Genomic DNA, 62,163 nt, shown 5'->3' on the forward strand with positions numbered 1-62,163 from the left:
CGGCCCCGTTAGGCAGCCACGAACCCTCGCCCCGCCGTGGCAAGTACCTCCCGCAAAAGGACACAGTGGCTCCGAGCTAAACCCCCAACTGCATCCACCCCTGGACAGCCAGCTCGGGCTGCACCTGCTCGCTCTCCAGCAGCACCATCCTGGCGGTACCCGATACAATCCTTCCGCAGAAACCTAAAACAGTTAGAGCCGGAAGTTTTACCTTCGGTGGGCGGGACTTCCGCTGTTTGTTGCCGGGTCGTCCATCAATCACTGCCTCCCTTGCCCGCCTCGCGCTTGCGCCCTGGGCTGCGCCCGCCCCGACCGGTGCTGGGCGGCTAAGGGACCTTGAGGCCTGGTGGGCTGTCCTGGGGTTTTATAAATCTCACCCTAATCAGACTGAAACAATGAGAGCATGAGATAGGCACCTATACTTACATATTCCGCTGTATTCTGAGCAAGTCACCTCCATATTCTCATCCTTAAAATAAGGGTGACAGTATCAACTTCACTGTGTGATTGTAATGATTAAAAATTTATATTAACAGGGGCTGGGGGTTTAGTTCAGCGGCACAGCGCCTGCCTGGCAAGCACAACATCGCGAGTTCGATTCCCGGTACCGGAAAAAACCAAAAAGAATTTATATTAACACCCAGAACATTGGTACATAGAAAGTGTTTTCTTAAGCAAGCAGCTCTTTTGATGTAGTATAGAAGAAACAAAGCTAGGTAGAAAGCAAACAAGGAAAATTTCAATTTTAAGAGGACTGCAGCTTCAGGACAAAAAGTTATCCAAGATTTTGATGCCCCCCCCTTCCAGGAAACTAAAAAAAGAAAATCCTAAGAAACTTAATAGATACAATAACCCTGTAAATTGGACCCATGCGTTTCACCTGTAAATTGAGCCTGGGCTTTTCTAATACTATAGATTCATAATTCGACAGAGGTCCACCCTCAAGAAAGCAGCACTGTTCAATGATCTGCTGTCTAAATTTCAAACACATGCAGATGGTTTGCATTCTAACCACTCTACTAAGGACCAACCTGACAGACACCAGGAGTACATGAGTACAAGTCCTAGATTATGTCTTTACACTTGCAAGTTCCGGGTCTTAGGACAGAGACATCTTTGGGAGCCATCCCTCCTAGCACAGAGCTTACTGAAGAGGTTCAAGGGCTAGCACATTTGCAGTGGGTTAGGGTATATTTTGAAAATACAGTCACTATGACTCGCGGGATTGGATGTGAGCATTAAGAAGAAAAGAGGAATCAGATGATTTGTGAATTTTAGAGTTTTGTTGTTGTTTCTTGGTTTTTTGAGACAATGTAGTTCAGGCTGGACTTAAATTCACTATATAGCCCAGACTGACCTCAAACTTGTGATCCTCCTGCCTCAGCCTCTGTAGTGCTGGGATCACAGGTGCATCTCACCATGCCTGGCCTATTTATGAGTTTTTTAAGTAACTGGATAGAGAAACTGTGTGTGGCACTAAATAGGAAAGATATGAGAAGTAAAAGGTTTTACAGAAAGGTAGAGGTTTTTTTTCACCACTGGGGATTGAACCCACAGTCTTCACACTGATCTACATGCCTATTCCTTTTTTATTTTATTTTGAAAGAATCTCTTGCTAAATGGTGAAGTTGCCCAATCTGGGGCTCAAACTTGTGATTTTCCTACCTCAGTATCCCAAATGCCTATGAGGCAGGAGATTGGGGCATGGCCAACCTGCTAGGCAAGTGGGCATGACCTGTCAATCATGGAGATCCAGGACACATGGGCCCAAATCTTGTGGGACCAATCAGAAAGTTCCATCTTCAGTTCTTCTGGCTCAAGATCGAGCAGATTTTTGATGGGACAGCAGAGATCTGACATCAGAGTAGGGGGGATACAAAAGCCAGTGGCCATTAACCCTTTTCTACACTGTGCACTCTCTTTCAGTGGCCTGCTCTCACCCTACAGAGTACATTTCTTTTCCTACTTTAACACATTCTCACTGGCTTGAACCACTGGTGATACAAGTGTGATTGTCCCATCAGGTGGTTTTTTATTAATTTTATTAGTAAAAAGACCAATAAAGTAATTAGAACCATTTGTACCACCAGTGGTACGAGCTGCCAGATGGGGCAGTCATTGTATATACCACAGTGGTTCAAGCCACCTGGCAGCGAAACATACAAATTACGGCCCCGTTGTGAATGTATTAATTGGCCCGCATTCACTCTGCAGAGTATATTTCTTTCCTACCTTTAATAAATGTAAAACCCCTTTACCCTTTGCAAATGTCTTGACCAGTTCTTTGTCCAGGACAGGACACTGCATAGAATCTCTAGAAGGAGCCCACAGCACGCTAGAACCCCAGCAACACTGGGATTACACGTACACAACTGTGGCCAGTGAAAGATAAGTTTCAGTTTGGTCATTTAATACATGAGCTGCCTATGGTATGTCTAAGCAGAACTATCAAGCAGCTCAGTATACAAGCTTGGAGTTTAATAAATATGTAAAAGCTATAAATAAAAATTGGCAACTAGGCATGGTGCCACAGGTCTGTAATCCCAGCTATTCAGGAAACAAGCAGGAAGATCAAAAATTTAAGCCCAGTCTGGACAATTTAGGGAGAACCTGTCTCAAAATAAAAATAAGTAAATAAAAAGAGCTAGGAATGTAGCTCTGTGGGAAGGGACTGAGTTCAAGCCCCAGTACCAAAGGAAATAAAACAAGAAAGAAAAATATCAACAGTCATGCTGATGACCCCGGGTAAAGTCTTGCAGCCATCCCATCACAGAAGCAATCATTTGGGTAACACAAATGCTCACGTCTGTGTAGCAGGACCCCTGGGCCAGTACCATTCAACTGATGACAGTGTTCTTTGATTTCTACTTTTCTCTGGAAATGACTAAGAGCACCTGTTTGGAATTCAGAAGGATCTGGGCTTAGATTCCAATTCCACTACCTTTCAGCTATATGCCCTCACAGAAGAGTGATGGTAATTGCTTATTCACTGATGTCATAAAGATTTTATAAAATACCACATAAAAGACCCTTAGGCTTGCTCTTATATGGTAAATATGGATATATAAATTTAAATGAATTAAAATTAACTTGAAAATAATTTAATTCCTCAGTCATTTTAGCAACACTTCAAGCATTCAATAGCCACACATGGCTTGGACAATGCAGACAATCTGTTGGATAATGCTAGCAGCAGTAGCAAAGAGCCTAGTAGGTAATAAGTGCTCAATAAAAGTACCAGTGTTACCATTTGTGGACCACACACTTTCCATCACTTCGACATTGCCATGGTGGTTTCTGCTAATACCCTATGCCATCTGGACTGTTAATGTTTTTCTTCAAATTGAATCATTTAATACTTAAGTATATCTAATATTATCATAACATGAAATTAGTATCATTTGCCATAAACAAAAAAATAAAATGAAATAAAATGTTGCTTAATTTAAAATGGTTAGATTTAAACCTTTAAATCTATGAATGAAAATCTAATGCTGGAATAAAAAGAAGAAGAAAGGAAAAAAAATTTTTTAAATGAGGGTTGAGGGGAAGGGGAAAAATGATGTAGCATGTACATGTGCCAGTGGCTCGCAATGCTTGTAATCACTGTGTACTGCACACATATACTGATGAAAATTTTTAATAAAAAGTGTAGACCTTGGGGCTGGGGATTTAGCTCAGCGGCACAGCGCCTGCCTGACAAGCACAAGGTCGTGAGTTCAACTCCCGGTACCGGAAAAAAAACAAAAACAAAAAAAAAAAAGTGTAGACCTAGTAAAATAGGCCTAGTTGACTTATAAGATTATATCTGAGAATAAATTCCTCAATGAGAAAAATGGTATTGTTTATGATCAATCAGGAATAAAGGTCGCTCGGGGTACAATGAAATCAAGAGTTTACATCAAAAGTCATGGTTAAATTTTGATGCTAACAACGAAAATCCTAACTCACAATTATGTGTGATTATGGTGATCTACTGTTAACATGTAATTAAGGTGCATAATAGAGGTTAATGGCTTTTGGCCCTTGGAACAGAGATGTGTGTGCATGTATGCACGTGCACGTGCACGTGCGTGTGTGTGTGTGCACCCCAAAACACATCTGCCTGGCCCTGGCCCTGGCCCTGGCCCTGGCCCTGGCCCTGAAAGGAAATGGCTCCCCAGTCCCTTCCCTTCCCACACCACAGGGCCTTCAGCAAGTCCTCGGCAGCACTTACGGTAGAATAGAGCCCTCAGCACACAGCACTGGCACTTACGGTAGAATAGAGCCCTCAGCACACAGCACTGGCACTTACGGTAGAATAGAGCCCTCAGCACACAGCACTGGCATCTGCTTGGAGCAGCCTTGGTCACTGCCCCAAGTACAGAGCTGCCACAGGAAGGCCAGCAAGCAAAACTTATCCTATGCTCCTCAGCGGCCAGGGGGATGCTAAGGGCCTGAATGGACACTCTTGCAGGTACCTCCAAAGATCATCTTGTCAAAAATGTTGGAGCCCCATGCATCCTTTCCTCAGACAGAGCGCCATTTAATTTATTAGGCTTAATTGGCATTAGGTTTGAATTAGGGCCAAGGGTCTTATTAAGGTTAGGGCTAATGAAATTACAGCTGTGATTACTCTGGAGCAATTAGGCTTTGCAGTTCCTGGAAGGTGTGACGGCTAAAACACAGTCACTACTTCCTCCTCGCCTGAGTTGCAATCCCAGCTCTACCTCTCCTTTTCTGACTGAAGATAAATTTACAGGCTCCCTGTTAAAAGATAATTTTAAAGGTGAAATTAACCTCTCATTACCCATATTAAAGATCTGTTTAACTTTTTAGTAATAAGGAAACCAGATAGATGTTACAACACATTCAGAGGAGAAGCCACCAAACAAGACACTTTTTTTTTTCAGACATGGCAAAATGTTTAATGTCTGTAGGTGTACCTCACCCTCACGTTCCCACTATGGTTCCACGGCCTCCACAAACTGTCACACCGCTGAACTGGCAGTACCGCAGGAACCCTGGGCACGTTCTTTCAGCAGGGTTTGGAAACCATCACGCTCCTAGTCCCCTTGATCTGGAAATCAGCAGGTGATGTCTTTCCACAGCATGCTCAGGAGCCAACACTACCATCCTACAGGACTCCTGAGCTCTTCTGTTCTCGGTTGGCCCGGGCCGGGCGCTGTGCAGCCGCAGGTAGGGTAGCGGACACAGGAGAGGTAGCGCCCATCGCAGTGAGGAGCTGCGTGAAGGCCGAGAAGGCCTTGTAGCCAGTGTCAGCTAGCTGCTTGCCCGTTGCCATGGTGTTCCCTGGGTGCTGCCTCCCCCTGCATCCAACCGAAGCCTCCCTCCACCAGCAGCGTCTCTCCCAGTGATCTGCACAACTTCCTAGGACGACCCAAAACCACACCCACAACGAAATACATGGGGATGGCCACCCGGGAAAAACCCCAAATGCCTCTGCTATTGGTGTGGAAAGTGGCCCTTCTCCCCCTCGCCTTGGCCTCTAAGGACTCACTTCCAACCTAAGGAAGCAAACTGGCGCCCCCTAAACAGACGCATTTATAGATCAGGAATTTGAAATGAGTCTGTTAATGGAAGCAAAACTGACTTTCCCACAGAAGCAGCAGGAGCTGTCCCTCCGCTGAGCAGTCATCTGTCCACAGACAAAAATAATAGGCACCGCCTCCCATTCTCTACAACCTAGAGAGTCCGTGGGAGGCTGGAATCAGCTGACCCTAAAGGACGTGAACCAAAGACACAGTTTTCCATCAGAAACATCACTAATCCTTGCTTGCTTGCTTTCCTTTTACTTTCTCCTGTGGGTATTTTTTAGTCTTTCTTTTCTCCCACTGTTCTTTTTTCCTTACTCCACATTTCCTTAAATCCTTCCATGCCTCCATTTCCACATCTTTAAGTGGGGGATGTCATCAAAGCGCCTACCTCACTGTCACAGGGAGGAGTGAAGAACCTAATTCATCATGATTACACCGCAGTCGCCTGGGTTGGAGTTGGCTGTTACCTTTCCTCACCAGGCGGATTCGTCCTACAGAAGCAGAGCACACAGGGGCATGGGTTAGTGCCGGGCTTGTGGGAGACACTGAGAGCCTTACTGAGGGAAGTGCTCCTTGGGCTGCCTCTGAGCTGCCTGGGTTTAGGGTCAGCTCCGATGAAGGAAGGCAGAGAATGGCACTGGCGGGTTTGGGTTCAGGTTGACAGGAGCAAGGTCTCAGGCCTGGAGTCTCCTGAGTCAGTGGGAGAGGGTCAGCTCTGGTGAAGACACTCGGGAAGGCCAGGGAAGCGTGTGTCCCAGAAGCCTGGATGCCCAGAGAGAGAATAATGGCTCTGAAGCCTGTCTACACACCCCCGGGCCGAACCTGTGACTCTTCCCATTAGTGAGTCAACAAGTATCTGAGCTCCAGGGACTTCTGCCCAACTCTCAGGACGAACTGTGGGATTTAAATCCACCCCAGTCCCTTGAGAGACAGCACGAGACCCCTGGAGGGGAGTCAGAAGGCCTCAGTTTGCCCTGGGCCCTCCCGCTGTGGGACTCACACCTTACCCTCCACACAGTATTTACCCCAAGGCTGTTTCTGGGTTTCAAGTTTCAATTGATGTAAAGGGCTCATAGTGAACACTCAACCAGTTCACTGATATTTTTCCACTGTCATGTTGAGGACACAGACTAGGTTATTAAAGTCATTTCCACTTTTTCTTGCCAGTACTAGGATCGACCCCAGGGCCTTTGCAGTGAGTTACATCCCCAGGCCCATTTTTATTTTTTCATTTGAGACAGGGTGTTCCTGCATTGCCCAGGGTAATTGCCATCCTCCTTGCCTCAGATTCCCAGAGTTCTAGGATTACAAGAATGAGCCATCACTCCCAGCTCTGCTTCCAAATTCCTGGGAACTACTCTTTCTCTCCCCATCAGCCCCTGAAGAAGTTTCCAGGAGGCCCATGCGTGTTGGTGATGAGCTCTGGCGCGCGGAGGAGCTGGCCGAGGCCCGCGCGCCTTCTCTCCGGGGCCTGCCTGCGATGTTCCTCGTGGCCGGCAGGGGACGCCGTGGCCTCGCCGGCTGCCCCTTAAAGCTTGCCTGGTCCTTTAACTTGTTCGACCCAGCGAACCGAACAGCAACCAGGACTGTGGTCCCATCTTTCAAAACTACGTCGAACGCAGGCCGGGGTTTTCTGTGCCACTGGGAGATTATCCTTCCGTGATCCACTGAACAAGGACTAAACGCAGGCCCACCGGTGCCCAGCACGATCTGGGTGCCACGCCGTCTCCCATGGCGGCTTTTTCTCAGATCCCAGCTCACTCCAGTTGACCGAGCAATGTGTAAGAGCCAGGCTCTTTCCTAGGTGCTTTACCTACATTCTCTCTTGAGTCCTCGTAACCGTCCTGAGAGGTGCGTGATGCTTTCTGTTCATTACCCACCTGGGCCACTGAGGCACCAGGAAGTGACCTGACTCACCTCCCTTCGCGCACGTGGCTCGGGGTAGAAACTTGAACCTGGGTGGAGATCCACAGGTCAGTGGGTGCTGGCTGGGACAGCCCTGGCGGGGGCAGGTCTTTCAGATGTCCAGAATGGTGGTGGGGAGTGGGGAGGGAGGGCACAAAAGAGGCCAGCTGTGGGCGGAGTAGGAAAACCTGGAACTTGGCTCTCTCTCCACAGGTCTTCTTCCCTCCTTCCCCTCGGTGCACAGTCCCAGCCCGCCCCATCCTCCCGGCGGAACCCTGCTCCTCAGCCCTCAGTCGTTGCCTTGTAGGCCCCAACCAGCACTCCTGGGTGTTTCTGAAGGAGGGTCACTTTAGTGTCTCTGAGCCTCCCTCTTCTCACCGGCAAAATGGGAAGATGGTCTCATGCTGGTGCGATCAGTTAAGTGAGGTAGTGTATATAATGAGGTGGGCGCCAAAAAACCGCCAGGGTTCAGGGTCCTTTTTCCTTCCTACTCACGCAGTACCCTGAGCATAAGTATTGCATCCCATCCCACTCCACCCTTGTCCCTCCATAACCTCAGTGAGCTGTGTAGGTCCTGTAGCTACAGCACCCTGATGCGTTCATCATGTGAGTCCTGCACCCTCCCTCCACGGAGGCCGCTTAGGCAATGCTGGACAAAGAAGAGACATGTGAGTTCTCAGCTATGGGGGCGTACGTCCAAGGCCCCATAACCAGCCCAGAGGCCAGCCCTGTCGGAGTCGGGTGGGGCATGTGAAAGCGTGGGTGGGCTTGAAGAGACTCTCCCCTTCCACCCATGACTTCCTTCCTTGCTGAGGCCCCCATGGCGATGTGTGGGGAACTGAAGCCAAGTGGGCAGTTCAAATGGTCCCTGCCAGCCTGGAGATCTGGAGCTGGAGGGCTGCATCCTCTTCCTGCCTCCCTCCACTTTCATGGACTTCGTTGGGTGATGATGATTAGGGGATCCCAAATTTAAAATGTCCTGCCTGGAAGGCAAGGACAGGAAATTATATAGTCAAGAGCTTCCACACAAAATACACAGGTGTCCGGTATTGTGAAATAGGAAGAAAATGTTCGGATAGGGAGGGGAACAAGGGAGGGAGGAAGGGGAAAGGAAAAAAAGAGAGAGAGAAAAGAAACAAAATACACATGTCCTAACTCCCAAAAGCAACGTCTCTTGGCCTCTTGTCATTCATCCCGGGAAGCCCAGCCCACCTGGGTGATGGGTGCAGATTTGTGTGGGGAAACCTAGACATGAGGAATGGACGCCCGTCTGATGACAGCCACAGCCCGGGAACAACGTCAGTGAGTCACTGGCTTTGTGAGTCACAACATCCAGCCAAAGACACCTGTGCGATCTTCCTAGCACAACTTTTACCTTCTAATTATTCACAATGAGACAGCTGTGTGGGGCCCAGAGAGGGAAAGCGACTCAACCATGGTCCCAAAACTCAGCAGTGACAAAGCAGAGGCTGGAAGGCCTGAGCTGCAGGCCCCACGCCATCAGAAAGTCCCGCCAGGCTGGGGCACCACGAGGGAGGGAGTATGGCCTAGACGGTGTCCTGGCAGGTGGGCTGGTGGGTCAGCCTCGGTCTGCTGGGGAAGGGAAGAGCTTGGGGCACCCTCACACCCCAGGCGCCAGCCCTGGATCACAGGCGGCTTCCTGCTTGGCCCTCGTCCAAGGCCATTTCACAATGGAGGGAAGAGCTGGGCTCAGAGCGCAAGCTGCCACTCAGTCCCGTGGGGAGAAGGAGCGAGGCCCTGCTGGGGGCTTGGGGTGAGAACTGCAGAAGGGAGATGGGGTGTGGAGACTCCATGCCAGACCCCTGAGCTGGACATGAGGGCGGCCGCTGTGCGTCCTCAGGAGTCGGCTGGGCTGCGGCAGGGCATTCTGGGAACAGGGGCCAGGTCGCCTTCTTTTATCCTGACATGCCAGGGCCTGGGTGAACCAGCTGAAATGCACGAACCATCAGAAACTGTGCCTTATGATGGGGTTCATTCCAAGGTCTGCTTTAAGGGATTTATTCTTAAAATAAGAGGCAGTGGGTAAGGAAGCAAAGCTTCCTGTCTCTAAGGGCTGTGTGTGTGTGAGAGAGAGAGAGAGAGAGACAGAGAGAGAGACAGAGAGAGAGAGAGAAAGAGAGAGAGAGAGACTGGGGATGAACCCAGAGCCCTCACACTTGATTTTTTTAATAGAGAGACAGGATCTGATTAAATTGCCCAGTTACCCAGACTGGGTTTGAATTTGTAACCTTCTTGCCTCAGCCTCCCAAAATGCTGGGATTACAGGCACGTGCCACCATGGCTGGCTCCTATTATAAATCTTGAAGAGGAGACAGAACAGAGAGGTGAGTTGTCAGACCACAGGACAAAGCACTGAGAGGCCAGGGCCCGCATTCTCGCCACTGCACTGGGGGAATCTTCACTTTGGACAGTGCCTCAGGGAAGAGAAGGGACTGAGGGGGCCCAGAGGGTGGGGGTAGGTGGGGGAACGTGGCTCTGAGAGAGGATGGGACCGGAAGATGGATCAGGAAAGAAGAGGCACATTCAGGGACAGGACCTTGTTAGATCAGGAGGTAGGAGTGGCGGTGAGCTTTGAGGCTGACGATGGGTCTGGACTATGACCATTTGCACTTGGGGCATCATTGGAAAAAAGTAACGCAGTAAGACCTAGATGCTTATGCATCCTCCTCATAGGGGTAGGAGCACAGACAGTCCAGAGGAGCGTTCGCGGTTTGGGAAAAGATGAACTGTTCCAGCACAGGTGGTAGGCTGGCGCAAAGACTGTCTGGGTGTGGCGTCTCCTCCAGTCTCGAGTGGCGCTGTTGATCTTCCCTGGTGATGAGGTTGAGGCGGCATTTATGACAGTGAAGCTCCTTTTGGAGGGTTTATCCTTAGATACATAAGGAAGTTCAGAGAAACCCTGTGTTTGCTGCCCTCAGGGGCCCTCACTGTGAAGTGATCTGGACCCTAACACAGTACATTTGGGGTGTCAGACCTGAACTCCTTCACTAGCGATAGTTAACACCTGGCACAGCTTGGAATAGACTATTAGCCAGTCAACCACCATGGGAATTCCCATGTCAAGTCCACAGGCCCTGCCACTTCCACGGAGTTCCCATGACCGTATCAGGGGCTGGTCTCCTATCTCTCTAGGACTTGAGGTGTGCTGAGAGGCCCTGGGACAGGTGCAACCTGGCAGGAATGCAGGTAGAAGCCCAAAGGAGCTGCGCTTTTTCTGAGGCCAGATTTAGGGTTAGTGCTAAGAGCAGTGCCCGCGAGGCAGCGATGTGAGGAAAGGCCCCAGCCTCCCAGTGCCCTCTTTTTCTCTTCTGAAACTCTCCACTTTTGCCCCACAGGCCTCAGCAGCCCCCGGGGAAGAAAAGCCCATCTTATCTCCATGGGCGCACTGTCCACCACTTCCTAAGGCTCACGCTGCTCTCTGCCCTCCACCAGACTTCCGCTCTTTCAAAAGGAGCCACAATCCCAGGCTCTCGGAGGCAGCTTCAAGACTGGGTGGAGGGTGAAGGGTGGAAGGGTGGGTGCAAGGGTGTGGTAGAAGGAACATGCTGTTCTCTATCATCCTCCGATCCACAAGGCTGCACTCTGCCAGGTCTAAAGTAGGTGACAAGCAAAGGGAGAGACGAAGAACAAGGCCAGCCCAGCCCATGTTGGTGATTCTAACTGCTCCTAAAAGGAGGTAGACTCGGGCTTGCAAGAAGAGGGTGGGTGTCGGTTGGCCTGGGTGAGCACTGGCAGTCAGTAGAGAAGACGCCAAGCTCTGTTTACGGTCATGGCCATTGGCGCTGGGAGCTGCAGAGCCAGAGTCTTAACCATACAGCAGACTGGAAGCAGAGAGAATCAAGGGTAGAAGGAGAGACGTGGATAGGCTGAAAGAGGGGCTTCATTTTCAAGAAGGGCTCAGCCAGGCCAGATGCCTTCCTCACCCCCAGTGCAGTCATTTCTCTGGCAAGGGGCACTTTATGAGCAACAGCTTCATGGGACTCTCTACAGGTCCGCAAGTTCCTCTTCTCAAAAACACATACTGCCTCACAGGAGGTACAGACTGATGTATCCGAGGAGAGCCCTGCTGGGACCACGTTGAAAAGAGGGACTTGGAAAGGAGAAAGAATTTAGAAAAATTGAGGCTAGCAGGCAGGAGAACTTGGGAGGCGAGAGACAGGGCAGGAGAAGGGGTTAGAGTGCATGTGACTTAGAGAAAGGGTTGCAAAGTGGCCTCTTCCGCTGTCCATTCTGATATCAATTCTCTGACACCAACCTAGGCACCCCGCAATTCAATCCAGGGCCATTTCTGACACTAACAATGCAAAGAGCATCATATCCCAGAAGCTGAAGGGCAAAGTCCCCAAGAAGATTGCCCTTGTCCAGACATCAGATGCAGATAAGGTCCTTGATCTATTTGTACTTCATCTGACTACGAATTTGAAGGTTCTCACTGTTCCCCTTAAGATGTGATAGTTTGCTCAAATGACTCACCAAAGTTACCATAAGCACTGCACTTACAATTACAGTTCTGTTATAAAATCTGACTCATGAACGCCAAAGGGAGTACATTGGCTGGTGGTGGGAGCAGGGCTTGTAGAGCTGATGCCTTCTGTCTGTGGAGTAAAGTGCCCTACCGTGTTTACCAACTGGGGAGCTATGTTTCTATGTCCAGAGTGTTACGTGGGGTTTCATCTCATGAGTGTGACTGATGGCTCACGTGATGAACTCAATCTATTGCCCTTTTCTGTCCGGAATATGGTAGGGTAAGAACATTACCAGCCCTCGGATCACATGCTTGGTCTTTCTGGCTTGGCCACAGTCTGAGGGCCACCATGAGTCACCTCATTAGCATAAACACAGGTATGGTGGAAAGGGTCTCCTTATGAACAAGACACTCCCAGCACTCAGGAAATGCCAAGGGTGTTTGACGCTCTGTGCCTGCAAAGGTGAACAATGCATCAAATGCATCTCCCCTTCTACTCCCTTCCCTGATCACCCCAGTGGGAAGTAACCCTGCCCTGAATTCTAAAAGTTCTTTGAATCAGTCTCCTACCAAGTCCCTACCGCCCCATAGGGACCAGGAGGCATTCATATTGCCAAAGATTGAGTGCATTTTAGAAAGTATCCTGCAGATTGGAATGAACAGTTCCTTCAGGAGAAAAGCAGAGGTGATGAGAACAGAAATACAGGAAGTGATGGATTTATAAGTCAGAAATTGAGTGGAGTTCCAAAAGTAGGCCCCAAAGTATAACAGAGTGACATACTGAACTGATGACCTAAAGCTGCAGCTCAAAGCCTCTGACCTCTGCACCTGTGATCTCTGCCTTTTCTCTCCATCCTCTCTCTCCCAAAAGTACAGAGAGGAACCTTCTCTCAAGTTCCCTTATCTACCTAAAGACCAGATCTGACAAAGAGGAATGAAACTGCATTCAGTCTTTCCATTGAAATTTCATTCAGCAGGGAAGACAAAACTCCTATCACATAGGAAGTCACTGAAAATCAAACACTGCACTGGGAGCCCAGAGGAACTTGGCCCCCTGGCCATAGTCTGTTCTTCAGTTTATCCATTTCCTTTAAATATCTTTTATTGCTACAGATAACTCCTCTCCCCCTCCACCAGTTCTCCCTCTCCTATGAAAAGGATATTTAAGCCTCAACCATCTGGCCCCTTGCATTTCTTATTTTGTGTGTTCCCCGTATGCACATGCATATTAATCAGTGTGTGTGCTTTTTCTCCTGTTAATCTGCCTATTGTTGATTTTAGCTGACTCAATTATCAAGCTTTCAGAGGAAGGGTTTAAACTTCCCTGTCATGGCAGTGGGAGAAGTCACCCCATTCCTGAGGAAATGCGGGCAGACGAAAAGGAGTGGAGACAACCCCTTCATGATCTTGGTGGAAGCCTACATTCTTTCCTATCTTTAATTCTCCCAGACTTTTCATCCAGAAGCAGGAGGCATCCCCCAATCTGTGTCAGCACCAAGGTCCCCAGGACTCTGTCTTCCTTGCTCCAACTCAGCCTGGTGAGACATTCCACCCAGTTCAAATGCATCTCCCCTTCTACACCCTTCCCTGATCACCGCAGTGGGAAGTAACCCTGCCCTGAATTCTAAAAGTTCTTTGAATCAGTCTCCTACCGCCCCATAGGGACTAGGAGGCATTCATATTGCCGTTCACATTCTTATCTCCCAGTTTAGGAATGGAGAAGCCTGGCTCCCAAAATCCTAAGCACTTGCCTTACTCCTTTGTGCTTCATTCCAAACAACCAGCGCTGTGTTTGGATAGTATTTCTGAGCTCTATGCAGACACGCTTATTGCCAGTAGCCCTTCTCTGTCTCTGAAGAGCTTGATGTTTTCTCTCACAGGGTCTTGATCTCTTTGAACAGAATGTGAATGTCTATCTTTTGAACAAAGTGTGAATGTCTGCCCTACCAGACTGTAAGCTCCTCTAGGACAAGGGCATGTGTCTGTTCTAAGCCTAGTGCATCCTGAAAAGTAGTGGAGTACATGTGACGTGTGCAGAAGACAGTGTCACCATTCTCACACTTAGGAAAATCAAGAGAGCAGGGAGATAAGAAGGGAAAAATGAGACAGAAGGAAGAACTTAACCATGGCTGGTGTTCCCACAGGATCTTGGGCCTCCAGGCTCTCTTGCCAGAGGACTCTGCTCCAGATAGGTGCTCTGCTGGCAAGCAGGTGACAGCGGGGTGAGAAGTCAGAGAAGCATGAAAAAATAGATGGGTAGCATTAGTCACACCACCTTCTGGGGACGGGCATAGCTGCAAAGGGCTGCCTGGGAAAAGAGTGGCAGCTTTCCCCTTGAATGGCTTCCAGCCCCTCTGACAGCCCCAGGTCAGTGTCCAAGCCCTAGTGAGCTGAGGTCTACTTGCCAAGTCCCCCACTGCTGGCAGAGGTTGGGGAAGGTCTAGTAGGAGACCCAGAGTGCCACACCTTGGAGATGAGACTTCCTTCTGCCTCTCCCTGGTCCCATGACTTGGAAAGAACTGTTCAGGACAGCTGTAACCAGACAAGAAGAGGGACACAATGCCCAGGTCTCTAGTGGCCTCTGAAGCTGCCCCGTCCATGACAGCACCTTGGCCTCCCCTTGCAGGTCCATCTGAGGCAGGTGTTTGTCCATCAGATTGGATTGCAAGTTGCCTGAACTTCCCATAGCTGGCTACCTTCCCACTCCCCTGTTGCTCATGCTACCCATGGAGAAGCCACAGTTTAGGAATGGAGAAGGCTTGCTCCCAAGAAATAGTTAACGTGCTCCCCTCTTCTAGGCCCCATGCACCTGCAGGCTGCGGTGTGGTTTCCCACAGCTGCAGCTGGTGCAGCAGCAACCCCCTCCGTCCCAGGGAACCTGAGAGGCCCCAGGGCCTGAGGCACGGGGAGGGGCTCCTCGACCTCTTGTCAGCAGCAAGGGTGGCACAGGCAGGTCTTGTAGCCCTCTGCCCAGGAGTGCTCTGGTTGAGTGACCAGTCTGGGTTCTAGGTCTGACCCCAAAGGTGGGGGGATTCAGACCTGAGCCATATGGAAGGTTGCTGAGAAGGGAACTAGCACAGCCCTGTCCACCACGAGGCTCTGATGACAGCTGGAAGAAGCTGACCAGCCTCTGGAGTGTGGGCTTGGCTTCCCCCGAGGTGGCAAGTGGTAAGTGTGAGAAGTGTGGGAAGGACAGGAAGGAAGAGGAGGAAGTGAGGCTTGGCAGGACAGGCTTTTGCTGGGCAAGACAGCCTTGAACTCACGATGCTAAGACCCTGGCAGGACCCATTCTCTGTCTATCCTAGAAACGGGCAGGTGACTACAGAGCCCTGGTAAATGCCCAGCTGCCCTCTGGGCCCAACACATGGGATCAGTGGCACTTCAGAGGCCATAATGATATAGGGGGAATAAACATAACTCCCAACCTGCTAGAGGTCAGATACACCAAGTTTGTGTTCCCCAAGATTGAAGAATGAATTCTAAGGAACAACAGAGGGTAAGAGAAGGAAAAATTTATTGAGGGAGTTCTTGAGAGATAGGAGAGGACTTGAAAGTGAGTTACCAATGAACCCACTTCTCAAAGGAAGCTTTATAGAGCAAAATCACGAGATGGGTACAAAATCACAAGTTAGGTAAAATATGGCTCAAAATGTGATCAAAGCTGGGCCTGGTGGTGCACGCCCGTAACCCCAGCATTAGGGAGGCTGAGGCAGGAGAATCACTGCTAGTTTGAGGCCAGCCTGAACTACATCATGAACTCAAGGCCAGCCTGAACTATACAGTGAGACCCAGTCTCAAAGAAGAAGGAGGAGGAGGAGGAGGAGGAAGAGAAGGAAAAGAAAAAGAAAAAAACTATGATCAACCAATAAGATTACAAGTATAGCTGCTTAGGTAATATTGATCCAATGGGGAAGCAGGTCACATAGCAAGTGCACATAGAAAGAACAAAGGCTTTCTTTTAGGAAGGAGTGGATCAGGAGGTCCTGGTCACCCACCTGGGTGACTGATGTCTATCTAGACATTTTTGGACCAGGTGATACCAGTTGGTGATACCAATTATAGTATACTCTTCAATTTTTTCCTTATCTCTTGGGGAGGCATGTAGGCCTGGTCATTTTACCTATGTCTTGAGGCCCAGCCTTCAATAGATTCTTCTCCAGCCACATCTCCAGCCACAGCTGTGATGTGTTCTCATCCTCTGCACTGACTCTCACAGCCCTGTCTGACTGCCTATACGATTTCTACCTACTTCAGCTGTGTATAGAGCTGGGAGCTACCCTGCCTGGATGTCTACCTGGACAGCAGTAGCTGGGTCCAGAAGCTCAGCCTACCCTAACGCTCTGTCCGTGTCTCCACCCCTGGGCTGCTGAGCACATGCTTAGATGGAAGGGGAGCATCTGTCTGATGGCTCTGTCGGGGTCACAGCCTGGGGAGGGGTGCTCGCTTGGGTCCAGAGTCAAAGCCTAGGAATATGGAGGGGTGGAAATCAGGAATCTGATAGGCAGGGCTCTAGTTCATCTCACCCCAGCTCCAGGCAAACTGATTCCATTCAGCATTTTCCTGGCCAGATCCCTGTGACCAGGCCCCTGTGACGTAGGCTCATGGCTTAGGAGCCTCTAGTCTGCAGAAAACCCCCACTGCCTCCTCAGAGATGCCTCTGCGTGGCTACCCACAGGAGCCCCTGGGTCGGATGTGGGGAGGAGGGGAAGGGATAGTTCGGTCCCACTCCTTGGCTGCGGGAGAGGCCGATGGTGAGGTGGCAGTCAGGGCCGGAGGAGGCAGGAAACACGCTGGGCAGGCACTGGCAAGCATCCTTCTTGGCTCCCACAGAACCTGACACTCCCATAACTGATGCCAAGCACCGGGCCAGTGCCAGAAGTCCTTTGTGTGCTCCAGACCATGCCTGGCTTCACAATGGTGCCACAGGCCTGGTCCAGCACAGCTCTTGGGAGTTTGGGTCCAACGCTCTGCAAGGAAAAGCTCTGAGCTCCTCTGACACAGGCTGTGTGAGGAGGGGGCTCTGCCTGCGCTGGTTATTCACGGCTGCATGGTTGTTATTACATCATCTTTGCATTCATCCATTATGCTCCAACCCCTTGTATCTAAAAAAAATCACAGGATTTTCTGTTGGGAGAGAACTGCACCCCATGTACATGGTGCACCATCTGATTGTCTCCTGGCTCTCAGAGTCGCTCGTTTTGACAATTTTATATCACCATGGACCCTGCATCAAGCTGACTTTCTCCATTTTGGGGTCAGGAATCTTCCTGTTCACACACTTACCTCACATTGCACTCGGCTAACATGGGGTGAGCACCTACTGTGAGGGATCGTGAAGACGCTGGGAACTCACGGGTGAATAAACTAGCCCCTGCCTTGTTGAGCTGACAGGCCACGCCCCACACATCACAGCCCCTGGCGAGATGGGTTCTTCTCCTGGCCCAGCCGCGACTACTAAACACTTTCAGTTTCTGTTTGGTCTCCCTGTAAAGTCCAGCCAGGCTTGAACTCCTGACCCTCCTACCTCAGCCTCCCAAATGCTGGCATTACGAGTGTGAATACCATGCCCATCTCACTTTGTTTCTGGAAAGAAAGGCTTTAAAGTATTCAGAAGATGAGAACTTCCTAAATAGGACTGTGACTTTTTTCATACATATCTATTTTTTAAAATATGTATGTGGTTCAAATATAAAATGGAATAAAAAGCTCAGTGAAAAGTTTTCCTCCTTTTTTTCCCCTTGACACTCCCAACTTCTCACAGTTTCATTGTTGCTGTTGTTATTATTTGTATGTTTCTGTTGTTCTAGGGATGGATTCTAGGGCCTCTCAAATTCTAGGGGAGTGCTCTATCACTGAGCCGTATCCCCAGCCCTGTTTTCAACTTCTGATTAAAAAATGTTTCTATCCTTCAAGTCCATCTTTATGTAAATATATTTTCTTAGTTTTCTTCTTTAGTGTTCAAAAAGTAGTTAGCTTTACTACAATCATGTATGTTCTTGCCAATATGTCCTGGGGATTATTCCATATCTACACATAAAGTCTCTCTCTCTCTCTCTCTCTCCCCCCCCCTCATTTTTTATTTACATGTGTGTTCCACTAGGCCACCTGGGTTCCCCTTGTTTACAGTACAAAGTGTTCCTTGTTCTAAACCAGTTCTCTGTTCCTGGTGCTATACCAGTTGCTGGGGGGGGGGGGGCCTCTAGCCCTTTGCCCCCAGACAGTCCCTTCAGATGTGCTCAGGCAATTTTGCAGGCTGGGCTGGGGATCCATTTGTTTGTACTTTAGATGGATCCTGCAAATGCTTATGCCACTCTTGTTCCCACCAGGGTGTATGAAAATGCCTGTTTTCCCATCAGGCTATTTTTCTTGTTTGTTTGTTGAGACAGGGTCTCCCTGTGTTGTGCAGGCTGCTTTTGAACTCCTGAGCTCAAGTGTTCTTCCCTCCGCAGCCTCCTAAGTAGCTAGGACTTCCCAACCTGGTTGATCTTTTTCAGATAGGGTCTTGCTAAGCTGCCCAGACTGGCCTCAGACTTACCAACCTCCTGCCTCAGGCTCCCTAGTAGTTAGAACAGGTGTGCACCACAGGTCCTGGCTCAAGCTGGTATTTTTAAAGAGAATGGAAAACAGTAATATCAGGGCCCTGAAGAAGAGAGGGAGGAGGAAAGTAAGCGCAGAACAGAGGCCCAGAGCGCACAGGGTGCCAGCTGGTTGCCTGCAACCTTGCCTATGATGGTGCAACAAGCTGAGGACTATGCGTCTTCTGGCCACGGTGTCTTATTTGTGTTAGGAACAGCAGCTCTCACCGCTGATAAATGGAGTCTCTTCCTCCAGAAGCAAGAGACTCCAGGAGGAGAATCTTCGAGGGAAGCCTGAGATCGAGAGCTTAGTTGTATGGGGGGGTGTGCATGTGAGGCTGGGTCTTAGTCCCCTGGGCTCTATCAGACTAGCAAAGGTGGGTGACTTTCTTCACAATTTGGAGGCCAGAAAGCCCAGGATCAAGGCACTGGCAGATTGGTGTCTGGTGAGCGCCTATTTCTTGGATCTTGCTATAAGTTCAGATGGTGGAAGTGCCCTTTTGTTAGTGCTCTTTTATCAGTGCCTCTTTTACAGGGGCACTAACACCACTCATGAGAGCTCTGCCTTCATGACCAGGTCACCTGCTAAGAGCCCCAGCTCCAAACATAGTCACCTCAGGGGTAAGAATTTCAACATATAATTTTTCAGGAAGGGTATGAAATGTTCAGAATTAAGCAGGGTGGTATAAAATGTGCAGATTCATCCAGGCACAACAGCTGAAGCTTACAATCACAGAATGCAGGAGGATGAGGCAGAAGGATCACAAGTTGATCTTCTGTGTCTCAAAAAAAAAAAAAAAATAAGATCGCAGATCACAATACCCAGCAAAAAAGGAAAGTGAATGTGAACATTACAACATGGCAGATTTTCATGAGACCCAGGGAAGAGAACTGACAGTGTCTCGTGCTACCTTAGGCTGGAAGGGATGGTGAAAACTCTCCAAGCAGAAGTCCAGAAAGGCTGTCCCTTCATTCATGCGGCAGACGCCGAGCTCCAGCTGTGTGCCCAAAGAGGATAAGACAAGAAACTCACGCTTGTGGAGGTTTAAATAAGGAGAAAGACAGTGAAGAAGCAAGTGTCCCAATCAATAAGGATTTCCAACAGTAAGGGGAAGGGAAAGAATGTGGTGAGGAGGGTGGGAATGAGGAAGTCCTCTGTGAGCACTGATGCTCCCTGCAGGAGAAGCAGCGACCCTTCCACAGATCTGGGACAGAGAGGTCTGAGGAGAGGCACGAGGGGGACAAACACCTAAGGGGGAAGGTGGGCAGTGGAGAAGGCGTCAGCAAAGCTAGGGAGGGTGCTGGATTAGGGAGGCCCTCGGGGGCAGGGAATTTGGATTGTATTCTAGAGATAATGTGGGGGGGAGTCACAAAGACTGCACGGTACATGATCCCATTTGTGTGGGACACCCAACCCGGGCAAATCCAAGGGCAGAAAGCAGTAGTAGTTGCCTAAGGTTGAGGGTGGGGTGGAGATAGGGAGGGACTTACACATGGGTTGGAGAATGGGAACGATGGACCCTGGCTTTCTTTTGGGGGATGAGAAAAACATCCTCAGTTGATTGTGTTGAGGTTTGCACAACCCTTTAAATATACCCCCCAAAATCATTGAACTGTATACTTCAGATGGCTGAATTATACAGTATGAAAATCATGTTATTTTAAGAAAGGATAATGGGAAGCCGTTGGAGTTGATTTAATCACTCAGACCATGGTGGGAGAATAAATGCCAGGGAGGCCATGACAGGGGTCAGGCAAGGGCTGGTGGGGTGTTGGTGGGGAAGATGGCTTTGTGATGGAAGCCAGTGAGGTCAGACGAATGCAGTTCGAAGTCAGAGTCTGATGATGAACTGGATGCACCAGGTGGGAGAGGAAGATGCATCCAGGCCGCTGCACTGCAAAGGAAAAGACGGCGGGAAGAGCTAGGTGCAGGGCAGTGTAGGAATCAGAACTCTGCTCTAGACACGATCAGCCTTCAAGATGCCCACGAAGCTGGGGAGAGGTCAGGCTGGATCCCCACATGTAGAGGAACGTGCTTTCAAACATCCTACGAGGCAGGTGCTGCAGGTATCCTGTGTGTACTGGGTGCTCCAAATGCTCTCAGCCTCAGCTTTCTGGTTCCAGACACAGCTGCAGGGACCAGTGCTGCCCGCGTCTTCGCAACTGTCATGTGACCCTGGTCCCATGGTGCTCCTCCTGATGTTTCTCACTCCTGGCTCTGCGGTGAGGGAACATTTGAAGAACTCACTTGGTATTCACACAGGAGCCTTCCACAAGCACAGGCGAGCTAACATTCCACGGGGGACCTCAACAGGAGTTAGGGCTAAGGGCCCTCCTCTCGGCAGGTTCCGAGGAACAGTCCATGTGGCTCTCAGAGCGCCACGCAACGGTCACCCAGAGGTGGCCAGCTTCTCACCACGATCTCGTATTTGGTGTTCTCACCTCCTCACCTCACACCTCCTCTCCCTGTTCCCAAACACACTGCTCATGCTCCAGCTTTCAGGTCAGACCCTGTGTATGATGCCATTTTACTGCACGTGGAGGATTATTCAACAGCAATGCCACACATCAGGGGCAGAGCTGGGCATCCTTGGGGCAGGGGTTGCAGAGACCGTTGTTCCATTCTCCACTCTCTTCCATGTTGCCTGTCAAAGAGTCCAACCTCTAAATGGCATTTAAAGCAGAAGCCTCCATGAAATCTAACCAGGGAAAGGATGTAAATAAGACAGAAGTCCAAATGGGGGCAGCGGGACATGCCTGTAATCCCAGTTATCCGGGAGGCTGAGGCAGAATAATTGCAAGTTCTAGGCCAGCTTGGATAACTTAGCAAGGCCCTACCTCAAAATATGAATGAATGAATGAATAAAAAAGCTGCAGATGTAACCTAGTAGTACAGCACTTGTCCTTGTCTAGTGTGTGCCAGGCCCTGGGTTTAAAAAAAAAAGGGAAAGAAGGAATGCACACCCTGTTCACCCATGTTTACAAATCCAGAGGAGGACCAGAGAAGGAGCTGGGGAAGAGCTGCCGTGCACATAGGAGTAAACAGCCCACATGGAGTCCTGGACTCCAAGGAAGACAGACCTGGGCAGGAGTAGTGTTTTTCCCCACAAGTGCTGCAGAGACCTGGTGATGTGGGCACAGAAAACCAAGGGACCTTTGGAGGCGCCAGCTCAGAGCTCATTGGTGACTTGGGCAGTTGCAGTTTTAATGTGGTGGAAAAGACAGAAGCTTGGCTGAGCTGACTAGAAGAAATACAGTGAGGATGCTGAGGGGCACCCAGAGGGGACAAGTGATTCAGGTGTGCAGAAAATGGAAAAGAAAGCATAGCAGGAGATGGAGAAGGGACAGGGTCAGGAAAGTTTGCTTTTAAGATGAGAGAGCCAGGCATGATGGCACACACCTGCAATCCCAGCACTCTGGGAAGCTGAGGTAGGAGGATCACAAGCTCAACCCCAGCCTTGGCACTTTAGTAAAACCTTAACTCAAAATTTAAAAAAAAAAAAAAAAATTAAAAGGGCTGGGCTTGTAGCAAAATGTGAAAGCCCTTGTTTCAACCCCTAGTACCACAAAACAAGGAGAGGCAAAAGGGATTGGAGTGGGGAGCACATGTGCAGGGGTTTGCAGAGGCCACGTGTGCACCCCACCATCATGGAGAAGGAGGGTGGCAGCTGGGGCACAGACGCAGGCACCTGGGAGAGTGGAAAGCGAGAAGGCAGCTGTTCTTTGTCTATTTTCTCAACAAAATAATAAGCAAGCTTAGCCAACAGCAAGGAACAGTGGGGAAATGTTCAGGGATGGGGTCTGAGTCCCTTTCTCATTGCTGAGACAAGATTCTGGGCATCCCAACTTCAAGGAGGAGAGGCTTATTTTGGCTCACGGTTTCAGTCTGTAGTCAGCTGGTTCCAAGGCAGCAATAGGACGGCAGAGGGGACTGGCAGAGGAAAGGGGTGCTCAGCCTACGGCAACCAGAAAGCAGAGAGACAAGGGAGGAGCCAGGGATGAGAAGATCCACTTCCAGGTCATGTCCCCAGTGAACAGCCCCTTCTGAACAGCCCCTCCGCCAAACAGCACAGTTCACAATGGGCTAATCCACTGATGAGCAGCTCTAACCCTGACAGGAAGCTGCGAGACACTGCTCGGAGGGCAGGATGGTGGACTTAGTAGAGAAGCACAGTTGGGTCTCAGGACAAGCTGAGTGTCTACTTGAGGTCTGTGATCAGAAACGTAAGGTGTTCTGGGCCGGGTGCAGGTGCAGAGCAGGCCCGGCATTGGGCACAGGCTCTCGGGGGAGACCACCCAAGGGAAAGGGGCAAGGAGTGGAGAGCTGGTGTGCGTGCATGACGAGGTCACCGGCCACACGATCCTTCTGGGGAAGGGGTGAAGGAGCTGATGGATAGTGAAAGGGCAAAGCACGCCGGGCGGTAGCTTAGTGGTAGAGCACTTGCCTAGCACTGAAAAAACAAACAGCTGGGACACAGGAAGTGCTGGTCACAGAGTGGGAGGTTTGGAGATGCCAAGTTGGGCAGCAGTGGGTTAGGTGTTGGGTGGGCACAGACATAGATCATAAACAAGAGCTCCCTGACCACCATCTCTAAAGTAGCTCCCCACCCTGCCACTGCCCCCTCTTCTGCCTCTTTTCCTTTCATGGCGGCATCTCTACCTCACCTTGCCTTATGCTCACATCACAGTGTAAGCTGCTGGGGGCCAGGACATTTTCTCTCCATTTTATTCTTTAAACCTCAATTCTAAGAACTGTAAGAATGAATGAATGTTAAGGTCTTGAAAAATAATAGAAGAGTGGTGGTGGAGAAAGATTTTAAACCAGATATTAAAATCTTTTGTGAATGAGCAGAAGTTGCTCAGTTTTGATTGCTGGCCTTGAATCTGTAATCCTCCTGCCTCAGCCTCCTGAATAGCTGGGATGACAGGTGTGCACCACCATGTCCAGTTTGTTCCTCCCCTTCCTTCCTTCATTCTTTTCTTCCTTCCCTTTCTTTCCTTCCTTCTTTGCTTTCTTCTTTTCCTTTTTTTTCTTCTAATACTGGGCTTGTACCTAGGATGTTTGTACTAAGCTATATCCCCACCCCTTTTAAATTTTTTATGTTGAGACAGGATCTTGTTAAATTGCCCAGGCTGACCTAGGTTTCAAAGCAGTCCTCTTGCCTCAGCGTCAGGATTCTCTAGGATTTCAGGCATGCACCACGACCCAGCTGCCCTATTTTTTTTTTCTTTAAATACATAAGGAGGGATATATAACTGCTCTGGTATTTAGATATTATTGGCTATTTAAAAGAAAGATATCAAATTTTATTTTAAATGTTACTATTAATTTTTCTTTGAATGTTTGTAACGACTACAGTATATCATAACAACACACTCATAAAATGCTAAAAACAAAAAGGAAGATATCCTCTGGAACTATTTACACTTGCGATGAAAACTTTTAAATTCCTGTTTAAAACATACAAGAGGGTATAGAATGTAAAAACTTCTGTTGGGATTTAAAAGTGACTGAGGAGTTAAGGGTCTCCTGTCCACAGTGCACGTCCGACTCCTAAGGCACAGCAGGGGTGTGGAGTTGCATCTCCCCTTGATGAGACTAAATCAAAAAACAAAAACCTTCAGCAACATGCCCTGCCCTCAGGTTCTGGAAACGTCTGCCTGCTCTCTGCCTCGGGCTCCCTCCCTCCCTCCACCCCCCTGCCCCGCTGGCCTGCCCGCCACCTCCCAGCCCCAGCCAGTCGTGCTCTGGAGTAAATAAACCACCGGGCACAGACCCAGACAATGGGCCTTGGCAAGGAGTTAATGGGCTGGGCCTCTCGAGTTAGCCGAGTGTGACCAGAGCTGGCAGGGGGCCTGGCCGGGAGCCAGCATCGATTATGACTAGACAGAGCCAGGGCAGAGTTGGCACAGTCAGGCTCCACAGCTGGCAGATCCAGTCACCCCGGCTGGGAGGGCATGAAGCCTGCCCACGGCACCACGGCCACCCTCTGAGCGCGCTCCCTCCCGCCATACTATCACTGCCAGTGGGGAGGAGGCACCTGTCAGCCCCCAGACTCTGGGCCTGACTTTCGGTCACTCACAGTGGCTTGTCCCTTGTCGGGCCTCTTCCTGTCTGTGGCTGCCTGGAGCTGTTCGGGGCCTGTAGGGTCTGTTTGCAGGAATAACAGGTGGAGCAGTCTTCCCCTTAGTCTCCAGACTGAGGACTGGTCTTCCACTGTTCCTCAAAAACCCTGCTTGGCCACTAGGCCCTGTATCTCCTCAGCAGCGCACTTGAAGAGGGACTTGGGAGGGGCATCGGAGCCAGTGGAGGGCGCCTCTCTGAGAAGTGGCTCTGGTGGCCAGGATGCTGGGTGTATCTGGAGTTGATGCAGACCCAGCCTCTGCTTGGAAGCTCCTCAGCACCTCCCCGGCATCAGATTCTGAGGAGACCACTGCTCTCAGTCTTGCGGTGCGGTCCTTGACATCAGGGAGACAGGTCATCTCACTGGGCACATTCTATACACTATGAGGGTCAGCAATCTGTCCCCTCAGAGGTCCAGAACACCCTGCTAAAGAGCGAGAAGATCTAGACACAGAGCAACAGCCAGCCTTTCCTTTCTGAGTGAAGGCCGCAGGTGAAGGCGGGGTACTCAGGAGAGGTGGCTGCTGGAGCCAGGAGCCCCAGGCCTGGCTATCCTGCTCTTCAGAGCTGCAGAGAGAGGTACATTTCCTCCCATCAGGCATTTATACCCCATTATCTTTTTTTAAATTTTTATTTTAAAGAAAAAGAAACAAAAAACAAAATACCAAAACAATATGATAGGAGGGTAACAATGGTTAATACATTGCATATTATTACCTTTAAATTAGTTAGTTACTCAGAGTACCAGATATCAGCATTTAATTGTCCAAACAATATTAGCACAGACCTATCTTTTCAATGAACTGAGAGAAATTAGTAATATAACTATTTTAACTATCTCTTGTATATATATATATATATTTTTTTTTCCTTTTGCTTTTCTCTTCCTTTTTTTCCATTCCCCTAAACCAGTTTCTCTTTCCTTTTGAAATTTTTTCCCATTTTACAATATCTATTGTACATTTTGGATCACATTTACTCTTTCAGTTTCTCACACTAGGGAGATAATACAATGTTTATACATTTGTATCTGGTTTATTTCAGTTACGAGTATGGTCTCAAGTTGCATCCATGATCTATAAAAGTCTCCAGTTTATCCTTCTTTATGGCCGAGTAATACTCCATTATATAAAAAGACCATATCATTTTTATCCATTCCCAGTTGATGGGCATTTGGGTTGTTTGCAAGATCTAGCTATTACAAATTATGCTGCTATAAACATGAGTGAACATACATCACTGCGGTACGATGTTTTTAATTCTTCTGTGTAGACACCCAGAAGGGGAATAGGTAGGTCAAATGGGACTTTCAATCCTAGTTTTCTGAGGAATTTCCACATTGATTTCCACAGTAACCCCATTATTTTGAGAGGGGAGTTGAGGCAGAGAGCAGGAGAGGCTCTGAAACAATCAGAGGAGCTAAATTGCAGATCTTCCCTCAGATCCCTCAACTCAGGGATCTGATCTCTTTCTTTTGTTCTCAGAGAGAGTTTGACAGTGTATTGACTGATTGCCTGAGGGTAGGCTGAGTTTGAGGGGTAGGGGAAAAGAGTGGCCCCCGAATAACACTGACTCTAACAACCCCAGCGCGTCATGATCTCCGTACTACAAAAATCAGCACTGGCAAGTGAGCCCAGGAATGTGAAATGTCCAAACATTTTGAACAGGTGTGGAGGTGAATTTTCTATCAAAGAAATATTGACACTCAGTGGAGAAATAGAAATACATGCAATTCCTTCTTTTCTCATAATACTTACATTTTTAGTACCCTTGAAGGACCTACAAAACTCACTTAGGTCGTTTAGGAACATAAAATGTGCTATGCATAACTTGGCTCATAAAATTGTCGCCTTTGTTATATGCTTTCAGAGATGGGAACGGCTGTCTGAAAGTTAAAGATGTGTTGTTAATGGAGCGCCCTCACTTTTAACCAGTATTTTTAAATACCGAAAGACTCCTCAGAGAGTCTGATTTTCCTTTTCATTTTTTATTTCTGCTCCGGCCTTCATGTGCATGGTCCAGTTTCATCCTTTTGCAGCAGGCTTCCTGCAGGATAACCTCACAGCCCGAGGGTTGGTGCTCAGAGGGCCCTGACTTGGTTTAATATGCTGTTGTTGCCATCTTCAAATTCTTCATATTTTGTCTAAAGCACAGTGCCCACATATTCTTTTTTAGTAACTTTTTACTTTTATGAGTGCGTGTGTGCGGTACATAATGATCACACTCGTCGCTGGGAGTTGGTACATGGACATAGCACACCTTCCCCTCCCTTCTCTCCCACACAGTCACTTTGCCTGGGTCCAGGCTGGTTCTGCTCAAAGCGCTGCCTGAGGACTCCCCCAGCCCCACCCTGGCCATGGCAGAGCCTCAACAGCACCATCTCTCCGGGATCCCAGATGCCCTTGCCCTTGCATAACTCCCGCCTCCCTTAGCCTTCCCTCACAGGGCACCTCCCCTGTCCTCCCTTGTCCACAAGAGCTCCCCTCTTCCTCCTCCTCCTCTTCCTCTTCCTCCTCTTTCACCTCCTTCTCTTCCACTTCCTCCTCCTGGGGACTGAGCCCAGGGCCTTCACCCTGAGTTACAGCCCCCATCCCTTTGTAAAATTTTTCATTTTGAGGCGGGGTCTCATTAAGTTGCCCAGGCTGGGCTCAAACTTGCAATCCTCCTGCCTCAGCCTTCCAGAGTGCTGGGATTACAGCCACGCATTACCACATTTGGCTGAGCACCTGCTTCTCACACCCTGCTTTCCTCTGGCTCTGTTGGCTGTCAGAAAGGGACAGCAGAACAGCCCCCCACCAGTGCATTGCAGCTGTGGTGTGAGTAAGGAAGCTTTCTCCTCTCTCTAGTTTCTGTGCCCTCCAGACGCCATACCTCAGTCAGAGCAGGAAGCCTTAAAGCTGCCACTCCTTCCTGGCAGCTCCCTGTACATCCTGACCCAGTCTGATGGTGTTTTGTAATTTTCCCGTCAGCTTGATGGGAGAAGTTCAAAGAACTTGGTCTTCCTTTTTGGCTTCCTCTCCAGACATGCAGCTTTCTCTGCGGCTCCCTGCCCTAAATCTCTCAAAGAAACTGGCCTTTGGCCCCCCTCCCCAGAAAGGTCTGTCCCGGAGGCATCCTGAAAGTGGGTGTGGGGGCTCCTAAAGTGCCAGATAGGCAGGAAGCCACTGAGGCCTCTGTGGGGTTGGACATCTCAGAGGCTGTGGGAGAGAGAGAGAGCTCCTGGGGCCAGAAGCGCACTGCCCTCTCTGCTTACAGGGACAAAGATGCTGATGGGTTGTTCACCACTTTCTTCTCAGACACACTTCCCAGTGGCTGGTGACAAACAAGAGTTTGCTGAGGAAGAGCCTCTGTTCCCAGGTTCTCTTCTACACTGGGAAGAGCCTCTGTTCCCAGGTTCTCAGAAGTGGTCTCAGAACCAAGAGTGAGTAGCAGTCACTCCTGGCCAAGATCTCCGTGCTTTCCAGTTGGGAATTCCCCCCTCAAGGCATTGCGTGTTGCTCAGCACTGCACTGTCACGTCAGCTCTTCCCACCCCGGAAACCTCGGAGTGCTCTGGGCAGTGTGCTTGCTCAGTACCACCTACTCTCAAGCCCTGTGCTCCCCCCTCTAACTATTGAAATGAGCCCACAGGACCTCGGGTAGAGGGGCCTCGTGCTTCCACCTCTGTGGAAAACTCGCCAGGGCCCAGGAGAAGCAAGAGCCAAGTCTACCCTTTCAAGAGATGGGACCCAAGCTGGAGATGTAGCTCAGTGGCAGAGCATCTGCCGAGCATGTGTGAGGCCCTGGGTTCAATGGCTAGTACCAAGAGAAAGGAGAGAGAGAGATGGAAAGTGAGTGAGAGACAGACAGAGACAGAGAGAGTCAAGAGATGGGACTAAGTAGGTTGGACTACAGGCCTGCCAGAAGACCAGGTAAGGAGTGGTCCCAGAGCTGACCAGAACACATTCTGAAAATCTAAACCCCCAAAGTCCACCCTTCTAGCTGGTTCCAGAGAGGCCGTAAGAGCAGGCCCCGTGGACAAGACTTAGGAAGCCAGGTAGTATCTGTTCAGGCCTGAGAGAGAGGGGGCTCCCCTGGGCAGCAGGGAGGCAGAGGCCAAATGAGTCAGCAAAATTACTTCTCACCCCCTAAAAGGAAGAGGAAGGAGGCTGGGAATTTCCATCAAGAAAGACTCCAGGACGCTGGGTAAAAACTGAAGGGGGGAAAAGATACACAGGGCAGGAAAAAAACAACCATGGAATAAAAGTGATTCACTTTAGGCCTAGTGATAAGAGGAGGGGAATTGAATAAGAGTGGAATTTTATCTGTCTTAGTCAAGCGCGTGACCCACCACTGCCTGGGACTTTCCCCACAGGACTGGTAGAAATGGGCTTAGAAAAATGTGCTGTTTCTGAGGGGAGCTCTAAGTGAAAAAGAGAAAAGAGCAGGAAAAGGGTTAATGACCTTGTGTTTGTGTGACCGAAGGGCTGCTGGAGGAGCCCAAATCCTGTTTCACAGCTCTATGCTGGGTCTTCAGCTAAGTGTCAGTAGCAAGTGGTAGCTGTTACATGCAGCTAGCTACTTTTGGGGGACGGGGGGACTAAGCTAGCTCCTTGCCTCACACACATATCCCATAATAAATGCCGATAGATTATTATTTTTAAAAGGAAACAATTTGAAAAGAAGAACAACTAGAAGAATGCATAGGTGAACATTTGATTTTTAAAAAATTGAACCTAGGGCCTAACATATGCTAGGCAAGTATTCTTCTACCCCTGAGCCAGATTCCCAATCCTTTTAAGGAAAAAAAATTTTTTTCTAAATTTTGAGACAGGGTCTCACTAAATTGCCAAGCCTGACCTTAAATTTGTAATCCTTCTGCCTCAGCCTCCCAAGAACTTGGGAGTGTAGGTGTTCACACACCCAGCTATGTAAGAACTTGTATAGGTATAAAAGCAACAGATATCGTAAGACAAACCTTGATTAATTTGGCAATTTTTTTTAATTACATGCCAGGCATAGTGATGCCTATCTGCAATCAGAGCACCTGGGATGGGAGAGGGGCTGGAGCAGGCGGATCAAGAATCGAAGGCCAGTTTGAGCTTCATAGTAAGTTCAAGTCAAGCTTGGACTACATAGTAAAACCTTGCATTAAAAAAAGTGGCTAATATAAATAAAATTGTAAGATAAATAACAACATATAAAGAACTCTTATAAATCGATAATAGCTGGGCATAATGGCACATGCCTGTAATCTCAGCACTCAGAAGGTTAAGACAGGAGGATCACTACGGGTTCAAGGCCAACCTGGGCTACATAGTGAGACCCTGTCTCAAAAAAAAGTTGGGAGAAGCATCAGCAGCAGTACCTTCTCTTCCCTTTATTTTCCTGCCCGTAGTGGCTCTGAAGGCAGAGTAATAAGCTAGAAGGAACCTGGGTCCCAGAGTGACTATATCGAAGGTCACATAGTTGAAGCTATGGAATGTGAACTTATACTGAGCTGAGGCTTTGGTATCTGGGCCTTATCTGTTGTAGTAGTCAGAATTTCTTACATCTTTTGCCCAGAAATTGCCCTTATAGGAATGTTTCCTAAAGAAATAATCCAAGATGCAAAGACTGATAGATTCCAAGAACAACGAGCAAAACCTAAATGATTGTAATCACAGTGAACACTGCACAGGGCCCTCAGACACGGGAAGGGGCAGTGACTGGCCAAGGACAGAGAATAAATTGGGCAATTGCTCAGTAGAACAAATATTAAGAATAATGATGGGAATAAGGAAGACCAGCAGTTGAGAAGAAAATAGGAAAACTAGACAGCAAGCCCTGCGTTGCCGAGTGTACAAGCTGAACCATTTGCACAAACATTCGGGAACAGAGTGATGATGGATCCTGCCACAAAAATATTTTGTTAATCGCGATCAGAGGGCAATCAGCACTTTTTCCCCCCTAGGAAATCTTTTGACAAATAACTAAATGCCTAAATTTCCAAGGTTGCTCTTACCTTTTATATCTAGATTCGCCCAGCCAAGTCCCCGCTAAGGTTATTGTTTTCATAACTATGAGGCTTTTTCTTCTCCTTGTAACTGACGCTTCTCACGATTCTGTGTGGCCCCAGCAGTGACGGTAGCATTGGTAGGATAAGTATCACTACCAGAAATTATGTGAAAAGTATATTACACTCATGTATTTCTTATGCTTTCAAATATGTTGCAATTTTGCATAATTGTAGTCCTTACTTTGTTTGTTTTTTTTTGTTTGAGACAGGATCTCACTGTATAATCTAGGGTGGCCTTGAAGTCACTGTGTAGTCGAGGCTGGCTTCAAACTCTTGGCGATCCTCCTGCCTCATCCTCCCCAGTTCTGGGATCACAGGTGTATACTTCCATGTCAGCTTGTAATCTCTGCTTCTAGCAGCATTTTAAGGACTGGAAAATCTCCTGTACACAAGAGTTGATGTTCAAGGTTCTAACATATATATTTTGTTTGCTTTTGTTTTTTGACACAGGGTCTCACTATGTAGTTTAGGCTGGCCTCAAACTTGCAGTGATCCTCCTGCCTCTGCCTCCTAGGTGCTGGGTTTACAGTGTATACCACTACCTCCAACTATTTTTTAAAATTTTTATTAGTGCATGTTTATAGTACACAATGATTACATTCATTGTGGGGCACTGGTAAATGTACATAACACATCAAGCTTCTATCATTTTATTTTTTGAAATGGCAATCACAAATATGGGCAGAAAATGAAAAGAAAAAAGCAAAACAAAGCAAAACCCTGCTCCTCTGTCATTACTCTGTCAGTCAGGACCAGCTAAGGTATGCTGCAATAATAAACTAACTCTCAAAGAAATAAAAAATTTATATCTCTCTTATGCTAAATGTCCATTCTAGGTTGGCAAGGGGCTTAACTCTACATAATCAGGGACCCAGGATGGCAGAGATCATCCTTTTTTCCCTCTTCTTCAGTGCTGGTGATGGAACGCAGGGCCCCACTTATGATAGCCAAGTGCTCTATCTCTGAGCTACAGCCCTGGCTACAGTTCCACCATTTGGTAATTGTACTGTTGGAAGAAGAGGCCTCTTTAATTGCTAGACCAAGAAAAGAGAGAGTATAAAATGGCATATGGGTATTTTCTGCCTCAGCCCAGAAACAACATCATTTCTGCTTGTATTTCATGGCTTACAACTTCCCACGTGGTTCATCTAGTATGTCGGCTGACAATATTTAGCAAGCACCACTGTCTCTAATTACCACTACTTCTGTCATTCTGCCTGCCATTTTCCCCCCAGCACTGCATTCTCCTTACATATGATAATTTTACTTTCTGAGGTTGCACAAGGACAGGAATAACAAATATTGCTGTCATGTCTCCTCCCATGCCCAGTATCCCTTTCTCATTGGTCATGGCCCTTTTTTCTGCAAAGAAAAGTATCAGAATCCTTCTCAACATAGGTGGCTGCCAGATTCTCAGCTTTATCACCAGAGGTGAAACTTATGCGCCATGCCTGCCTGAGGAACTTCACTGCGCCTAAGACTTGGAATTGGCTTCTTGGTTCTATCTCCATTACTCCACTATTTTCTCCAGGATGGACTTGAGACCAGCAGGCACTCAATCATTTCTGTTACCTGCACCCTTCATGAACTGTGTCTAATCTGGGGAGTCCAATGTGACAAGCATTTTTGGGTTCTGGTGTTTTCCCTTCAACTTGTACCACTTTGATCAGGGTAAAAACAATCAAAGGAAAGTTGACTTCCTTAACAGCTATCGTGGGCTACTACCCATAAACTGAAAGAAAAGGAACCTGTAGGGCTCAAACAGAAACACACAAGTGCCCCTCAACCAAAACTCTGAGATGGAGATTGCTCTTTTTCTTTAAACAGAAAGAAGAAAAAAGTACCACTTTCTTTAAGGGTTAAACAAAATAAGATCTCACCAGGAAGATCCCTAATGGTCTGCCTCTCGGCCATTAAAACACTGACCACCATTTTCTGTTTCTTGCAAGCTTTATCCTGAGCCCCTGGGGTCTTCTGGTAAGAGATACTTTAGAAAATAGAGAAGTTGGGGCAGGCTGCTGGCTTCTTTTCTCTCTCTCTCTCTCTCTCTCTCTCTCCCTCTCTCTCTTTTTTCTCTCCTCTAAGCCATTTCCCAAAACGTCTTAAAATCGTCATGTTATACAAAGTGAAGATTTGTTCTCTTTACACCAATAGTCAAGAACTCTCTCTCAGCAGAAGTTTTCACTACTGCTGCTGTTTGGAATTGGCTCCGCAGACGTAAACAGGGTCATCCGGGGCCAAAGGGGGTGGGTGTTTTGTTTTAGAGCTCTGGGGTTAAGAGTGAAGCATGTGACTTCAGCGCCATCAGAAACAGAGAAGCCTTTGTGTGCAGCCAGCAAGGGAGTGGCGAGGGAGACACAGGAGGAGCAGAACTACGGACACAGGTTCCGAGGATCTGGGAGGTTCCGCTAGAGGGAGGTTAACTCTTTGTTTCAGACTCAGGGGCTCTCACGGGAAGAGCTTCTCTGTGGTTCATGGTAGAGCAAAGAACTTTTTTGAAAGGAAGACAATTAAAAAAAAAAAAAACAACCTTACAAAGTGACACACCTACTCCGGTAGCCAGAGTGGAGATGAGAGGCAGACAAAGCAATTGGAAGCAAGAAGTGTGTCTAAGAGGAAGCCTTTTGATCAAGTAGCCACAGTACTTCCCCAGGGCCCTCCAATCCGAAAACCAGAGGTGGGTCCGCTGTCCCCGTGTGCCTCCTCCTGCAGGGCTGGCAGGGAGGAGAGCAGAGCAGCCTCAACCACATCTCCCCCCATTCTCCTGTTCAGGAGCCAGTGGATGGCGGCTGGCAGGGCGTTGCCAGAAGGAAGCTGGCAGGCTGCCGCTTTGGCCCTGGCTGCACCCTGAGGCAGCAGCAGCCCATGTGCATCATCCTTCACTGCTGGACCCGGGACCCACAGACAGTTGGTGACCTAGGCTGATGAAAGGCAGGTGGCCCTCAGTCTGGCCCACCAGCCCCCACTGCTCAAAGCCCACCTGCCCCACGGCAGCGTGCCCTTCTCCCGAGCCCACCTCAGCCCTGAATCAATGTGTTGAACCTCATGAAATGAGCAAGCCACATTTCCTGAAAGTCTACAGAATCCGACTTCAAGACTTTCACAGGGAGAGGAAAGGAAATAAGGATCATTTTGCCACTGGAAGCCTGGTCCCTCGGGAGTGCTTGGGAGGAGTGTGATGGGAACATGGTGGTGGACAGCATACCTGGCTGGACATCAGACACAGCACTCACTGCTCCTCCCATGGAGATTCCTCACTCCTCCCAGGTCCTGTGTGTTTCTGGGAGAGAACACTGCAGTCATGGCCCCAGAATGGCCATGTGCCTCAGAGTGTCGAGGTAGGGCCAAGCCCTGTGCTCCGGCAAGGGGCTTCCAGCCTGGATCTCCCAGACTCAGAGGCTAGTGGATTTGCTGTGGTCACTGTTCAGAACATCTCCCAGCCCAGATAAGGGTGCAGATGCTTTGAGGACACACAATATCAGGGTCTGGGGCCCCAGGGCACTAGGCACTTAGAATGGTGTGTGAGAAGTGATGCTGCCACCAGACCCTGAACCCTCTCCCCTTCAAAGGAGAAAGCACAGAGCGCAACACTGGGCTCACTCAGGTGAAAAACAAAAAGCTTTTATGAGGGTTGTGCAGAGCTCCTGGGCCTCCTCTGTGTCAGCTCTGGGGCTCCTACTGCCACAGGCCACATTTTCCTGTATTTTTAGGGTCTGATTGCTGCTCGCCAGCCCATTTAGCACGAACCTCAAGGGTCCTTGATCAGAAGCCTCTGAGTTGGTGGAATGGCACCTCAGGTTCACTGCCCCTTTCTCGGCCGGGTAAGATAGAAGGGTTACTAAGAAAACTGGCCACAAATACCCTGTCCGGGCTGGGGTCGTGGCCTCCAAAAGAACCAGCCCATTGTGTTGGCTTCAGTCTCTGAGTGTGCTGACGGGAAGCATGGGTCTCCAAAGTTAGCAATGCAATATGGTAAACACAAGTCTCCAGAGATTACACCATCTGCCTTCCCAGTGTGCCTGGGTGAAAGGCACAGGACACAGGGGCAACCTTTTGCAGCAAGAAGAAAATCAGGAGCAGAATGAGGAAAGAACTTGCTCAGGGCTCTGGGTATTTGCACTACTCATTCTTCTGCTTATTGCTTTGCAATAAAACCATCGCCCTTAAACCTGGTTACATTATGGTAGATCAGACATTCAATTCATTGCCTGAAATCCTATGTACAAATTCTTGTGCGTATCATGTCCCTTTTCCCAAGGACAGGATCAATGTATTTTTTCAGCAGAGATAAGAGTTCAAGAGCCAAAAGACAAACTGCTGGATAAAATGGTGGGGAAATAGGCAGCCTGGTCCTACTCCCCAACACACACACACACACAGATGAGAACCCCAAGGGCAGAGAGGGAAATCACTTCCTTGCCCCAGTTCATTCAGGTGGTTAGTAAGAGTTAGTTTAAAAACCTCATTTTAGTTGAGCAGATTTCCCATTTTTTCATACAACTTGGATTTCTTGCAGGACACAATTTTCAGGACAAGGACTGTTTCTTTTGATTCCTTGCACTGGGCCTAGGGTAGAACTTCAGACCTGGTAAGGAGCTCAGTCAGTGACACTGACTCATCAGTGGACCTCGTCTTCTCACTCAAGGGTGGGGTCATTCACATGAGTATGGCAAGGAGCCAGGAGACCTTTGACTAGTCAAAGGGCAATGGTCGGGCTGGGTGCCATGGCACACGCCTGTAATCTCAGCTACCCAGGAGGCTGAAGCAGGAAGATCACAAGTTTGAAGTCAGCCTAGGCAGTTGAGTGAGACCCTGTCTCAAAATTTTAAAAATTTAAAACAGGTTGGGAATGCAGTTCAGTGGGAGACAACTTGCCTAGCATGTGTGAGGCCCTGGGTTCAATTCACAATATCACCAAAAAATAAAATAAAAATAAAAGGGGCAGGGGCCAGAAAGATGGAATTGGTTCCAAGATCTCCTGTAAGGCGGTAATCACATGAAATGAAAACTATCCTTGAAAAATCATTTAAAATGCCATGAAATTTACTACGCAGACACAACCAAGTCTCAGGAAATCCTAGCCCGGCAACCTCTCCTTTGCAGCCTCAGTTCAACAGTAGAAGAAAGCATTGACTGGCATCTAGACCACACTGGGCCAAGGAAGCTTCTCTAAGTGTGATCAGGTGCTGGTGTGACATGAGGCCAAGGAGGAGCTGTCATACATTCCCACATCACACTCCTGCAGGCCGCTACTCCCTGCTCCCAAGGAACACGCACAAGTGCTGCACTGAGCTCCCATGCATCGCTGTCCCCTCCTTCTCACTCCTCTAGTCCTTTTCTCAGCTAAATGTACACAGCTGACTTCATACACGTTATATAGGTGCTTCAGGAATCACCATCTTAATACCAGTTCTTATCTTGCTGTTACCTTGGGCTGCTGCTCCTGAGTTCCTGACCCACAGAAACGCTGAGTTCATAAATATCTGTTGTTTTAAGCTGCTAAACTGTATGCAAAATACTAATACAACAGGGTACCTGGAGAGGCAGCTAAGGAATGATCCTGTAGAGCAAGTTTTCAGATGGGGCAGTGGAATTGTGGTTGCCTTTAAAAAGGCCCCTAGCAAGCTGGGGATAAGGGCACAGGCCTAACTCCAGCACTCAAGGCTAAGGCAGGAGATCATGAGTTCAAGGTCAGTTGGGCTATATAAGAAGTTCAAGGCCTGCCTGGACCTTTTAGCGAGATCTTGTCTCAAACACACACACACAAGCTGGGTATGGTGGTGCACACCTGTAATTCCAGCACTTGGGAGGTTGAGGCAGGAGGATCGCTTCAAGTTTGAGGCCAGGGGGCTGGGGATTTAGCTCAGCGGCAAAAGCGCCTGCCTGGCAAGCGCAAGGTCGTGAGTTCGGTTCCCGGTACCGGAGAAAAACCAAAAAAATAAAAAAAAAAAAAAGAATAAAAAAGTTTGAGGCCAGTATGGGCTACATAATGAGCTCAAGGCCAGCCTGAACTACACAGTGAGACCTTGTCTCAAAATAAAACACACACGCACACATACACACACACACACACACACACACACACGCTGCCACTGTGGAAGGGACAAGATTAGTAAGGGACCAGTTAGGAGCCTCTGCAGTCCAAGGAACTAGTCAGGCACAAGGGTTTAAGATGACACAGCGGAGATAGAGGGAAGACAGATGGAGGAGACATTTCCAAGCAGGACCAGCTGGAGCCCAGTGATCCAACAAATAATAGAAAGTAATATTATCAAGGGTTGACAGTTACTGAAAATTTAAAACGTACCAAGCACTGTTTCTTTTGTATATGTGGTTGCGTTGGGGTGCTGGGGCTTAAACCAAGAGCCTTGCACATTCTAGGCAAGCACTCTACCATGGAGTTACATCCTCAGTCTTTTTTTGTTTTAGAGACAGGGTCTTACTACATTGCCCAGGCTGGCCTCAAACTTGGAATTCTCCTGTTCAGCCTCTCAAGTAGCCTGAATTATAGATGTGTGTCATCATGGCCAGCAGCAAGCATTATTCCTAAGCACCCTTACACACATTCACACATTTAACCCTCACAATAACTATATGGTTGGGTACTACTACCTCATCTTACAGCAGAGGAAATGGAGGCACAGAAGGATTATGCAATCTACCACAAAGCTGCAGAACAGCACACCCCAGTTCAACTGCGGGCCTCTGCACCCTTAACTTCCACACTGCACATTCTCTGGATCCAGAGAGAGGCAGGGGAGACGGTAAGTGGGACAAGGGCAAGCACTCAGGTTCCTACCCAGTAGAGGCAGGTGTCTCACAAGAAAGACAGTACTGTCACCAATCAACCACAGATCCCCTGGGAGCCCCTCTGGGTCCCCGTAGGAACAGCCTGATATACTCAGCTCCAGCATGCACATGAAATGTAGGATAACATCTGGGCATGGCACCAGGCCCTACTTCTACCACACTCCAGTAAAAATAAACCTCTCTGTCCAAACATAGAGTGGTTAGGAGTGCCATGTTTTACAGAAGCACAGACACTTACTTGGCACTAAAAAAGGACAAGTTTGTCTGCCTCGAAGAGCTGGGCAAAAGTTGGGTAATTTCCAAATGGAAACACAGATGGATGGTGTGAGACCCCTGAACCTGACTCAGCTATTTAAAGAGCCCAAACAAAATTACTGGCTCTCAGCATACGCATCTGTCAGACAAAGAAGTCAGTCAAGATCCATCAAGCTGCAACTGTAGGTGGAGGCAGGAGCTGGAGTCCTGGGCTGGACACTGGCGAGCAGACAGCTTCCTAAGGCAAGCCCGGTTGGCCCTTTTGCTCACAATTTAACGCTGACAGGATCAGGAGTGGTTTTCCCCAAAGGCTTAGAGAACTCTGGCAAGAGATTTACTTTATTTTAATTAATTAATCAACCAATTTATACAGTACTGGGAATGGAACCCCATGGCCTTTGCACTGAGCTACATTTCCAGTCCTTCTGAAAAAAAAGGGTTTTTTTAAATTGTGAGACAGGGTCTTGCTAAATCTCTAAATTGCCCAGATTAGGCTCTAATTTGTAACCCTCCTACCTCAGCCTCCCAGAGTGCTGGGATTACAAGCATGCACCACCATACTGGGTTCATCAAGAGGTTAGCTCACCGTCTGAAGTCAGATATATTGTTAATGCACAAAGAAAGGCAAGCCAGAGAAGTCCCATACATGTGGAGCAGTGATGGCAAACCTTTTAGAGATTGAGTGCCCAAACTGCAACTCCAAACCCATGTATGTATTGCAAAGGGCCAACACTGCCTCTGTGTGTGCTGTTATCCGATGCTTGGCAGCTGGGGCGACTTGGTCGGAGTGCCAACAGAGAGGGCTGTGCGTGCCCACTGCAGCACACATGCCATAGGTTCGTCACAACCAACCTAGTGCGTCTCCCGTGACTCTGCCTTGATAAAAGCCCAGCATGATGGAGAGGGTGTGGGAGGGGCAGGAGGAGCCACTTCGCCATTGCTGAGTGCCGAGGGAGGGGCACAGCAGGTCCTCGGACTCTTTCCCTTTACCCTGGGAGGCAGACAGAGATGGAGTTTACACACGGAAGAACTGAAGGCTGAGGTGTCGCATATTTGCCCAACATCACTCAGCGGCCAGAACCATGGAGCCTCTGCTGTGCTTAGCCTGCAATCAAGATCTGCTCTTCTCAACTCCAAGGCAGAAAAGGAAGTTGTGACAAAAGCTCAGAACCTCAGGGTAACTCAAGAGAGCAGGTGAAGCCAGGCATGGTGAAGCACGCCTATAATCCCAGCACTTTAACAGACTGAGGCAAGAGGATAGCAACCTGGAGCCCAGCCTGGGTAAGTCAGCAACTTAGTGAAACCTTGTCTCAAATATAAATAAATACACAAAAATGTTTTAAGAGGCTGGGATGTAACTGAATGTGAAGGCCCTGGGTTCAAGCCCTTGTACTCCAAGTTAAATAAATAAGTAAAGTAAGGCAGAGATGTAGGGACGCAGTCCAGTGCCAAGGTCCTGGATTCAATCCCCAGTACTGTAGGGAAGGAAAGAAAATGGCAGGTAAGAAAAAAGTGGAGTCTAATTCTCCAACTGAGCCGCTTGCAAATAATACTTGAGCCACTTACCATACCTCCAAAAAACAACGATGAGCTTTGTTTTAAAAGGTTTTATTAAAAATTGTACCAGTTGATGGGGAAATATATACACACATACACATATATGCATGTGAAGAACATAAAACCAAACACTCTGCACAGGGTACAAAGGAATGGGTCTCCATTCCCCTCCCTGCCCCAGAGGCAGAGTGCCCAGACACCAGGGCAATCAACCTGGGGATAAACGAAACGCTACATGTCACTGGGTCTCTCCTGGCAGCCCCCGAGGACCCAGGGAGCAGTAGAGGGAGGCACTGGCCACCTGCACAGAGGGGCGTGCAAGTTTTAAGCACCTAGGTCAAGACTGGGCATCTAGAGAAGCTGGTCCCTCAAGGCTGCAGCCCACAGCAACCCCTGGAAGCTTCAAAGGCTCACAGGTTAACCCCTCCCTGCCAGGTCAGCCAAGATAGCCTGTAGGGGACCTCACCATCACAGAGATCCTGCAGGACCCTGAGACTGGAACCTTCTGCTGCTTTGGGCTCTCCTGACCTCCACCTCCCCATCAGGTCCCTAGAACAGACAAGCCCTCTAGGGATAGCACGCTTCTTACTGATGGACAGTCACAGTGGCCTCACAGCCGCCTTCCTGGAAAGCTGCAGGATGGGAGCCCTGGCTGGACCGTCCCACACAAGCCCCTCCCTGCCAAACCCAGGGTCAGGCCAGGGAGAGTAGACACTCAGCCAGGCCCTGGATACGGCCCCATATCCCTGGGGGCTGAGCTGCATCCCTGGGAGATCTTTTTGCACTTCTGACTGATCCTGGGAAGCGGGGGTAGGAGTCCAGCAGCCAGATTCCAAACCAAGCAAGGCAGGGGCAGAGGCCTGGCCGCGTGCTGCAGCCTCACCACCGGGAGCCAACATCCAGCCTGGTGTCCCTGATCGGTTATGGCGGCCACTCCTAGAAAGCCCTGGGGGTTCTGAATTAGAAGGGGTGTTTGGACCCTGCAAACCAGGCTCTTCATCCTCCAGGGCATCCCGCCACTGAGGCCAGCTCTCTCCTTCCCAAACCCCTTAGCATTCTACAAAAGCCCCACTTGCCTCAGCCGGTTAGAGGTCAGGACCCAGGTCAGACTCTCCTTCCCTCTCAATCTAAGTCTCCACCTCCAGACCAGAGAGCCGGGCTCCTGGGGCGGGGATGAAAGCAGGGGGAGGGGCACCTCCTGAGGCTGGACTTGAGGAATGGAAGGCCAATTCACCAGGCGGAGGGGAAGGGGCCAGTCCGGATCACTGGGCCAATTAAAACAGCCAGCCAGGGGGAACGTGCTCTCTTGGGGCTCTGCTGCCGGTTACCTCCTGCTTCACATGCTAGGCCAGCGATTTTCCACTATCCCTGTCCTATTTTGGGGACTGCATTTTTCAGGAGGGAGGAATAGGAGGGTGCTTAAATTTTGCCCTGGCCCGCCTAAGACAGTGAATTAATCCTGGCTTGGCACTGTGTGGAGACAGTGCCGTGAGACTGACTTCTACCAGGCCGCAGGCTGGACATTCTGCTGGGCTCAGTTCTCACAACAGGATACTGGACATCCAGCCTGGGCTGCCAGGGGCTCTGAAGCTGACGACTTTGCCTCCGAACCGAGGTCTGAACCATCTTCTCCCTCAGCTCTGGTGGGGAGTCTGCAGAGAGGAGCTAAACGTGGCTGGTGTAAACAATTATGTACCTGTGTTTTGGGGACACCTCTCCGGCATCCACCAGCAGCCTGCCTATCACAGCCTGGGTCCAAGGGAGGGAAAGAACCCTGCGTCCTCTCAGTCACCGCACAGTATGGGACAGGTAGGAAGGCTGGGTTTCACAAGGGCCAGTGTGTGGCAGAGCCACTCTTCATATCCATTCTCTGGGCTCCTTCTCCTTGTAAGCAGGAACCCTTCTTAGCAGGCAAACCACATTACACACCCTGAGAAAATGATTCTGGCTGAGAAGAGGTAATATCTCCAATCATCTGAGCAGAAGGAAACAAAGGCTTCTGTACAATGGGAGGTCCTTCTCAGAACCACCCTGTGAGCACATGTGGTACCCCATACAAATAAGGAAAGACACCCCAACTGAGCAATGCAGCCTCACTTCAGTGCACACAGATTAGAGAGCAGAAAGCAGGCTGGATTTCAGCCTCCTTTAGCTCCCTCTGCAGGTCCCCCTGTGCAGTGAACAACCTTCCCAACTGTACATCCAGACCAATTGTCCTTCAACAGTACTAAAGACCGCAGAACTGGAGGAGCTTAGATTTGTTCAGATTTGAAAGTTTACTCGGCACTTCTCCTTTGATTTTCTTGAGTACAGCCAGGGTCTTCTCTGCCTTTCTTTGGGCTTTGCTTCAACTTTAGCACCAATGTTGTCTTTTCTTACATATACAAAAATTGTAACTTAACTTCTAGGTGTCTGGCTAACAGATTCCTTGGGTCTGCTATCAGAGCTGCCAGATCAGCTGCTTGGGATTCCCTCTATTAGGGCCACAGCAGAAAGAGAAGGGTGAAGTTCAGAGGCAGCTGGGACCCTGCTGAGCTCCAGAGCGTGCCCTCCCGCCTAGCTGGAAGCTGGAGGAACATGGGCAATGTGCACCCAGCTTTGACAGTCCCACAATCTAACCACTGTCTATTACTCTAGAAGTCACTTTTCCACTGACAAAGCCACAGTCCTGGCTTCTTCCTGTATCCCAGCAGGGGAGAAAAAAGGAATTGGGGTTCAGGGGGAGGAGGTATGTTTTTCCAAGGATACCAGGGTCCAGGGTCCTGGGGGGCAGACTTGCATCAGTGAGGTGCCCACCACATTTCTTCCCAGCCCTGCTTGGAGCCTGTCTTTTTATGTCTTTCAGCATGCTACTGGCGAAGAACGCAGTCCAGGTGGCTGAGATTTTTGGAAACAGAACTGACAAAGGCACGAGCTGGTGGGTGCAGTATGGTGACTGGCTTTGGCTCATCTGCGGCTGACAGCCAGGCAGCAGAAGTGGCAATGGTTCTGCAACTAAGGACCAATCCTGGGGCCTCCACATGGGCACAGATCAGATGTAAGGCCTATCCAGAAGCTTGGTTCATGAGCGGAACCTTTGAGGGGTCCCTGGAGAAACCTAACCCTCCCTGAGGTCTGCTGGAGGAGACAGGGTCTGGGCAAGAATCCCTGAGCCCTTGGGGCGGGCACTGTGGAACTGGCTGGCTAGCCTGCCAACACTGCCAACCTTAGTCGGGAAGCCCTTGGCCGAGATCCTGGCAGATTAAAACAGGTGATCTTAGGGGACATGGCCCCAGTGCATAGGGAAGACTGATAGGTCTGGTGGAACGGGGGAGGGGGAGGTGCTAATCCAGTCTCCTATTTCTTAACAAAGTTCCTGTAGAAAAACTTCAGTCCACTTCCTGGACCAGCTGGCTGAAGAACCCACTTGCCAGGGCCCTGGGGAGTTCCTGCATTGAAGATTGGCATCAGCCTCTCTTTCAACAGTGTTTGACAAAGGCCCCCATCTCTGGCTGAGGCACTGAACAGTGGAAAGAAGGCCCCCACCAAGGTACGTTGTATGTACACACAGAGAAAACTGTTACAAATAATAACAAAAACAACTTCACAAGACAATGTCAGTCCTCCCCGAAGTCCTTCTGGTCCAGATCGCATGCGTTCCTGATGGCCCGTGCAAAGAGGGCAGCCCAGCCTCACCTGGGACCCACCCCTTCTCTGTTCTCTTCTCCATTCAGACCCAGGTTGTGCAGGAAGAGTAGGACCTGCCACCACACGCGATTCTGGTTCTGTTGGCGCTGGAAGGGAAAAAGATCACCTTAACTGCTTATTATTCTCAACAAGAGTTCAGATCTCTGTGCCTCTGGGCCAACACTTCAATCCCATCAGTCCAGCAAAGGGTGAGGACGGGAGACAAGGGGATAAAGAGCAATGGTTGGGTTCTCCCCACACAAGTGAAGTTTTGGCATGAAAAGAAAGGGCCAGGCTCTGCGTGCACTGTGCACAAGAGGATTAGACTTGTTCCCCTGCTCACAGGATTTTCCAGAGTTTAGCCCAGTGCTGCTTTTAATCAGATTGGCTCCTGAGCCCCCCCAGCTCCACTGCACGAACAACAAACTTGCTTGGGAGAGAAAGAAGTCACCCCGCTCCCTCCCCACTCCAAAGTAACACAGAGAACATTGGGGGGAGGGGGGTGAGCCTCCATCTGCAAGTGATTTGACACTGTGAAGGTCAAAGGGTTAATCTTCAATTTAAACGACACTGCTGAGGCAGCAAAAACCTGATTTCATCCAGTGCAAACACACACACACACACACACACACTCTCACACACACCCGCCCGCTCCCCCTTCTCAGCATCTCCAGCTCTGAGCTGCCCTTTTTATAGCTGCTCTTGACAGTAAGCCATAAATAACCCCTCTTGGAGCGCTTTCCTACTGACTGGAGCCAATTAAACGTTAAGCAAGAACATACTTGAAAACAAAACAAAAACAAAGAATGCACACCATGCTCTGGAGGTTATCCCAGGTTCTACTGCAGGCTGGGAATTGGGGGACAAAGTTCAGGGGTTAGCTGCTCCCGGGGTCGTGGCTGGTGTCTGGCCCATTCCAGGTACCATTTCCCAGGGGCTAGCAGAGGCCCAGAGGGGACAAGGGGGTGCTGAAGAGGCAGTCTTTGTTCTCTCCTTGTCTGCCAGGGGAGGAAGACGGGGCTGGGGCCTCCACAGGGTTCTTGGTGGACAGGGGAATAAAAACCTAATGTGCAGAAAGGGGCCAGCACAGGCTGGACTTGGATTCCTTCAGGGGCCCAGTCAGCAGGCACATTTATGTGAAATGCCCCAGGGAGCTGGGGCCCTCTATTAGTTTTTAACCACTGCCATCGGCCCCCACCAGGCGCGACTCCCAGTCTGATGGACAAAGGATAAAGTCAGTGGGACAACTGGGACAGGCCGTCCGCACAGGTCTCCTGGACTCCAGAGCTGCCAGAATCCATCTGACCCTGGCCTCCCTGACCTTTCCCCAGGAACCATGTGGGTTGCTGACTTCACCTTGCCGCATCATTGGCCACAAAGTGAGAAGCAGTGTCCACGGAGGCTGACCTCTGGGCTCTGCCAATCCAGGTGAGCGCACAACACCCCGTGCCCATGGCAACAGGATGGTTCTTTCCCTGTGGACAGAGACTGGAAAACAACCCAGCAGGCTGGAAGCACAGCCCTGTAGGAGGGCAAGGGAAGCCTAGTGTGCACAGAGGGGCCTGGCCCACAGCACTGCAGATGGATAGCTTCCTTGTGTTTTGTAAACAAGATGAGTAAAAAGAGGAAACACACCCAGCTTAACAAAATCTGGTTAGAGTGAAGCAGCGTAAAAATGGATTCAGCCTGGAACAGCTGAGCAGAAGACCCCTCCTCCTGCCTCCCCTCCCCAGCTGCTGCCCAAGACAGGTGCAGAGGTCATGTGGTGGAACGCAAGGAGAATGCAGTCAAGGACACACCCCTGCAGAGGCCGGTCCGCTGGCACTCTGGCTCCTCAGGTGCCTGTCTGAAAAGGCCAAGCAGCAACAACGCCAGTGCCACAACAATAACAGTAACGTGGAGTGGGGGCCAGGCTCCTCGCTGAGTGCTTATCATGGTTAAATCTAAAATGTTCCCTAAAAGGCTCATATGGTTAGAGGTGGGCTTTTGGACTACATGGTGGCAGGGAGCTAAATTCATCAGTAGATTAGTCCAGTGATGAGCTGTGCATAGCTAAATGTGCAACTAGGAGGTGGGGCCTGGACAGAAGAGGCGGCCACTAGGGATGTGACCCAGAAGGCTACACCTCCCTCCCTGGCTCCTCCCTTCTCTCTCTGCTCCCTGGCTGCCACAAGGACCTTTTTCTCTGCCATGCCCCTCTGCCGTCCTGTTTCTGTCTTGCAGCCAGCTGACCATGAACTAAAACTTCGAGGCAAAATAAACCTCTCTTCCTTTAAATTGTTGGTGTCGGGTATTTTGTTCCAGAGACAAAAAAGTAACCAAGACAGTGCTTTACACCCTCACTTTTCAAAGTACGGTGCATGGGCCAGCTGCTGGGGCATCATACAGAAGTGCACCGGAAAGCGCACATGCTGAATCAGATCCCTAGGTGTTTCGAGGTGTGCTGGAGGATGAGACACACTTCTCTGTACACTGTAAACGCCTATGGTCCTCTTAAACCCAGAGCAGGCATATGTTACCATGTCCAGTACGGATAGCTGGAGAGGTAATTTAGCAACCCCACAGCTAGTAAGTGGCAGGGACTGGACTGAACCCAGACCATCTGGCCCTCGAGCAATATCTCTATCACTTTCGTCCAAAGGACACTATCTATCTCTTTTTATACTAGAGCAGATCCCCTTTCCTTCCCTTCACTGAATCATCCCAAACAGCTCAGTGGCTAAGGAAGAGAGACTGCAATTCTGTGATAATCCCAGTGCTGCCAATCCCGGCCCTGTGTGCCTCAGTCTCTCCCAAATCCCACCTGATGCAGGGGTAACTTCTTGGCCCCTGAGGCCTGGGGATAAGGTAAGGCAACACCTTTACCTCTTCCTTTGGGGGCACTGTTTGAGGACTCAGCAGCTGTGGGCCTGTGGGTGCTATCAGACAAGAAGGTGGGAGGTTTGCAGAGGGCCCGGGAAGATATGTGTGGCACCAGCCAGCCTTCAGGAACAACCGTGTTCTATGCTTCTGCCTGTTGCTGACTCCAGGGCCCATGAATTGGAAGGAAGGCACTATAGGTGGTAGCTGGACTCTCAGACAAAGAATAAGAAGGCCTGGCTTTAGGCTGGGATCTCTCACTAACCCGTTCATGCAAACTCACTTGATTTGGAAGGAAAATGCAGGTGCCGTACCCCTTTAGTCTCTAAAGCCGTCTATGTCGCAGCTAGCTGAAGTGCTGCTGTCAAGCGTCCTTAGGCCCCACAGAGGCCAGAAGAGTCAGATGCTCCAGGGAAGGGGCCCAGAAATGTGTTATTGGACAAGCTCCCTGGTAACATTTTAACAATCAGAGCTAACATTTATGGTATACTGTATTTTCATTCTCAAAGCAATACATGTTAATTATAGAAAAATGGGAAAATTCAAGAAATGACAGAAGTGAAGATAAAATCCCTCATGAAGTGTTCTAAAAAAGAACACTTTACAGTTTGGTGTCTTCTTCAGTCTCTTTCAACCACAGTAAGGCCTCGCTCTGGGGCTGAGCCAGAGACAAATCCTGCCAGGTGGCACCATAGTAGCCAGGCCACAGACAGGCTTTTGGAAACCACTGAAGCGCTTTCGGAGCCCTGAGGAGTTTGTTAGCACGATTACCTTCGCAATTACAATGCGGAGTGCCAACAACTGGATACTGTCATCCGGCAGCCTCCCTGGCACAAGCAGAGCTACACAAACACCACCTCAGCCACTCCTACTATAGGACAGCCCCCAACGGAAACCACACTGCCTCACACCAAGAGGACCAAAGAATGCCTTGATTCCAAGGGACAGCAACACATAAAATATTTTCTAAAAGTTAAACAAAAGGGCCTGTCTAGAAAGGAAAGGAAAAGAACTCGAAGGGAGGCCAGAGAGAGAAACAGTGAGGAGGAAGGAAACCAGCCTGGACTGAACAGGATGAAGGACACAAAGACACCAAAACACCAGAGAACCTGGGTCCTTCCAGAGGAGGGTGTGGAGGAGAAGGCAGAGAAGGGGGAACAAGGAAGGAGTGTGCCTGGCCTCTGACTCTCAGCCCCTGGCACAGCGCCCAGCACACAGTCTGAGATCAATGAGGGCAAACCCCAGGGGCAAGGCCCAGCTCTCCCAGACCGGTGTGGGCGCCGCTCACAGAACAGGGGCTCCCAGAACGCACAAGGAGCGGGGCTGGGGACAGGGAATGGAAAGCTTACTGTAAAAGCTTCAAATTCACAGAGCCTAGGACCAAGCAGCTTTTTATTAAAGAATGGAGAATGTGAGACCAAAAGAGCTCTAGGATAGAGGGTCAAGTGGTAAGGGTGGATATGAACTGGGGTCTCAGAGGACCAGCAGATATTCTGTGGCTCAGCCTCACTTTCCTGCGGCCAGGGAGGCAGGCACTGGTGGACACTCAGTTACTCAGTCCGCAACGTGGGGAATGTGCAGGGCACACAGTAGGTGTTTAACAAGTATGTGCTGGAGCAACTACTAATAACCCAACTGTCTGAGGCCAGGAACAACTGATGTTTGGCCAGGTCGAAAGATGTCCTTTATGTGACAGCCTGGGCCTCTGACCTGGGAGAAGCCAACTAGTGAAAGGCTTGAAAAAAAAATGAATACAAAGCTGGCTGTGGTATCAACAAGGTTGGATTACACAAATCAAACTCTGTTTTGTCCCACGAGGCCTCTGTAATCAGCACAAGTGTGTTCCCGGTGCTGCCTGGATAAGAATCTCCCTTGGCCTCACTCTGTCCAGACTCCACTCATGTCCTCTGGGGGCTCTGGGTTTCGCCAGTGTTCCAGGTGCTGCAGCAGAGCTAAGTGACTCAGGGAATTCAAACAACAAGCAGAGCCACGCTGTGCGGGGCTCCAAGAGGCCCTAACACACAAAGTGCAAATTTACCAAACAGGTGGCAATCGATACCATCTCAGATTTGGGACCGAGCGCTTTCATACCTTCCCATTTGATCTCCATAAAGACCTGGGGCACAAGAAAAATGGGTATTTTCAATTCTACTTTACAGATGAGAAGCAAAGGCTTGAAAAAGCCAAGAATTTAGGTAGGTGATTCAAATCCCTGGCTTGTGACTCCAAAGCTATGCCCTCTCCCTACAACATTACAGCGTGTTTCCTCGCATTATGAAAGCAGTGGTACCTTTGCAAAGGGAATGGCCGTGGAACGGCTCCCCTAGCATGTTTAAAGACATTGTTTCCAGGCCATTAACTACTTAGAAAGGATGCTATGGACCATATAGAATAAACCTTTCCAAGGCAGAGCTAACTAAAGATCAAACAGAAATAAAGGCAAGACTGGTGTGAAATTAGAACATCAGACCGTGCTCTCAAACCACCCCTCATTTTCTTTAAAATGCAGAATTGGACACACTCTACTTCACAGGGAGCGCCACGCTCTATAAAGTGAAGTTTTCCCACTCTTCCCTTTCCCTGTCATAGTCTAAAGCTACCCAGGCCAAGGCTGAGGGACTGGGACATTAAGATAAGAGCAACTTTAGGAAAATTCCACTTGGAAGCAGTTGGGAAGATATTTTTATTCAGTCCTCCGAGCTTTTATCAAGCACCCAACTGAGCTGAAAGAAGGGATACAAAGACCATCCAGGTATAAACCTTATTCTCAGTTATTTTACAGTGTAATGGGGAAGAAAGCAAGAACACAACAGTAAGTATTTTATGAGGCAGAACAGGCCAGAGCAATAAATGGGAGCTCCATTGTACTCTAGCTTTCTGGAATGTGCCTGCTGAGAAGCAGGTGTGGGAGGTGGGAAGATCATGGTTTTAGAGTCAATCAGAAGTATGTGACCCTCAGCTCAGCCACTCACACCATAGTTTAGGCATGTTACCTGGCTTCTGAGCCCCCATTTCCTATAAAATGGGATCAAGGGGGTCCAGAAGTGCAAGGTGGCTCTGGTGCTTAAATGAGAAAAATAAACTTCAAGTCCCAGACCCTGTGGCAGCACAGAGCAGCTTACCCTTTCCCGGGGAGTACAGGAAAACGTGGCACCCAGCCTACCATACTTAATGCTCCCCTGTACAAGCTCTGCACACAGGACCTGCCCTTGGAACACCACTTTCAGAGTACATGCGTGAAGCCTTGGAGAGACACCTGGCTTTTCTCTCTAAGACTGGTCACAGTAGCCAAAAGCAAATGGGCTCCAAATCCCAGCCTGCCACACTGAGCCAGGGATTCTGACACCCAGGGCAACCCATGGCCCCAGTGGGTCCCAGATTGCTTCTGACCTAGACACCCAAGTAGCCAGCAATACTGCAAAATGGAAAAGGAAAAAATACTCTTTGGCAAGAGCTCCCTCAGCCCAGCCAGCAGTGCTAACCGGATGTTGAAGCCACTATGGTAACACCAATCACTCCTCCAAGAAGGAATAGGCAGTAGGGAGCAGCAAGGCATCCTCTAACCCTGCTGCAGGCACTGGCTCCAACACAGTACCCCCTCCCCACACTGGGGGTCACTCTGTGTTTCAGTTGCCCTCTGTCTCAGAATGACTCCATCCAACTGCTGGGCAACTTCTAAAGCTCTCAGGAGGGAAGAGTAATGTATGCCTTGGCCAGAGAGGAGGGAGGTAGGAAGGGGATACAGGAGCGGCAGGCCTGGTGTGGGTGATAAGGCAATGCAGAAGGAACCACAAGGCTCTGACTCCAAATTTGGGGTCTTTACAGGTGCTGATTTTGACCTACCTGGGGCAATTTTGCTACACAGGACAAGGCAAACTGGACAAGGGTGAAGGTAAGCATCCCTTGAGCTGGCTGCTGTTCTGGCCATGGGCCATACCATCTTGGCTGTCAGGCAGGGATCATAAGGCAAACCAGATATTTTTATTTACCTTTCTGTTATGGTTTGTGTCTAGATGTCCCCCAAAAGCCTCATGTGGTCACAGGTGGGGTTTTTTCAGAGGTGGCTGGATCCAGGGCTTGTTACACTGGGACTGATTCATGGTGCAACATTAAGACCAAGGATGCTGGGATTAAGGGTGTGAGTGCTACCTGCCCTAAGTAGCCCAGATGAGATATAAGGGATAGAAAGAGCTGTGGTTGCTTCCTTGTTGCTTTGCTACCATGAACTGTGCAATGTCACCATGCTATGGAGCCATCTACAAACTGTGAGCTAAATAAACCTTTCCTCCTTTAACTTTGGGTGTCGGGTATTTTGTTTCAGCAATGAGATAAAAGTAACTATGACACCTTCTTTATGCCTCCCCCAATCCCCTCTTCCTATTACACCCCTCTCCTTCCAAAACCCAAAGCCAACTCCCATCCCCATGGCCTGCCTTGGTGGGCAGGGAGGAACAAACTGTCAGGAACTACACGGCCCTTCTGGAAGAAAGAGCAGTCAGGTGCAGAGTGTGTGGGGAACTCGGCCTCTAGTCTGCCACGCCGATGACTCAGAAGCTAAATATAGCGAGTGATATAAACAGAGCCAGCCACAGAGCAAACACAGGGCCCCCGAGTCCCAGCACTGGCGCACGCGCGCACGCATACACACACACACACACACACACACACACACACACAGCCTCTCCACTGCCCCTCCTCTAGCCTCACTCTTCCCCTGGCACTGTCCTGGGTGGACCTGCCACTTCTGGGATAGACGCTGGCTCTCTCTAGGGGCACTTCTCACTCGAGGGCAAACCTCTGGGGCCTCTGCCCAAGGCTATCCCCTGTAGAACTCAGGTGACCTCATTAACCATGGTCTGAGTCCAGAAAACCATTCACCTACATGGACAGCATCCTGAGGAGTCAGGAAGCAGTCAGGCCTTTCCTGAACAAAGGATCCAGGCTGCCCAGCAGAGAAACTGCTAGTTAATGAACCATGTACTCCAACTGAGTGCTTCAAGAACTGCAAAGCCCAGCCTACGAGAAATCCCAAACTCATCCTCTAACATATTTCCAAAGGTGGCCAAATGTGTTGTTGTTGTTGTTGTTGTCTGCAGTGCTAGTGATCAAACCCAGGGCCTCACACATGCTAAGCAAGTTCTCTACCACTGAGCTACATCTTCACCCCCATAGTTTCTTGTATTATACTTCTCTAAATCCTTTCATGGCAACTCTGCAACAGAGGAAACAGAGGCTCAAGAGGGTTAAGTGAACAAAGACCATGTAACAAAGACCACGTAAGTGGCAGAGCTGGGATTTTAGTCCAGATCTGCCAAAAGTCCAGGATCTTTCCTGTAATACCACAACTAGAGTTTCAACTGAGTGACTGAAATTTTTCTTAGATTTCATTTTCCAAAAAGTCTAATTACTATTCAGGGAATTTCCAAATCTGACTTTTCTGAATGGAGCCACTCCTGGTCCAAGTAAAGGAGCCATTTCTAATATGAAGAATTTCAATCCTCCTGTAGCTTTAGACTCACTCAATGGCCTGCCGCAGCCACTGCTTTGAGAATCTTTAGCTTCATAACATCACCCAGACTCTCCACAAATTTCAAGATGGGCCAATGTGACGTGAGGCTTTTCCAAGGTGGAGGGAACCAGTTCCTCCCTTTCTTCCCTAGGCACCTGCTGAAGAAGACCCTGGCATGGGGAATGCGAAGTAGCTGAGGCTCAGACTTTCCAGCCAGGGCAGCCTGTGAGCTCAGAAACTGAACAGACAAGGGAACACTAGGACGCCACCCTTACAGAACCCAAATCAGAGTACATCACTGTCAGCGGATCAGGGATCCCAGTGCAGCCTTTATCTAAGAGGAGTAACAAGGGAAACCTTCCCACCTGACTCAGTCGGGGGTAGAGCATGTGGCAAGATTTGGAAGAGTTTTATCTCCACCCACTTGGCCTCCAACTCTCTCACTGGTTCAGAAACCCAAAGAGCTAATGGTGAGCATTGGTTGACTAATCTTCTGCCTCTGTTCTCTCCTGTGGATCCACAGAAGCCACTCAGAACCAAGCACTTGGGTAACCAGGTTAGCCTTCCACCTAGCTGCGCTCTTGAGGAAACACGCAGAGATGGCACGTGGCCTGCATACTGTGACACCCAGGGGATTCTGGAACCTGTTGCATGCTGCTCCCCTCCCTCCGTTTCATACCTCCAAGAGAGGTTTCCCTGGCACAAGAAAAAACAATAACTAGGTCTATAACAAGAGACAGAAGGGGGAGCTCACAATTCTTACAAGACTGAAGGCCAGTTTCCACTGTCTGGACATGGTTCCAGATTTAGGAAGGAAGGAGTCAGGCCTCCCCAAACTCCTTAGACCTCTGGGGCTGCATTTAAAGAGGGTCTTTAAATGCAACCCACAATGATGGGAAACAATTATTACTCCCTGAGGACGAAAGGAGAAGGTCGAGGTCCGCAGCTGAGCAGACCTGATACTGGTTTCTGTGGATAGGGCAGGTGGAAGAGTACCTCAGTCTGTCAGCCTGTGAAAATGGCAGGGGTCTGGAGCGTAGTTCAGTGGTAGAGTGCTTGCCTAGCATGTGTGAGGTCCTCAGTTCAATCCCCACTACCACAAAGAGAGAGACAGAGAGAGAGAGAGAGAGAGAGGGAGGAAAAGGGAAAGGGGAAAGAAAATAAAAATGTCAGAGTGACAATACTCTCTAAATATGAAATATTAGACCATAGTTTATGTAAGGGTCAAATTCACAAAGTGACTCCCTTTTTAAAGCCAGATTTAAAAGGTCCAGGAGGGGGCTGGGGATTTAGCTCAGTGGCACAGCACCTGCCTGGCAAGCGCAAGGTCGTGAGTTCAATTCCCGGTACTGGAAAAAAACCAAAAAATAAAAATAAAAGGTCCAGGAGTGCTAGTGTTCTGTCTATCACCCTGGCCCTTTGTGGGGAAGAGAGGGTTAAAAGCTGGAGGACCAGGAATAATTCTTCAAGGAGAGGACAAAAGGCTTGCCTCTTTGTAAGGGAAAACCTGACGAAACCAACTTTTTGGCCTAGAAAGGCCTTAACTGGTCAGCTTCCTGTCCCTGCAAAGTAGGAGAGTAGATGGCTGCCAGGAGGACAGGGGCACAGAAACTTGGGCTCCAATGTGGAACAAAGTGCAGGGCAGGGAAGACTCGTACTTCTCCACCAGTTTTACCTCTCCCCAGCTTGAGTGGTCCTGGCTGAGACCAATCTGGAACTGGCCTTTTTCTTCAAGTAGGCAGCCCTGCACTGGAAGAAATAATACCAGTCGGCAAAAAGCGGGTCAGACCTCAGGATAAGGGCTTCCTTCTCCTTTAACAGGGTGCAGCTGGGCAAAGGAGGCCTCCCAGCCTGCTCCAAGCTGATCAGGGCTCTCCTTGGATGGGGAACATTCTGGGAAACAACTGTTGAGCCAGGTCAGACTATTGTGAATAAAGAAAGCTGTCTTCCAGATGTCCTGTAGATGAAGCTAGGAACCAGCAGCTTCTGTATCCTCCCCCCGCTTTGCCATCACCAGGCCCAGAAGCTAAGATGGGCTCACGCATGAGCCTGTACAATCAGGGCAGAGTGAATGAGTAGGAAGCAGGCCAGGAGACTGAAAGCAAAAATCAGAGGGAACCACAACATGGACCAAAGGGAAACTCAAGTTTCCACACAACAATCGAAGAGAACAGGGACCAAACTGGGACCAGAGCAGGTAGCTAGGATGCCTTATAACCTGAGCTCAGGGCCACTCTCCCTTCCTGATCACGAAGAGCTGGACAAGCTGGCCAGAACCAGATCTAGCCCCAAGTCTCCCTCAGAATCCCCTGGCTGAAGGTACAACATGTAACCCCCAACGGCCTGTTCTCAAGAATCCCAGAGTCAATCTCCATCCTAACCCCAATCCTCCTCCTTCTGGTGCTGGCAATAATGTGATCTAAGACTCAAACTGACTACTACCAATAAGTCTCTTCTGGTCACCTGAAGTTATTTATCTAATCTCAGAGCCTACAGAATCATGTTAGTTATTTATTTCCTTGACTTCCAGACAGGCAAGCAAACAAGCAGGCAAACACGCAGACAGAGAGACAGGACACACACACACAGCGCACCCGGACAAGGACATAGTCCCAGGGGTAGGGAATGTGTTCCCTGCCAGGTGGCATGGCTTTGCCTCAGCAGTGGCTGTAGCAGCACAATCCAGCCTCAAGTTTCTCTCCCCACCTTGGCAGCCATCCAGAAAGCACACCAGGTGAGGAAGGGTTAAGTGCCTGAGGCCAGGCTCAGACAGTGGCTGCTGTGGAGCAGGGCAGCTTCCAGCCCATGGCACCAAGGGCTCCTCCAGCACGAGCCTGCCAGCCGCCGCCTTTGTTGATGGCCTCTGCCACATGCTCGGCTGACACGCGATGCTCCGCCCTGGCGGGGCTGGTGCCAGGCTGCCGTCCAAGCACCCGGCAGAGCGCCTGGCTGGCCGCCGGTCTGGGGAGACTCTGAGGTGCGCTCACTCAGAGTCCCAGGCCTGCGGCCGGGGTTCCCAGACAGACAGTGAGGAGTGGCTCCCCAGCTGGAAAGTGTCAGGTTTCAACCGGTTCCACCACTTTCCCCCACTCAGGCCCCATCCCCTGGCCTGATTACCCCTTCCCCGCTGCACCTCTTTAGGCTCCCGCAACTGCCCGCTTCACTGCAGCGCCCTGGAAATCTTCCCTTCGGTCCGCAGAGACAAGCCCCCAATCCTGGCCTGGAAAACAAAGTCTGCCAAGCCGAACTGCAGAAAGCCACCCGGCTCAAAAGGAAGGATTGCAGTGGCTCTGGCTCTTATTGGGCAGGAGCAGAGGTTAGGCAGATAACCAAATTGGAGCTCAGAGAGGAGTGCAAGAGTGCTCATCCAGTCGGGCCCGTGGGATTCACAGGAATGATAAAAGCCAAGGCCACAATCACCTGGCAGGGACCAGCTGCTGAGGAGGACAGAGGCAGGCCTTGGCCCCCAGCCCCAGCAGACGTAGCCCCCATTCCAGCCCTCAGGCCTACTTGTTGCATGTGAAGCCGGTGGAACTGGTCTGCAATGCACCGAAGCTTCCGGGCGATCTGTACCTCTGCGCGATGTTGCCACTGACCTTCCGGGGGCTGCTCCTCAAGGGGCAAGCCTGCAGGGAAACTGGCAGGGAGAGGAAGCCGATAGCCAGCATTGCCTGCAAAGAGAGAAGACCCACATCTCAGTCTGCTCCACCCCTGCCCCACCCTCTCCCTGTCTGCCCTTCTGACGGTGACCTGGGCCTGAGGGTAGATATCAGGATGGGGAGGAAGAGAAAGCAGCCTTCCTTCATCAGGGCACTCTGCCAAGCTTGGACAGTCTACCCTGCCTGCTGCCCAAGCGTAAAAAAAAAGCTGATGAAGGGACTTGGGGTGTGGTTCAGTGGCTGCTAGTATGTGCAAGGCCCTGGGTTCAATCTCCCGCTCAAGTGCAGCAGCGCGGGCGCGCGCGGGCGCGCGCGCTCCCGCGCACACACATATACACACACACACACACACACACACACACACACACACAAGTTGCTGTCAGGAGAAGAAAGGAGGAGCCCCAGCCCTCTCTTCACTCTTTACTGTGTTCCAGTCACTGTCAGTGCCATGGCACAGGGCAGGGTGGTAATGTGTGCAAGAGAGCGTCCTTATTTATCAAGCCACACTTGCTCACAGTTTATTATTAATGTAGCAGCAGGTTGCAGCTCTTCCCTGGAAAACCACAGGTAGCAAGCAGCCCTAGAGAGTTCCTGGGGTGAGCAAAGCAGGACACAGAGAAAAACAAAACACGGAGCATCTTCACTCTTGTAGTGCAGCAGAGAGAAAGATGGGCTCAACACCCGAAGCTCTAGCAGCGGCACAAAAGCGACAGGAAACTCCTGAGGCCCAAAGAGCAGGCCGTTCCTCTCTGGAGGTCCCCCCAAACCAGCAGGGTGCTCGCCAAGTGCTGGTGCCGGCGTGGCCGCTAGGGGCACTAGCCCGCCAGCCTCCTCACTCCTTTTCTCCCTTTCCAGGCCGCCAGCCTTGTCCAACTTCTCAGTCTCCCTTCAGAATTCACTTCACCAGCAGCGTCCCGTGGAGCAGTTCTCTCAGGCAACAGTGTGGCCCACTCCCTTTGGCATATCCCACTCTGCTTAGGCAGATACTGCAGGGTCACCTTGAACCCACACCCTTCCTCCTCCAGCCAGTATGCTAAAAAAGAAAACAGCAAGTGGCCAGCCCTGCCCTTTTGCCAAAGGAGGGCATATGTCTTATAAAACAAACCACTTATGCCCACAAATGAAGGGGTCTTATCTGATTGAGAGTTACAAAGAGCCTCTCTTCTGGCACTGGGCCTAGGCAGGCCCAGCCTCTTTCTCCATTTCCCCTTCCAAGCACAGAAAGTCCCAAGTGACAACTGGGGTCATCTTCTGCCTTCAGGAACCCTCCAGACCCAAACTGGCTGGGTTTTCCCCACTGAGTGTCAACAGCGAGTCACAGATCTCCCAGCCTTCTCTAGGGTAACCTTAGCCACTTGAGGAGAGGCAAGTCACTACCAGGACTCAAAAGACTGAGCCACTCCCGGGCACAGGATGTCAAAGGAGACACCCTGAGCCCCAGGACCCCTCCAGGAATGGACAACGGAACAGAAAGCAAAGCAAAGCAATGTATCTTGTGTGTGGCTCAGCACAGGTGACACGCAGTAACAAGCAGAGACACAAAAGGCAGAAAGATGAGGGATCGATGGCCCCTGCTGCTTATTTTGAGAAGGAAATAGCGGAGGACAGGTTTGGGGAGGGAGAATCCCCACTCTTCCCCCAACCTCTACAGGAAGGGTCCTAAGGCTAAGAGCACTCACCATAAAAGAGTCGCTGGGGTTCCTCAGTCACCCCACAAGGCAGCATGACACCCTGGCTTGGAGAGGATGGGCTGAGGGTCTGAGTGGCCTTGTCTTCCTGGCTGGTGGGGCGAAGCCCAGGGCCACAGCAGTGGGTGAGAGGGAAGAGGTGCAGCCGACCAAGGGGACAATCCAGCTGGCTCTGGGCAAACAGATCAGCAGAGAGCAGGCTCCCGGGCTGGGTCCCCGGCTCCCCATCCTCAGGTTGGAATACATCATCTTCCAGCTCCTCCACACACTGAGGTGGCTCCATCTCCCCTGTTAGGGACCAACGCAGGCATCTGGGATGCTGCCCATCCAGGCCACACCCAGAAGTCCTCTCTCTCTTCTTTCTTTCCCTTATCTGAGGGAGCTGAACTAGGCGCTGATGGGATGAGTGATGCCCAGTCCCTACATTCAGACTGCCTCCATGTCAAGGGCCTCTCCAAACTCTTCCTGGGGCCTGTCAGAGTCACCCTTCCCCTGACCTCTTCTGACCTAAGCAGCTCACAAGGTTTGAGTCTGAGGGTTGTGAGCAACAGCAGGTGCTACCAGCACACAAGGTATCTAGGAAAACAGACACAAGTCTAGCCTCTGTAAGTGGCTATGGGAGCCAGAAAGGGACAATGACTGGCCATATAAACAATGCTCAACATACACAAACACACACATACACACACAGCCAACCACCAAAGGAGCAGTCTCCAAGCTCTCATCTCAGTCACAGCTAAGCTCTAAGCTCAGCAGCAAAAACAAACCAGCAGTAATTCTGGGCCAACTAGGTTCCCTCCAAACCTGCTAAGCCCCGCCCTACCACCATGCGCGCGGTCTCCACCCCCTGCTTGCACAACACAACAAACAGCTCTGAGTGTAGTTAGAGTGTGTCCTGGGAGAGGGGATAAAGACCCAAGTTAGTCACTGCAGCCGCCTCCTCAGTACTCCTCTAGCACAGCAGAGCTATCTACCCACAAGTTGGCCTTGGGGTAGGTCCAGCCTTTGGCAAACGTGTCCAGCTTCCCCCCCACAACCCGGCCCCGTTCAGTCTGTTCACTAGTCTCCAATCTTCCTCACCCCCCAGCCTCCTGTTCCTGCCAGGGCTGACCTGAGATTGCTGCACTGTGCCTCACAGAAGGAAGTGAAATTCAGTCCTCTCTCTGACCTCATTCACTGCCTGTACCACTCAGGTTGTTGATTTGAGCTTCTTGGTAATACAGAAGTTCCTCTTGCTCCACGTGATGGCTCTTGGAAGTCTGCTCTCTGAGACATCCAGCCCCACCCCACCTCCACACCTCCTCTTAAGACCCTGGGGGCAACTAGAAGCTGCAACCACCTGAATGGTTAAGGAAATGGCCAAAGCTTATCCCTATCAGACTCAATTCGCTATTTCCAAGAGTTCTATCCCCCAGCATGATGCCTTTGAAGCACAAGCCAAGTGGTCTGTAGGGTAGGATTCTCAGTCAAATTCACAAGCCCTGCCTTTCCCAAATGCAAGTTCTCTGAAGCTTGCTCCAAGCTTCCCTCCACCCCATCCAGTCCCTTGCTACCTATAGTCCTGTCTCCGCCCTCTTCCCAGGAGAGTGAGGCCTGATAGGATGACAAAGCAGACTTCTCTGGATAGTGTTTCCCAGTGTGTGGGGGAGTGCTTATCAGCAACAGGAAACAAAGTGCTTCCCTGAGAGGACCAAGTGCTGTCACCTGGCAGGGCCTCCCCTTCTGCCCTTCAGCCTCCTCTGCCGGCTGGCAAACCCAACATAAGAAGGGGCGCTCCACAGCCAATCAAAAGAGGAGTCATTGTATTGGTGTTTTTTTGAAGCTTATCACCTCCCCTCCCCCTCCCAGCAGAGCCCCAAAGTCCAGCTCTTCCCTGGACTGGACAGTGGGGGAGGTGTAGCCAGAAGGCGTGGCTCTGCAAGCTCCGGGGACCCCCTGCCACTCTCCACAGGAACTGCAGGTGGCTCTCTGGCTGCTGGGAGCGTCGGGAGGGGTGCTGACACGATCAAGTAAAGGGACCCTCTCCTCCCTCTTCCCGGGGCTGAAGTAGTGATGCCACACTGGCAGGAGGAGGGCACTTCCTGAGGACACTGCCAGGGAATGCTTTATTCCTACCAAGGGAACTAAAGCGCGTAGGAACCAACCCAGAGCCGAAGAGATCGAACTAGGATGCTGAACTTAGACTCCTCCTCCTCTTAGGAGAAGGCAGTGGTTAAAATCTCGGGGCGCGCGCGCGCGCACACACACACACACACACACACACACACACATACACACACACACACACGCAGACCTGGGTGACTCCAGGAGAGAGAATCGGCCTCCGAGTCGTGGTGCCAGGGCTCTGCGCCAGGGTCCAGCGTGACGAGCACTCGGGGGCTGGGCGCCCAGACTCGGTGGGGAAGGAGGGGAAAGCCCAGCTGTTAAGGAGAGGGGTTTTCAGACTCCGCAGGGAGGCTGAACGCCCCAAATTCCCCGCCCTACCCCAAAGTCAGACCTAGAGGCCAGGCCATCTCAGACGCCCAGGTCTGTCCGGCAGTGCGCCCCAGGATCCCTGCCCACAGGGACACCATTCCTTCGGGCTCCAAACGCTACCCACTCCTGGAATAGCGCGCCCAGATAAGGGTTCTGCATCCCGTCCTCACAGCCTAGCGCCCCAAACCCTCATGGTCTCCCCAGATGCCAGCAGCTCAAACCCTTCCCGGCCCCCACGCGCAGAGCGACGCCGCCCCCCACTTCCCCGAGGAGGTGCGATCCAACCTCGCCCAGCCCCCGGCCGCCCGGGAGCTCACCGGGCTGCGGCGGGAGGCGGGCGGCGCGGGCTGGGGCGGCGTCGGCGGCGCGGGCGGGCGCGGAGGAGGCCAGGGCACACCGCGCGGTATTGTTTCCAAAATACGCCCGCTCGGGGCATCCCGCAAACAGCTGACGAGGCCCCGCCCCTGCGCGTCACGCGGACCGCGGGCCAATGGCGAGTGCAGCTCAAGTCCCGGGCTGGGCGGCTGCCAGGGACGGTCACGAATGTACCAACCTTCCCTCGGAAACACTGTAAGGGGCCGCGCGCATTTCTGACCACAGTCAGAAGCGCAGCTGGAGCGCGGTTGCCCGCGTAACTTGCGTTCCCAGTGCAGGCTCCAGATGCGCCAGTCCCTGAGGTAGCTATTCGGTGGGTAGAGGGAGCGCCGAAGTGACTTTCGTCTCTTCCTCTGGAATGGGCTGAATAATTGAGGCGCGTCCACCGCGGGATGGGGTCTGGCTGCGTCCAGTGGTGCAAGTTGTTGAGGGCGCAGAGGATCCCTACTGGAAGAGCGCCCTCCCGCCTGCAGGCGGAGCAGAAGCAAGCCCCAGCCTCAAAGCCGGGGGAGCCTGTGAACAAGCGTGTCTGGCGCTGTTCCTAAATGACATTTGGATCAAGCACAGTCACAGGGGCCCACATGTCCTTTACTGGGAGCAAACACTGGGGAAATAAGCGTCTGAGAGGAGAGATCCAGAATGTAAGGCTCCCTGGGCAACTGACACACACTGCGTTCAAGGCAGCATCTAAAGGCCGTGCGAGGGCTGCCGGGAGAGCAAAGCACCCCGCACCGAAGGCCCTATCAGCAACGGCTTGTCTGGGCTACTGCATATTTATGGAGCACCTACTCGGTGCCAGGGGCTGGACTAAGAGCCAAAACCCTGGGGAGCACTCAGGAAGCTGACAGCTCGCTAGGAAATAATAGAAAACTACATAAATCCTGTTCATTCTGGGGATACTGACTGTTGAGAGATGCAGAAAAATTACAGGTGTGGTGGTGCACACCTGTAATCCCAGCACTCCAGGAGGCTGAGGCAAGAGGACTACAAATAGGAGCCCAGCTTGGGCAATTTGGCAACTTAGCAAGTCTGTCTCAAAATAAAAAAAAAAAAATTAGAAAGGACTGGAGAAGTAGCTTTGTGGAAAGGCTGTTTTCGATCCCTAATATATACTAGAGAAAAAAAAAATGCAAGGACTGTGGAAGGCATCAGGAAGGTTTTTGAGTTGGATCTTGAAGAATATGAAAAGTTTTCAATAAAAGAAAACCAGAAAAAAAAAAAAAAAAAACCCGGGGGGAAAAAAAACACCCCAGAGGCAGCAGAATAAATGGCCAGCCAGGAGAGGCCAGCTCAGAGGCAGGGACAGGCTGGACTACTGGATCGCCAGTTGCATGCGGATACAGGAAGGGTGGGCATGAGCCAGCAGGTCGAGGTCAGATGGCAGAGGTGTCCCTGGAATGCCAGGCTGAGGAATCTGTGTTTTATAAAGGGGAAGCAGTGGAGATTTTGTAGATGTGTCACTTGACCAAGCCTGAATTTTAAAAAAGATAAATGAAGAGCAGAAGTCAGTGAGGGGAAACAGCCCTCCAATAGTCTGGATGCTTCCTGACAGGAGCCTGACCAATAGAAGGCCAAGTGTCTGTCTGTCTGTCTCTCACTGTAAGTTCAGATGGATTTAATTAAGTGAAGCTGGGATCCTCAGCCCAGTGGAGACTGAAGTCTCCTTGTATACTCCTCACATCCGCCCTTTCCCCAGCTCCCTCAGAGGGCCCCTGGAAAGCGGTGAAGCAGGCATGCTAAGGATTGTGACTGCTACAGTAGGAAAATACTGTCCCCAAGGGACGGAGAGTAGGGGTAAGAGGAACAGGACAGAGTCAGTAGGCCAGCATCCAGTCCTCCTCCCAGGAGTTGACAGATGACCAGGAAGAGGTGCTGGAGCCAAAAGCAGGGTCATCATTTTAGCAGAAGCCTAGACTTGCGCACATGCCACAGGGGAGAAGAGAGGATCAACTGCTGAGGAGGGCACTTGGAACCCTTCACAGTTTCCCACGCATGGACCTCCCTTGCCTTCTTCCCTCCACCTGCTTATTGGTTTTCTACCAGCCAGTGCCTCAGGCTGGCCAGTGCTATCTGTGGGGTCAAGAGTGGAACTGAAGGACAAAGCTGCTTCAGATCTGTCCTCTGAGTCAGCACAGGCCGAGGGGGTAGCCTAGCCTAGGGTCATCCTAGTTCTCCTGAGCCACCTGAGATGCCAAAGCTGTGGGCTTCATTATGGCCCTGATGGTAGAATTGGGTCACAAGGCAAAGAAGCTGGGAGAGTCTGGTTTTACCTGGGATCTACAGGCTCACCAGAGTCCTGAGCTCTAGGGACTATGAACCCCTAAAGATGGCTAAACTGTGTTTATGAATGCACACAGACATTTTTGTGGATGGGCTGGCTTTATAGCTTATAACAATTTCCCAAAGGCTCTGTGGCTTTATAAAAGGTTAAAAACTACCATTGTAAACTTGGCACAGTGGGGCACACTTGTAATGCCAGTACTGGGGAGGCTGAAACGGGAGGACTGCAAGTTCAAACTGAGCTGACCAACTTAGTGACTTACTGAGACCCTGTATCAAAAAAAAAGAAAAAGAAAAAGAAAAAAGACTTGGAGATACAGCTCAGTGCAAAGGACCTGAGTTCAAATCCCCTGGGGAGGAGAAAGGG

General features: G+C 50.2%; 2 protein-coding genes across 3 annotated transcripts in view; both read right to left on the reverse strand.

Annotated features, from left to right (window-relative positions):
- Srp14 (signal recognition particle 14kDa (homologous Alu RNA binding protein)) overlaps positions 1-236 on the reverse strand; it is a 3,330-nt gene extending 3,094 nt beyond the window's left edge. The window contains exon 1 of the mRNA XM_005381213.2: positions 125-236. Coding sequence (XP_005381270.1) covers positions 125-148 — 24 coding nt within the window. The 5' untranslated portion in view covers positions 149-236. The remainder of the gene's footprint in view (positions 1-124) is intronic.
- A 39,084-nt stretch (positions 237-39,320) lies between these two features.
- On the reverse strand, positions 39,321-59,584 carry Bmf (Bcl2 modifying factor). Of its 2 annotated transcripts, none has more exons than XM_005381215.2 (5): positions 59,459-59,584; positions 58,960-59,086; positions 56,658-56,954; positions 54,830-54,990; positions 39,321-43,058 (listed from the first exon to the last, which is right to left on the reverse strand). In XM_005381215.2, exons 3-5 carry the CDS (start codon positions 56,947-56,949, stop codon positions 42,957-42,959), a joined length of 555 nt encoding a protein of 184 aa, XP_005381272.1. In that variant the 5' UTR covers positions 56,950-56,954; positions 58,960-59,086; positions 59,459-59,584; the 3' UTR covers positions 39,321-42,956. The 2 variants fall into 2 exon arrangements, with proteins under 2 accessions (XP_005381272.1, XP_005381271.1); XM_005381214.2 differs by lacking the exon at positions 59,459-59,584 and adding an exon at positions 59,164-59,331.
- Positions 59,585-62,163: the final 2,579 nt, after the last annotated feature.

The sequence above is a fragment of the Chinchilla lanigera genome, unplaced genomic scaffold (genome assembly GCF_000276665.1).
Source record: "Chinchilla lanigera isolate Chin_1 unplaced genomic scaffold, ChiLan1.0 scaffold00015, whole genome shotgun sequence".
Lineage (NCBI taxonomy): Eukaryota > Metazoa > Chordata > Mammalia > Rodentia > Chinchillidae > Chinchilla > Chinchilla lanigera.

What these genes read in the sequence shown, in the direction of transcription:
- Bmf (XM_005381215.2), bottom strand. Translation starts at nt 56,949, where the DNA reads ATGGAGCCACCTCAGTGTGTGGAGGAGCTGGAAGATGATGTATTCCAA. An exon ending in ACCCCAGCGACTCTTTTATG is followed by an intron (nt 54,991 to 56,657) that starts GTGAGTGCTCTT and finishes CTCTCTTTGCAG; the next exon opens with GCAATGCTGGCTATCGGCTT. An exon ending in ACCGGCTTCACATGCAACAA is followed by an intron (nt 43,059 to 54,829) that starts GTAGGCCTGAGG and finishes TTTCCCTTCCAG; the next exon opens with CGCCAACAGAACCAGAATCG.